We start from the raw sequence: 72,089 nt of genomic DNA, 5'->3' as shown, positions 1-72,089 counted from the left end.
AACCTTTTTAAAAGAATTCGGTGCAGGGGTTCTTTCTTGAGGTTATCCCAATAGAAGTGAGAAAAATTCACATGCTGATAAGAAACCTGTCAATAAGAGAACAAACTGTATTTCTAAAAGTTCAAAGTGCTAACAGTTGTTATTTGTATTGAAGACTCCATCGACGCCTTGCCTGTGCTTGACTAGCGGTCTACACTGCATGTATATGTTTTGCAAGTTGTTGTAAGTTATCTTCATCTTATCAGACTGGCAGCATCAAAAGATGATTAACACTTTTGTGTAAAAAAAATGAGCTCGACACACTTATTCAATTTTAAGTGCATAGCGACTTTCTTTCGACCTGCCATCCTTCGACATGTCATGGAACCAGGTCTAAGAGCTGGGAAAATATCAAGAAGTCAATATGAGATCGATAAATCGCCGGTTTTTGAAATTTAACACCTCGTGAACAAAGCGGACGAATACTACTGAAGTTACGGAACAGGGCCGATCGAAAGCGGTCAATTCAAATATTTTGAATTTTCCTGAGAGCAGTGCAAAGTTCACAGGCAACCGTTTTAGGTCAGTAGTTGTAGTTAATTTGACGTGTCTTTACCAATAAGCGGAAAATTTTCCGACTTGACAGTTAAAACGGTATTGTAGCTGTTTCATCTAGCATGTGGAAAGATGGCATTTCTGAAGATAATCGGTGTTCTCTGCTATGCACGTAACACTAAATTAAAAATGGCTTTAAGATGCACTTTCTTGTTTACCTGTACTCAAAACAATAACAACCAAACGAAGAATGCATGGAATTGTTAAAAAATGACGGAGTAGAAAAGAGAGAATTAAGTTTTATTCAGCGTGTATTTGCATTGCTTCTAGTTGTAATAGTATACAATGAATAATAGTGATGCACATTACGTCAGACACGTCTTTGCAAGTCGAACTTCTTTTAAATTTAGTATGAGAAGTGAAGCTAGCATTAAGAAGTTGCCAGGTGTGTGTATGTGTTTTATCTTTTTTGAATAAATTTTGTTTTATTTTATGTTTGCTGCATGACGAGTTAGACTGATTAGCATTTTACTAAACTTTCAAAAACAGAGCAAAACTAAAGCCCCTGCCTAACCAGCGGTGAAATTTAACATTAAACGGCAGAGAAACGAAAAATTACGGAGCTTAATTTTTTTAACTAACACAACAACATGTAAGGCTTGCTGTTGCTTATTTGAATTGATATTTTTCTTCACGTGTGTAGTAGAAAACATGAGATTATTGCATTAGTTACCAGCAGATGCGAGTTGCATATGTTATAAGTTGCATAAGTTATAAGTTATTATTATTAGCCATTGAAGAGAACCTTCATTACAGGAACTGTCAGTGTACTCTCTAGAAAGTGAACTGGTCATTGGCATGCTTAGTTTCATGTTTCTAGATTTATTCTACGGCTACCTATATTATCATGATTATATGTAATAATTAACCTACGATCACACTAGAAGTTTAGCATCGCCCTATTAGAGTCCACTTGCGTCGCCGCTAATATATAAATATATATATATATATTTTAATTTTCCACAGGAATGGCTTTCCAAGAGAAAATAATACAACCTATGAACGTGACCAATCATCTGAGAAGGAAAAGGGTGAAGGAAAACAGATTAAATGTTCACTGCGATAAGGTCGATTAAAGGTCTGTCGAAGTGTTTCACAAAATAATGATAACATCAATGGCTATGCTTCAAACTGGAATCAGTCTGAACGAAAACTAGCATCTTTGGGAATTTAAAGGCCGTTACTACATTATTCATATTGGTGTCAGTCTAGGTCTCCAATTTATGTTAAGATTGTTCATTGGACATTATTTTACTAGACATGGATCTAGACCTGTGGAACACCTTCTTTATCGTATGCTTTGGAATTATGGCTGTCATAATCATCGTTGGTAATATTCTTGCAATCTCGATACTTCTCAAGAGAAGGTTTCGTAAGCGTTCCCATTTCTTGTTAATCAGTTTGGCCATCGCTGATCTGCTGGTTGGCTTGTGTGCAGTGCCAATTTATATGAGTTTATTTACAGTGAGCACACGGCTAATGGTAGTTATTTATCATTGTGTTGATATGTTCACTGGATTATCGTCTATTTTTACTCTCGCCGTTATCTCCCTTGAAAGACTGAACGCCATTGCTCGCCCTCTTCGCCATAGACAACTTGCCATCAGCAGTTACACTATTGCCATAGCAACACCTTGGATCCTCGCCGTTATCGTGACTTCAACTCGAGTTCTTCTTGGTTTCTCAATCATGACGATTCAACAGTTTTCAATTGTTATCATCATCAGCTTATCAACACCTCTGCTTACGTCGTGTATTTGCTACTACATCATCTGGAAAAAGCAAGTCTGCCGCATGAACAACAAAGTTCTATCTAGGCGCGAGGCTAAGTTATCAAGGACATTAATTCTGATAACTGTACTATTTGTTCTGGCATGGCTCGCGTTCCAAGTTTTAAATGTTGTGCTTTCTATTTGCGTTTCGTGTGAAAGAGTTCCTGGTGTAGTTGTTTACGTTATCAAGCTGCTTCAATACAGCAATTCTTTTATTAATTTTTTCATATATTGTCTAAGAATGCCAGCTTACAGAAATGCAGTGCTATTAATGTTTCCTAGATGTAAATGTAATAAAAAAAGGCGTCGTGTCCCTTACCCGCTTAACGAAAAGGAAAAAGGCATCATGTTAATTTCATTCAAAAGAACAGTGTATTTTACACCGGTGCCGTTAAGCGCTGTTCATGACATATAGTAAAGGAAAAAAGCAAAGAAAAATCAGATTTGTTTTGTTTGATTGAATACGGTCTCAAAAAAAGGCTTTGGTTGCAGAGATCTTCTTTGATCCTCTCAGGCACGACTACTTGGGTGACTAGGTTAAATAGGTCATTGCTTTGCTCTGGAAATGGGTTGGTAAAACATCTGAACGTTGTAATAAGGTCTTCAAGTGCTTTCTCTTGGTGCGTAAACATAGCGGCTGAAAGAGCATGCTGCTACTTTGGTGTCTTTGAAGGGAGTACAGCCATCTCTTGAGCCTCCTCGGCAAGTCTCGCAATGGCTAGTTCTGGCGCAATGAGAAAGATCTTTGTTCGGGTACTTGGGTTCAGGGTAATACCCACTAATCCTCCAGTAACTTTCATTGACCGGTTGATGTGCGCCAAAGCGTGGTCAGCACTAAGGACACAGAAGGGTACATCTGGGTTTTTTGTTAACCACCCAATTTCCTTCCTTAAAGTCATTGTATATCTCAAGATCTGTTTTCCTCAGGAATTTTGTATCTGCTAAATACAGGGGAATCACTGGTGCATAGTTCACCTTGTCGTGAGCAAAGAAGTACTTGGTGAATGTATCAAGGGCCATTAGATGTAATTCCCAGTTTGCTGTTCTAAGGGCAGGGATGAATTGTAGCGTTTACAACACTTTTTTTATGTGTTGCTTCATCACTCTGAATAGTGGTTGCTTTTCAGGCTCAAGCGTGCCGCTTATGTGGGGATTAGTGGGCTCTGTGCTTATTTCCCTGCAGTTAGCGGAAGGTATCATCAAAGTCCAAGAAGCCAGACAGCATCTGGAAGCTTTACACTTGAAGGAATTTCGGGGCCTCAAATTGGTTCCCTCGTGCAGAAATTACAATACAACAAAAAAGAAACACCCCCTGCACTCCATGATCTCGTTTCCCTAGCTTCTCATATCCATAAATTACTATAATACCAAATTTGCCACCAGTCAAAACCTGTACAGACCATTTTCTAGAACTAATTATGGTTTAGCATGGTTTAGAATAGTGGCATCACAAACCTGGGGAACAATTCCAATGGTTGTTAAGTGTCTGCCTTACAATGTTTTTAAGAAGAAATACAAACTTTGCTACTTGACAACCCGACATGAATAATATATATTAATTTAACGTATACTATATACTTTTATATTTGCTGTAAACACTTTTTTCCCTTACCGATGTATTTTCCTCTCCCAAGCCTAATTTAACTAGCAGAGCTCTACAACCAGTTTTATAAATTGTACTTTTCCCCATTTTTGTAACTACGCAGACTGAGGTAGTGGCCAACACGAAAGCTTGGCTCCTTTGGCCACTACGCACTTCTTCCCTAGAAGGTAAACCACTTTAATATAATGCTCTGTATGTTTATTTTCTTACCATAAAAAATATATTGTATTTCGAATAAGTGTGAATAAAAATTGAATTGAATTGAATAGCAATTTAAAAGAAGGGTACGCTGTGCACTGTGGCTTCGAAGCAGGCTTGGGACAGTCCATAAGTTCAATTGTTGACAGTGGAAGCTCCTGGATTGAGCGACTTTGAACTGGATCACCAAGCACCAGATCGGGTTTCCGGTCATCAGGTTGACTTCTTTGATAAATAGCATGGCTGTTCCGTGCAAGGTGCGTTTACCGTCAATGGTATCTTCTGCAAAATCATCGTTATCAACAGCAAAGACGACAAGTCTTCATTGGACTATATCTGGGGGAAGGTACACGCCACCGTTGTCTACTATACGTTTGATAGCGCTTCTCTCGATTTGTGTCTCCACCCTTAAGATTCTGTTGTAGTCAGGTGCCATTACAAAATCGTGAAGTATATTTATCATCTGCTTGCTTCTACTTGCTTTATGGATTTCTAACCTAATCTTCATTTTATCTATTTTTAAACTATGATGTCATGTATCCAAGAATAACCTCAAAACCGTGTCAAACCGGTGATACCGACCATGACTACCATAACATAAAAATAGAGCATGGCATCGTTGATAAACCTGTCAAACCGGTTAATAACCTTTTGGTAAGACTAAAATAAAACATGACATCATCCAATTTTATGAAATGAACAGTGTAAAACCCGCGTTGTGATTGGAGGAGCGGAGTTTGTGATTAGAGTATAGACGCGCGATTGACGTCATCGAGTGGTGTGACAGCGCACGTGATCAGAGTCTAGAATCAAGCCAGAATGACTGGTCAACAAAGTTTTGCAAACTGTTTTTGCGAATAGCAGACAAACAAGGGCAAATTTTCGCAAGAAAGGAAAAACTGTCTGATAAAAAATTGGACAAAGACCGTTGAGAGTCACCTCAATCAGGTTAAAAGAAATAGAACGTAATTGTGACCTGAAAAGGAAGGAAAAATTTGCCCAAGTTTGTCGCCGATAGAAATCCGGTAATGGCGAGTAATCGATTACAAATCGCAGTGAAACGACTTAATTACATGCTGTAAAATTTTGCGCTCAGGATTTCCTTCTGGAATAAGGCCGGGTTAGTTTTGAAAATATTGTTAGTGAAATACTTTCGGATTATACTCTAATTTAGGGGATCACAATTGCATGTGTCTAGTAGTCTAAATCTGAGTTTTGGACTCAGCTCAGGGCTGTGGTTACGCGATGCTCGCTCACGAAATGGGTTGAAATGCCCTGGTTATTGTATGAAACAAATAGATTCCATTTTGCCGTGGGTCTGTACTCTGATAACGCACAGAGGACGTCAAAACGTGGTGAGAACATCAGTCACGCTGCTCTCCTGCGGCCCGTAGCGTACTTCTATGTTCTCACCACGTTATGACGTCATCTATGCGTTATCAGAGTACAGATGCACGGCAAAATGGAATCTATTTGTTAAATAATGAATGCCACGTTAATGAAAATCCACCGCATTTTATTCATGAGATAAAGACAATAGGCGATGACGTCATCGGCGTTAATTCATTCCCCCGCAAAAAAACGAGATTCCCCGCAAACATCCGGAAACTGTGGTCCCTACCACACTACTATTGTGCAAAAATAATCGAAATTAACATAATAGAACGAGTTTCGTTCTATTATGCGAACCGCAAATACTCTTTATTGATATCCATATCAGTCCTCTCTGAAATACTGGGACTATCTTGATCTTTCATCTGCAGTTCAAAATATATGTTTTATATATTTACATTTATTTATTCAGCCTTCGCGGGTTTATTTCGAACTCACAATATGTCCAGCTCCCAGTTGGCTTGATAGCTCAATTACGTTGGTAGAGCACTGCACCGGCATCGCAGAGGTCATGGGATAGAATCCCGGTTAAGCCTGAATTTTTTCAGGCTTTCTTTTCACAACTGCTTAAGTTGCGTAGTAACTGCGAGGGTCTTTCTTCTACTTGAATCTCTTTATTGATGAGATGATAATTGATGTACCGGCAGATTGCTAAATTACCAACAACATTTTTCTCGTCATTTCGGGTCACCTTAACATGTCTAGATAGGTGGTTTGCTTTCACCACAAAATTCCCACGAGATTAAATTTCATTACGTTTGCTCCTAGACCAAGAATATCGTTGTGAACTTGTCCTTTATGATTTTTTCGATCCAATATTAATAAAACTGTGCCAGTGTTGTCGTGATCCAAGCGCCGCTTGTGTGAACATATTGGACTTTACATCCAGCGCTGTACACTTATGCTTAGCGTGAGTATATCGAGTTATGGATGCACGCGGGAAGTTTGGAGAGTGCGAGAGAAGAGTAAGAGTTGCTCGAGGCGTAGCCGAGAGCAACTCTAGCTTCTTGATGTCATGAATAAAGAACCAATCTTTTATAACATAGTAAGAATAAAGTAAATGATTCCTAGAAAGCAGGTTTTGTTCCTGATTAATGACAAAGTTCTCTCTACAAAAAAAAGGTGAAAGTGGTTTCTCCGGCATATCAATTTCATCTTAACGTTTCATTAAACTTCGACAAGCCCTTATAAATATACATTTTTATGGCGTTGTCTCTCTGTAAAAAGTTTTTTTATAACATAGCGTGCGCATGCTTCCCCCATCTGACTTGCACACGTCATCGGATGGACGCACGGCCGTGCGTTTGTTGAGAAATGTACCGTGATGACGCCAGTAGGAATTAGATTAGGATGCGCGCGCTACGTTATAATCATTATTGTTGCCCCTTGAAAAGTTGTTCATTACATTCTTTGATAGCACATTTTGACAACCTTATGATAACTTTCTGATGGCCTCCATTTCATCTGCCAATCATAACACAGACCTGTGAGAAGGGGAGTTGCTTACAATTATAAAGCAAACGCGCCTCCAACATTTGCCGTATTTTGATCAGTGAACTAGCTAATAAAAACCCCTCATTGAGGCATTTGGAACGGCACATCTCGCCTTGAAACCTTTAGTGTCAAGTTCAACTTGCCGAAGCATCTCCATTTTTTTTTTCTTTACACATTACAAAAGTTCATTACCTCGTTTGATTGGGCCGTGGAGTCACCAGATCACTTTGTTACTTCAGTTCAGAGTGACACGGGTAAGGCGATGTTAGATTTATGACTAGTTATTTACCATAGTGGCTATACTGCTAAAATGAATGTGGCAAGATTAACAAATAATGTCTAAAGGCCGGTTAATAACTTGACGTCATGGCAGTGAAAATTTAAGGGATTTAAGGGATCTTGTCCTGGTTCAAATAGTCAAGTGATAATCAGATGCCGATCACTATTGGCGCTAAAATGGTTAATATGTCTGTCTACTTGTGTTGTGATTTGTTTTAATAAAAAATCAAGCAATTTTTAGTATTGTAAGTCAATAAGCATTTCCAAAATTGTCGAGGAAACTTGTTACCAGATAATAAAATAAACCGCATTTCAGCAATACCGAAGGTTTATTCCTTCATCGTTTGAGTGTCCACGTTTTCTGAGTGAACTCTCGGGATATTGCTCCAGTTTTATGTAAAAATAACTTGTAATGGTTACATTCACGCTTTTACAATGACTGTAACCGAATTAAGGTTAAACACAAACTGTAAAGTGAAAAAAAAAAGCGAAATACAGTTGTGCTAAACTCAAGTCAATAAACGTGAACATGAATACCATGCACTATCCATGGCCAGCTAAACGATTGAACCAGTTTAAAAGTGAAATAGTGAGCTAATCCCCTGAGCTGCCCCATGTCATGTGATGTTTTCTTTCTTTATTGACAATTGTCTGTTATTAGCTGCATGTTTGGTCTTAGGTTATACGGAGGGCCTAATGCCCAGCTCCTTTCACCTTTTATGGGGTACCGGTGGGTCTTCAAAGACAAATATACAAAAACACCGTAACGTAACGTAATCTGACAAGCATGAAAGTGAAAAGTTCATAATTCTTATAGCGTGTTCTTTCTTTCCTTTTTTATTAATAAATTTCTTCAATTTGCTGGTGGGAGTAGTTTAAAACCTTTCACATATCATTCATTGTTAAAACAGGGGAAAAAGGCCTTTATATAGACCGCTCGATCCGTTTTAATTCTACGAGAAAAAAGTAAATATATTTCATGAAAACAACGGGCTTACAAGAAAGAAGACAGTAACAGTTCCGGTGTATCCACTAAGAGACGACACGTACGTGTTTACTAAGACGTACTAAAGGTAATTTAAATGATATATTTTCCTTCTTCTTAGTATTAGCTAGGCATTGAGCGAAACTTTGGCGACAGGAATAGCTCACTCGTTCATCAAACAAACTCACAACCCATTTGGTCATTAGTGACCTGAATCGGTGTGTTATGCTATATTGCATCGTTATATCATGTATGTTATATATTATATATTATAAGTGACTTGCGATCATGAAATACTAATTAAGGATAGCATAGCCCTTAAAGGTCCCTCACTGTCGTCGCCGATTTCCAGCACTGAAGGAGTGGTTTATGAAGCGGTACAAAAATACCACTTATGGCCGTTTTTCAGTTGTAATTGGTTCTGAGAAGAAAAAGACATATTTTGCACGCTGCCATAAGGTGTGTTATTTAAAAATGCATTTTTATGATAACTGACAGACGGCACGACGCCATCGGCAAAAGTCATGCAAAACATTTTAGCAGTAGGTTATAGATGTGAGGAAAATTTAACCAGAAAAGTATAATTTTTTTTAATGAGATTACGCCCTGGCATGAGGCTCTCGAGCAGAACTTGGTTGAGGATGGGCTTCAGTGGGTTTAAACAAAAAATCTGTGGTCAACGACATGAAGTGCTCAAACTGAAATAACCAGAGCTGAACTGAACTTAACGTTTCAATAGTTTGTTTGTACTACAGCAAAAGTTAATCCAAAATTCCAATTCTTCAGTGTAGAACTGCTTTATCCACTTTGAAGTTTATTCCATGGCTCGTGCTGCCGCTTGCTATTATCATAATAATTAATGACGCTGAAAGACGCCCACTCCTTGTTATAATTAAACCTTGGAGTGAAAACATTGTCATTGATAAAATAGCTAAAGCTAAAGTGGCTCCAATTTGTTGACCATTGATTCTGGACTCAGTTCAAACGAAGCATAGCTCCTTTCGGAATTTAGAAACGTTTAAAAATAGTCCTCGTATTGTCACTGACTAGGCCTTTATTTAGTCATCAATTATTTGTTAAACATCATGATCAAAGCTTAAAATAAGGAAACGTCTCAACAGTTAACTTGCCCTGGAAGAAAGGTAGACAACTTCCTTCGCGGAATCGGTTCAAACCTTTATTGAGAAAATTAAAGGACTAACTTTTTAATGTTGCATTTTCATTGGCAGGTAACTGGTGTTTGGGTGAAATGAAAAACTAGTTATTCATACCAAGTCGGAGACTATATTGTTGATCGAAATGGAAAGTAGTTGGATGTCTAGATACTAATTGTCTCGCTTGCTTGTTATCCACATCTACTCCGAAGCTATAATTTTTAATCGTAATGGAAAACAGTTGGGGGCACACAAAAGGATAGCGCTAAAGTTTGCACAGACATATGGGCTACTTTCTTCTCAATTCACTTAGCTGTGCGTTGTCCTCAAGAAAATTGTCTCGCTTGCTTGTTAGCCATACCTACTCTGAGACTACATTTTGATCGAAATGAAAACAAATTGGGGTCACAGGAAAGGACGGACTAATTAAAAGTTTGCAGGGACATATTGACAAAAAAGATCAAAGTCGGGCATTAAAACATATTGCCGTTGCTTACAAGGAATAAACAGCATCTTTCCCCGGGGAAAAGAAATGTGAAGTAGCTTGTGGCAAAAAGCTTTCAAACAAAAGTGGTAAATAGTCGCCAAAAAGGAAAAAGAAAATTGAAAAAAGAAAAAAAAGAAAAAAAAGCTACATTAGTAAAACGCTGAGCGGGCGCAAGTGTGGCGTGTATCATGCCGCCGCAGGGCAACCTGCCAGACGCGTTTCGCACGAAAAGCTGCTTGATCACCTGCAGCGGAAATGCATTTTCATGTTCAGTATAATGAGGAAGCAGAATTTTGCAAATCAACCCTTTAACAACGACTTGTTTCAGAAAACTTGGAAGATTTCTTTCTTTTTTTGTCTTTTTTTTTTTTTGCCAGGGTAGCTTTAGTGAAATTATTATTGATGGCTGAACAAAAAAACAAAAAACAAAAAAAAAGCATGTCTGCAAGGGATCAAATCTGTTTAAAAGACTACAAATTACAAAATGCTAATAGATGTCCCGCAACTCTATCTTTTTAGCAGTAATTTGTTAGGGCCAGCTATTATGACTAATTTTAACCTGGTTGCCTAGCAGCATCAAAATTTTATTGGCACATTGGAGTGTGCATCAACTTATAACTTTTCCGTTTTCTTGAAGATGTTTTTTGATGTTTGTTTACTTGAAATTAAACAGAAACCGAGCAAAGATGGAATGAAAACTGTAAGAACATTGCGAGTAGAAAAGATCAAATTCATTTTTATTGAAGAAATTACTGATGTCACATCTGTACGTCAGGCTGTAGGGAAGCAAACGTTTAATTAATATCAAAGATTGAAAGGTTCTATATTGCATACAGTATTGCAACTTCCGTATTGAATTCAATGAAAATTAATTAAACTCAACCATGACCATGAACCTGTCTTCAACTTAACATGATAAACCGAAGCTGATAGCAAGAAGTACCCGGTGTTTTCTTTCCTTTTGTAAATTGCGAATAAATTTTACCAGTCCCTTGCCAGTGAGTGCTTCGAAACCGAGGACTAAGTCACTCGCTGCTATAACGGCAACAGAACCAGCCCTTTGTAATTTTAAGCAAGAGAAAAGGATATATATTTCATTAAAAAAAAAAAAACAGTCAAGAGGGAAAGAATACCAGAGGAACACCACAAAACGACACTTCCTGGTTACTTAGCCTTCGTGCAGGTAATTTCAATGATAGATAATTTGTCTCTTAGATAATTTCGTTCTTATATTTATTAGTTGGTTTAGCAATCGACCAGGATGTTGATGAAAGGAATAACTTACTTTTTATTATTCAAAAAATGTAAACCTTTGTTTAGTTATTGACCTGCTATATCTCAGACATTAATCCTACAGCTTCCTATATTGTATATTATCTATTTCAATTTCTATATTAAAAGGACCTCTAGCTGATAGGAAAATCAATGTGCATGCACAATAATGGTTGAAGGAAAATCCATACGCCGGTTTCGGGCTTAAAGCCCTTCTTCACTGGATCAATCAATACTTCTTTGTTTGTACATGCGCCATGCAGCACATGACCTTTTTGGTTCACAGTTTTATAAGAAGTGACCTGAAATAGCATCTCTCGGAGAATCTTTTGTTTAGTTCCACGTTTGCATAAGAAATAGTTTACTTAGCTTCTATGCATGTGAAGCTCTATTTTTACTGTAAGCTCACTCAGTTACCTAGTTTTTGGCTATGGTGATGCTCCCACAGTCACTGATGTATGCAGATTGTGTCTTGGAGAAAATCTTTCTACAGGCGCGTAATTTAAGACCTCAGGACGGTTTGTTCACAATTTACATCAAATTTGACTCCTCTGCGCCCTGTGCCTTGGGTTTTTGTTTATGAGCTTGTCATTGTCATAATAATGACGATTAAATTCTCTTGCTCACGACTGAACTAAAAATCTTCCGTTCCGCCCTCTATGCAGTGTATGCAACTAATCCCAAGAGTTCCAAATGACAGTGGTGTGGCGGCCATACTGGTGAACTCTAACAAAAGGAGCCGATGCGAAACCATTTGCTGATGGTACACTAACATAGTGGTATTGGCGTCACGTGCATACGCCCTATAGCAAAAAAAAACCGGGAGTAGAAACATTGCGATCACTGATCATGAGAGCAGAAGCATGCAAAAATGACATCATGCAGTTTGAAGAAGAATATTAAGGGCTACACCGAAGGTTGGAAACAGCTAGAATAGCCTTGTTCAGAATTTAGAGACACCAAAAGAATATATATGCCTCCTATTGTCACTGAAAAGATTCCTATTTATGTCCACTTTGAGCAATAGTTATTTACTTAAGACATCAAGGCTAAAAATAATAAGGAAAGGTCTCAAGGTTAACGCGCTGTGTCAACCTGAAGAAAGGCAAACAACTTCCAGCATGGATGGTTTCAAAAGTTTATTGGGTGAATTGTAGAGAGTAACGTTTTAATGTTGCATTTCCACTCGCAGGGAACTCAAGTTTTGGTCGAATCAAAAATGAACTTCAACCGATGGAACAACTTCTGGACTGTGTGCTTCGGGGTGATGGCCTTCTTAATCATCTTTGGGAACTCCCTTTCCATCATAATACTTCTCAAGAAAAGCATTCGTAAGCGCCCTCATTTCTTGTTAATCAGTTTGGCCATCGCTGATCTGCTGGTTGGATTGTGTGCACTGCCGATTTACATCCTCTTATGTATTTCAGACCAAAAGCTTCTATCAGCAGTGGTATTTCATTGCGTGGATATGTTTACAGGTTTATCCTCAATATTTACCCTAGCTGTCATTTCGCTTGAAAGGTTAAACGCCGTTGCTCGCCCTCTTCGTCACAGACAGCTCCCTTTGCGCAGTTACACTGTTGCCATAGCAATACCTTGGATCGTATCCATCATGGTGACTTCAACTCGAGTGCTGCTTAGTTTTTCCGTCATCACAACAAAGCAGTTCCTAGCTGTTGTTATTGTCAGCCTGTCGGCACCTTTGTTGATAGCATGCGTTGCTTATTACATTATTTGTAGAAAGCAAGCTTCCCGAATACACAATGAAGTTCAAGCAAGAAGAGAGGCAAAGTTATCAAGGACATTATTTCTCATAACGGCATTATTCGTTCTGACTTGGTTGCCTTTCCAGATTTTGTCTATTGTAGTTCACATGTGCAATCAGTGTAGGCGAATTCCTGGTATAGCTGTATTCCTCATCAAGCTTCTTCAATACAGTAATTCTTTTATCAATTTCCTTATTTACTGTTTAAGAATGCCAGATTACAGAAACGCATTGTCGCAAATGCTTCCAACTTTCAATTGTTGTCGAAAGAGACGTCCAGTGCTTTACCCTCTAGGTGATGAAAAAACAGGTATCTCGCTTGTTTCCTTCGCAAGTTCGTTATATTTGCACAGTGTGCTAGATGACCCTGTTTTGAGATTTGCCAAAGTACAAAGGACAAAATACGTTAGATCGATGGTAAAGAAAGCTTTGAAGGTAGGCACAGCATAGTAAAGGCAACTCTAAATGACAGGAACATAACAATAAGTATACGCATAATACTTTTCTTATCATGCTGTTTTACTGACCAGCAATAAATGAAACAAAATTAAGTGTAATATACGACCACCCTATAAGCATAAGCACAAAAAAAAACTCCATATAAATATCAGTTTGAAATCGCCAGTCGCCACAGTTTCTCAATTTTGTTTGCAATTGATACTTGAGTTTGGGGTTTAGCGTTACCAGCGACCTTTATAATTTAACCCTCGAACTTGAATATAGACGATACAAAAAAATTCCCTGACTGTACTGTCAAACATGCATGCTTGCCCTGGTTATAGGTAAGCTGTAAGTCTTAAAAGTATGCCATTACCGCCAAAACTTCCTCGCACTAGAACATATCATTTGTATAATGAGCTTATACAAACGTTGTATTTTAAAGTTTTTGAGACAAAAGTAAGAATGTGGCCTAACCAAAACGCAAGTTAAGAGTAGTAGCTGTTGTAGGTTGTTTGTGTACAGGCTAGTTACGTAGACTGAGAATAGTGTAGCCGGAATATAATATACTTTTAATTAAACTTGTTGTCATGTGTAAATTCTAATTACATGTATACACTTTTAAAAACAATAGATTGAAGGAGGCTTCCAACAAATGATCAATTGTTAATATTTCTGTGTAATTTAATTACTGTATTAAAGTGAAATATTACATAACATTACATTGCATTATACCATTTTGTTGCGTTACCTTACATTTCGTTCAATTGCATTACGTATACATTGCATGTGAAAACATCTTCTCCACCTGTCCGTAAGTCCCTCTATCCCTTCCTCCTCTCCCTCAACCTTCAATTTGTTCGTTCTTTTGTTTCTTCTCTTGTTTTTTGAGTTCTAATTCGTCGATACGTCTCTTGTATTTATTTCTCCGTTTTGTTGTTTGTCGATTGAATGATTGATTGATTGATTGATTGATTGATTGATTGATTGATTGATTGATTGATTGATTGATTGATCGATTGATTGACCGACTGACTGACTGACTGACTGACTGACTGATTGGTTGCTTGACTAATTGGCTGCTTGACTGATGGATGGATGGATGGATGGATGGATGGATGGATGGATGGATGGATGGATGAATGAATGAATGAATGAATGAATCAATGCATCAATGAATCAATGAATCAATGAATCAATGATTTACATTATTGCAACTGGGCTGCGAATTAAAGTAAGAGACTTCCGGTATTCCAACCAAGAATACCGGAAGAAGCAGGATGTGCGGTTGATTGTTAAATATGGAACTGTTAGTCTTAGTAGCCTTAATCAGGACTTTAGCTTCACGTGAAATGCTCGTTTTTTACTTGCTCGCGCGCTGGCATGCGCTGGCATGCGCTGCCATATACATGAGATGCGCGCACGAGCGCGATTATGAATTCAGGCATGTGAGCTAAATTAACGAACCTTTTAACGGTATAGTTTTGTACCCTGAAGAAGGCAGCATTGCCGAAACGTCGGTTAAAACTCTCTTAACAGCGTTGATTCAAATAAGGGGTGTAGAAAGGAGTCAAAACAAAAACAAACCACGTAAAACGGAAATAAGAAACCATGGAGACGACGTTTGCTGAAAATTGCGAGACTTTCTTGAAATATCCGTTGCGGGTGCCGTTTGTAATAGTCGGGGAGGCAACTAAGAAAAATATCGCACAAATAGTAGCTTTGTTGGCAATCTACAGCTCAAAGGTTTTACAATGCACGAAAAAGCACAATTTCCTAAATCATTTCATCGAACAGCGACTTGTTGTCGATTTAAACGGCTAGCGTAAACTTTTGAGCTTTTACGCAGTTCCTTGGGGGAAATTAGTATAGATAAAATAAAAGTTTGAACGCGATAAAAACCTGTCGATGAGACCACGGATTACAAAATGCTAATGGTTTTTTTTTTTTTCGTCTCTGTCATTTAAATATCACAAAATTAGTGCAGTTAATAGACTTACGTCCACAGTATATGTTATGCAAGCTGTTATAACTAGTTTTAACCTGATTGCTTGCCTATATCGAAAGTGCTGCTAGCATCAAAATTTTACAGTGTGCAATAAACAAATTTTGATCTTTGTCTGTACCAAAAATGACAGTAACCGAGCAAATGTTGAATGCGAACTGTAAAAAAAAAAAAAAAAAAAAAAAAAGCTGAGCTGCGTGATGTCATGAGATGTTTTCTTTCTTTTCTTTTTATGAATATTCAATCTGCTGGTGGTGAATTGTTTGACATGTACACCTTTCATATCCACTGTTAATTTCTTATCCTCTTTGGGCCCACGTGGACTCTTAAGGCCGGATCCACTGTTAAGACAGGGAAAAATAGCCTTTTTGGACCGCTGCTTTAATTTTACAGAAAAAAAAGAAAGAAATATGTTTCATGAAAACAACGGGCAAGCGAGAAAAAGGACAGTTATTTCCGATGCCTCCACCAAAAGACTACACGTTTGTGTCTACTAAGCCTTGCTAAAGGTAAATTAAATTTTGATATGATTTTCCTTTTTCTTAGTGTTTTGCTATTGAGCAAGACTTTGATGATAGGAATATAGCTAACTGTTTCATCGAACAAACTCAAAACCTATTTGCGGGCAATGAATTGCATCGCGTGTGATGTTACAGTTATTGTTATATCATGTGTGTTATATACATAAAATATTAGTAGTGACTTTCTAGAGATCACGGAATCCTAATTGAAAAGATCCCTCACTGTCGTCGCTCCTTTCCAGTAATGAAGGAACGGTTTATGAAGGGGTACAAAAATAAGTTACTCGTGACAGTTTATAATGTAAATGGCTCTGCGAAGGAAAAGAAAAAAAGACATATTTCGCACACAGCCATAAGGTGTATTCTTTCATAATACATTTTTATGACTACTGTCGCATTTCAAGCGGGCATATAATCCAAGTTTTTCCTTGCAAGGGAAGTCCACATGGATGAAAATCCAGCAAATGAAACGTTTGGGCACTGGGTTCTTGATGTGGGAAAAATTTAACCAGAAAACCAGAATTTTACTTCATGAGCTCATGATGCCGCTCGTCAATAATCATAATAATGACGCTTTAAGTCTTCCGCTCCTTCACCGCAAAAAAAGCCGAGTAAAAACTCCTCAAAATATTGAGTAAAACGTTGAATCCACAATAACTTGAAATGATGAGTAAACTGAAGTATGAATGTTGAGTAAAATCCTTCCAATGGTGTGCGTAGAAAGTACTAATGCGTGAGTAAAATAACTCACACATGAGTAAACTTTACTAAATACATTGAGTAAAAGCACAAGTGTTGAGTAAAACTTACTCAACATTGTGAGTAAAAATTACTCAGGTGAGAGTAAAATAACTCACTTTTGAGTAAAATTCACTCGAAATAACGAGTATAAGCACTCGAGCCAATTGAATCCACAATGACTCATTATTTTGAGTAAACTGACAGTTTACTCAAGGTTTGAGTAAAATGACCTCAATATACGGTTTTAAGACAACTCACAAAATTGCATCCCGGTTTACTCTTTTAATGATTAAACGTGACTTATAGTTAAGAGTAAAATTATCCTCACATCACTATCTGAATAGCAAAATTTTTCATTAAACTTAACCTTGTTAACAAACTTGAATAAAATTAATCTTGATATATATACACGGTATAATCTTTATATTATGGTATTTTAAAACTTGCTTTTTACAATAAAGAGTATAGCCTGTTTACTGTTATATATTTCAAATGGAAAATGTGTCATTTATAACTATAATGAACAACAAAATCAACAAGCACCAAACATAAACATACGATTTAAAGCCAAGTGAAAACAGGACTAACGTAAGCAAGTGTTTCCACTTGACATAAAACGTTTTTGAGCCTGTGCTTACCCTTATGTAATAAATAGCTAGTGAAAACCAGGGTTAACGTTTAAAAGTCTTCTGAAATGCAAAAGTCAAGAGTACAAATGTCTCTGTATTTCCATTATATCAAAACGAAAAATGGCTTGCCTTTCAGGAGTACTATATAATATTGAGGGTGCTTTAGTGCAAATTTAGTGTATCCATGTTGCCACTGAGGGCGTGCAAGCAATGCAAAACAAAACTTTGATTATCACAAATTGAAGTACCTTTCTCTGCGGATAAGTTTGGCTCTATTATAAAACAAATAAACAAGCCATAGCTGTGCTTTGTTCTGTTTTAAGGCACAGAAGTAGGGAGAAACATTTGTCACCCATTGTTTCACCCTTCACGTCTTTCATGCTCTCGTCAATTCCTTAAATGCTTAATTTATAACCGCAGAGAAAAGCACTGCATGGAAAAGTCCACATGCAAGGAGATAACTGATAGTTTGTCAAAGTGTAACTTCTTGCATGCATAAAGCTGACCTGGTTCAATTTTTAGATCAACAAAGCTTCAGTATGTGGCAAAAGACAAAAGTTAAGTAGCATGTCATATCTGGGCCCTGCTAGACCACTGTTGTCAGTTACAGTATATGGACAATTAGCTACACTTTGACAAACTGTCAATTTCATTAACAAACGTGATGACAGAAGCCGGTAGCTTCTTGCCATCATGAATTTGCAAAATACATTTTTGCAAATACAAAAAAATGTTTTTTAATCCAGCAGGGTAATTAAACATGAAAACAATTTAATAGCAGCTTAGTAACCCAAGAGTTGCCTTGACAAGGCTGCTAGTAAATAAACATAGTAGCTTCTTATCAGCAGCCAAATGTAGCTCTTGATCATGTGAATCCAGGCGGCCCTTCAGTATTATAAATGGGAAAGGCTCCTCCCTGTCCAGAGCAACCTGTTTGGCGGTCATGTCACTTTAGTCCTATAACACAAACAAAAATAACAGTGATAAGTTATTTCTAATGTGTACCAAGATGACTACATGTAGTTCTTAATGACCACATTTGATACAGTTGTACATCATAGAAAGATACTACTAGTACAACTGGTAGAACATTAACTGACTGGTATGACATTAAAGTACAGTGGAACTGTAAACCACTGGTGTGCTACCATGTGCTACAATATAGTGTAGTGGAACAGTTGCTGAGTGATACAGTATAGTGTAGTGTCGTGGAACAGTGGTTTAGCGGTACAATATACATGTAGTGAGGTGAAAAAGTGATAAACAATGGTCAAGTGGTGTGATGTGGTGTAGAGGAACAGTGGGTGAGTGGTATGATTTTGTGAGGTGGGAAAGCCATGGAACAGTGGCCAGCAGAACAGGAAGCACTGGTGCATGTGCAATATTTACAGTGTGATGGAACAGCCACTGAGTGGTATGATAATAGCCAATTTTCCAGTTGTTGTTCATTGACCTGGCCTTTCAGTGAAAGGCTGGTTTTGATACAAACCTCTTCGTCTTTCTCATGTAAATGTTGAGTAGTTAGCATAAGGACAACACAATTTACATGAGAAAAGTAGTGAAGTCCAAATCAAAACAAGGTCACCGCCAGCCTTGTTTCATAGGCCAGGTCACTGAGCATGCAATTATAAAATAGGCTATTATACAGCAGTGGCTGAGTGGTACATGTACAATACAGAAAAGGACTCTATCATGTGAGAACTGCTACATATCAAGTGAATTACAGATAATTATGGAGTAATTAATGTTAATTTCAAGGGAACACACTTTTCTGAATGATTCACAAACTAATGGTTCTTTATTACTAAAGAATAAAGACACAAACACAATTCTCCTAAGAATTCCCCCCTCCATAACGAATAAACAATAATAATAATAAAGTATGATGCAAAAAAGTGCATAAAAGGCATTTACCTGATGCTGGCAGGTATCCTCATCTGACTCCCGAATTGAAGAGGCTGAGGACAGGCTGTGTTCACTGACGTTTTTCCGTCTGGCATACTCTTTAACCTTAGGCCACATTATAACAAATAATTATTTTGCATACATGTACTACATTACTGATTTATTTACACATATAAAATTACAAAACGTACAGTGCAATCAATAAGGATATGGAGTATAATAATGTACGCATATATACATAACCTAAATAAACATGGGCTCAAGCAGCACTGGAAGATTCAAGTAATTAAATACCGGTCAAGAAATGCATGTACCGTTAATTGCTTTATGATCAATGCCTGCTTGTCAAACATCAGCTTTAAATTGCTTGATACAAACATTACACACAATCCTCAGTAAGAGATTAATCGTAAATTGCCAAACTTTCCCTCACTCAGAATTGAATTACATCAGCTTCCAAATTCATCATTTTGCTTTGAATATCCTCTAGAAAAGTGATGGAAGAATGCTCTTATAATAATTGCTTGATTTCCTTTTCATACATGCAGTCATCTCAGACTGAAGTACATGCAATATACTGTATCACTTTTATACATTGCATTTGGTTACAAGTAAAATCACTCCTACTCTGTAAGTGCGAAACAATTTCTTCCTGTTGCCTGTCTTTTGCCTACTTTTCTAAAGCATTTTTTCAAAGTTGCCTGACCAATCTTCTCTTGTTTCTGACTCTTTTCCTAATTTTGCCTTGAACATCAAAAGTGAAACTTGTTTTCATCACTTCAAAGAAAGCACTAAAAAAAAATTTCTTGTTGTTGTTGTGTTTTTGTCAACCACTTGTTACCACCTGTCACTTCTCATGTTCCAAGTAATGAGCGGTTTTAAAATCGTGTTTAATCCACTCAACTTTGGAGCAAGTAAAAAGCGGGAAATCCACTTTACATAACTATGGAAGACCACAACATGAAGAAATGGCAGATAACAACAGTGGCTCTGTAAAACGCTTTGCAATCATATTCTGGAGTAGACCTACAGTACAAGTAAAAGTTAATTGGCATTCCAAATGTCACAGTAAAGGAAAGTTGAAATCTGTAAGAGTTTCTCATGAAGCTCATTATATTCAAGTTACTAGCATTTCCATAATGAAACCTCTCTATTGGAAAAAAAAAACAGTGAGCAAATAGACAGGTAACAAGAAAAACAAATTGATTCATGAATTGCATGATTTTGGCCTACATGTATGTCTTGAGTAACAGGAAAATAATTGTTCTTGTTTGGTTGGTAGTTTGTAGTAGTAGTAGTTTGCTTTTTTTTTTTTTAGTTTTAATGTTGAGAAACAGTTTTGCTCGAACATCCAGTGGGAGGCATGAGGGTTACATGTCTCCTCATTCACGCAAAACAGTGCATCTCCATCAGTTAGCTAGCTGAATCATTGGTTTGTAAAAACACAGAACATGTAAAAATTAATTTTAAAAGCTTTAGAACTTGAAAAGGACACAAAGACAAAAAATATTAATCTTCACTTAATGCAGGGTTTTCTTTTTTGGCCGGCAACTGGTGATTTTTGCCGCCTGTGAACAGCTCAGTCGCCGGCAATTGCGCAATAAAGAATCCTTGCTGTCATTAATTTTTTGGTCAAAAAGAATGTTCTAATGCACCCACTATTCTCCACCTGCTTCTCCCCAGTCGACTGCAACTTCATTTGAAAAGGAAAACCCTGTAATGATAACTAGTTTTATTTCCTACACAAAAAGAGTCGGTCGTTGCTTTAGCTGATATCAAATAAACAAAATCAAACCAGAATAATGAACTTCACTTTGTATATCATGTGCGTCAATACTGTATAATAAACTTTCAGAAGCCTACATGCAGTGTATCTACATGAACAGGAATTTTCTGGATGATCATTGCTATAGGTAACTTATAAAAAATATCATGTAGTGTGGTGACTACTGGGAGTTATGAAACCAAAAAAAAGGAGCAGATAAAAAATGACTGCCACATTTGTGGACTTAGCTTGCCAAGAAGCATTTCGAGTTTTGCAACTAGAGCTGCAGTCCTAAGTCCCACCAACAGCCAAGTTGAATATCTGCATGTATACATGCACATAAAAACAGAATATAGGGAGATTAAAACACTTCCTACAGTGTAGCTGTCCCACTTATTTATTCTGTCATTCAGGAATGGGTGCCACTCTTAAGATAATCTGTAAACTCATCAATACTCTAATATTAAAGCCTAATTCAAATATAAACCAAGATCACGTTCAGTGTACAAGTAAAATCACTCCTATTTTGTAAGTGTAAAACAATTCCTTTTCTATTGCCTGTCTTTTGCCCACTCTTCTAAATCAATTTTTTTTAATCACATGTAGTTGCCAGCCCATTTTCTCTTGTTTCTGCCTATGTGCTCTCTGAGATCATTTTATTGCTGACTCTTTTCCCAATTTTGCCTTGAACATCAAAAGTGAAACTTGTTTTCATCACTTCAAAGAAAGCACTAAAAAACAATTTCTTGTTGTTGTTGTGTTTTTGCCAATCACTTGTTACCACCTGTCACTTCTCATGTTCCAAGTAATGAGCGGTTTTAAAATCATATTTAATCCACTCAACTTTGGAGCTAGTAAAAAGCGGGAAATCCACTTTACATAACTATGGAAGACCACAACATGAAGAAATGGCAGATAACAACAGTGGCTCTATAAAACTCTTTGCAATCATATTCTGGAGTAGACCTACAGTACATGTAAAAGTTAATAAGCATTCTAAGTGTCACAGTAAAGGAAAGTTGAAATCTGTAAGAGTGTCATATGAAGCTCATTATATTCAAATTACTAGTATTTCCATATACCGTAATGATGCCTCTTTATTGAAGAAAAAAAAAACAGTGGGCAAATAGACAGGTAACAAGGAAAAAACAATAAACTGATTTACAAATTATATGATCTTGGCAAAATGTCTTGAGTAACAGGAGATTGTTTTTAATGATAGGTGGTAGGCACGAGGGTTAAGCGTCTCGTCATTGATGCAAAACAGTTAACTACTGTAGCTCATTGTTTTGTAAAAACACACAGAACATGTAAATATTATAGCTTTAGAACTTCAAAAGAACGCTACGACAAATCTTCTGCCGTTGTTTTAGCTGATATCAAATAAACCAAATCAAGCCAGAATAATGAACTTCACTTTGTATATCACGTCCGACAATAAAGTATAATAAACTTTCAGAAGCATATAATGTATCTGTTGTAGTTTAATTTAATCCTTGGTTCAATTTTTATTTTTTTGGTTCTTGTGTATGGTAATGTATGATAATTAATGAGTACAACACAATTTATTAAAAGGAAAATAAAAACTGAACCCAGGATAAAATCGAACCACAACATATCTACATGTATCTATAAGTAACTTATAAACAATATCAAGTAGTGCTGGTAACTACTGGGAGTCATGAAACCTAAAAAATGGGGCAGATAAAAAACGACTGCCACATTTGGGGACTTAGCTTGCCAAGAAGCATTTCGTGTCTTGTCACCAGCTGTACTCGTCACTAGGGCTGCAGTCCTGAGCCCCACAAACAGCTGAGTTGAACATCTGCATTAAAACAAAATATAGGGAGATTAAACTGTTTTCTGGCTGTCCCTTTTATTTGTTCTGTCCTTCAGGAACGGGTGTCACTCTTAAAATAATCCGCAAACTCATCAAGAACCTCAGTCAAATATGATCAGGATCACGTACAAACAGCACAACGGCAAGTCTACTAAATCAATTATTCGCGAGGGAAAGGAATCAAGAATGGTCTTAAAACAATTTAAATCAGCAAATCTACTGTTTAACACTAGAGAATTGTGCCATGAAAAGGTTGTAGAGATCAGGAAAATCGAGAACGCTACGCGCTAATCTGAAAGCTTAAATTTCGAGTAGGCCGCTTGATCTAAAATCGTAATTTTTGACGCCAATCGTTCAACAAAATAAATATCACTTGCTTTTAACTAAAGCTTACCTGTTTAAAGACAGAATTCATCCACATGTTCTTGTTCTGAGTCATAAATTCAAGCTAAAACTGAACGACATAAGTATGAAAACCCGCCAGAATTGCTCCCGCCAGAATTAACGATCGAAACGATCGAAAAGAGAGTGCGCAGTACAACAACTGCTGACCAAAACGGCTCATTCATTCCCAGTCTGGCCGACAAGTCTGTCCCAGTCTCTCGTGAAATCCAAGACCTTTCGACTAAACAGAACTTTAGCGACTTAAAACAATTTTCTCTTTTACAAACCTTTCGTTAACACTGTCATAAATACACACGGAACCTGCACACGGACTAGTTTTATTTTCTTCAGCAATAGCGGTTCTTAAGATTGGTTACAAAAAAGGGTATGAGGTATTTACTAAGTTCTACATCCCGGTCTCCAGCCACTAAATTTGCCCTTATATAATTACCCTTCAATTCATTTGCCTTCGGAAGTAATGAACTGAACTTCTCCGCGCTCTTTGAATAGCCAACTGCTCGGCTTTCTGATGGTAGCTGGGAATCTTTCGGAAAATATCTTGCTTTGGTTTGAAATGATTTTTTCTTGATGCACATGCACACGCCCCGATTTGCTAACTTAGTTTAAAATGTAACCGTAAAACAGATTTTTATCAAGTATTCTTCAACAACAATCTTCAAAAGGAATTCGCAGTGATCAAGAATTTCATAGCCTCACGAGCTCTTATGACACTTATTCGGTGCTAATTAACACTGAAGTTTACACATTTACACAAATTCGGGTAAATAATTATACATACATATGGGGTTTTGATTCCTTGCTGAGTTTTGTTACATAGAGGCAGTGTAACAAAACACAACAAGGTGTTGTGCATTATCTCGTTTACACCTATTTGGTGTTACTTAACACTAAATTGGTGTATTTTTCCAATTACACTTGTCTAGTGTTTTGGCAAAAGAAATATGGTGTAAATTTATACTACCCTCAGTGTCACCATAACACCCTCACTTTTTCTGTGAAGAGATGAGTGTGCGCTGTGAGGCCAGATTTTGGCTACGCCTGATGCAGAGTTCCCCGAAAAGTATGATAGGAGCTATTTGACAGTCAACTGATTTACGAGTAGAAGGTATTTGAAGAAATCGTCTTTATGGCTATTAAAAATTGTCAAAGTGACAGTTAATGTGTTGTTTTAGAATTGGTACCTCTTAGGGGTGATAAAAATTGGGGGCCCCATCCACAAAACAGGATCATGAAACCTCTTTAAAAGGTTTTTATCATTTTTCAAAATTTCTGACGACCACCCCCGTCACTTTTATATAGGACTCTCCCCCCTCCCCCTTTTCCCACGGCAAATTACTCTTCACCCTAGACATGCCGCGGGACGATTTAATCGGCCCATAGACTAATTGGCCTTTTCATTTTAGTTCAGCTGTTAAGCAAGTGTAAGAGTAAAATGACTGAAAATGATTTAGTCTTGGCTGAGTAGTTTCTACTCAACTATAAGAGTAAAAGTACTCCTCATAGAATTTACTCAACATTAAGAGTAAATTCTACTAACTATTTCGGGTTAATCATTTTACTCAAATCGGGAGTAACTTTACTCAAAATACTGAGTAAAATTACTAGTTTACTCTGAAAAAAGAGTAAGTTTTACTCAATTGAAAAATGGCTTTTTTTGCTGTGTTGGTACAATATAACATTGGAGTAAAAACATTACCATCATTAAAATATCAAAAGTTGCTTTAATTTGTTGGACTCAGTTAGAAAGAAAAATAGCAAGTTCAGAATTAAAAAACAAAAAAAAAACATTTAAAAATATTCGTTCTATTGTCACCGACTAGCCTGTTATATTTATCTCCAATTTAGGTTATCAATTATTCATTACACATCAAAGCTTTTAAGCTTAAAAGATAAAAATGAAATAAAAAATCATAAATTAGCGCACTATCTAACCCTGGAAGAAAGGCAAACTTCCTTCGTGGAATCTGCTCAAACCTTTATGGAGTTAATTGCATGCATTTTCAGCGGCAGGTAACTGGACAGGTGTTTGGGTCGAATGAAAAAAGAGTTGTGTATACCTTGTCTGACACTATAATCGAAATGGAAAAAAGTAAGTAGATACTATGACCTACTCTCTTCTCTTTCACTTTTCTGTATCTTCGTCTTCATCAGAATTGTTTTGCTTGCTTGTTATTCATATACACTCTGAGCTCAGACTATAATTTTTTTTTTCGAACGAAATAAAATAGCTTGGGTCACAAGAAAGGATGACACAAACGTTTGCAGGAATATATCGACAAAAACAAATAATTTTTTTCTTATATGGGACATTAAAACATATTACCGTTGCTTCATGGGAATAAACAGCATCGTTCCGCGGGGAAAAGAAGTTACCATGGCAAGTGTTTTGCATTGGCTTAAATTGCTTATTCCGATCTCCCTTTATTATGCAAATTACTAGCCAAAATGCTGACTACGTGCATATCTGTTAACCCGAGAAAGCCCTGTGGATCAGCTTATGTCAAAAAGCTTTCAAATAAGGGTGGTAAACAGAGGGGGAAAATAGGAAACAACTGCATTAGCAAAACACAGAGCTTGTACCGTATGTAATAACCTGCGAGACATATATAACACGAAAAGCTCCTTGATTAGCCGCAGCGGAAATGTATTTCATGTTATAACGAGGAGGCATAATTTCCTATGAATTAACCATTTAAGGACGGTGCCTACTGATACCGAAGTATTTTTGTGCGGCTTATGACTATGCGGGAAAAAAAACAGATCTTAACAAGGCCTCTTGGAATCCAAAAAGAAACCTGGGGGTAACCACGCATTTTTCAGAGATAACTGAGCAATAATATCTCCAAAAAGCGCTAAAATATAAAGCAATGTATGGATTTTTTTTCCTAAATTGAAGCTTAATTATCTAAGAAAAATGCATGGTTACCCCTAATTTTATTTTGAGATACCAACAGCACTTGCTAAGTTCTGCTTTCTCCCTATAGTTTTAAACCGCGCAAAATTATCCTGTATTAGTAGGCACCACCCATAGGAAACCCGAGTATTTCGAGATGCGCAGATCGTATGCGCAGTAACAATAGTAGGCACCGTCCTTAACAACTAGCTCAAACGACTTCTTTTAAACAGTAGTTTGTCAAGGTCTGTACCGACTAGACTTAAGTCTACGATATATGACTTGCCTTGCCAACTATATTATAACTAATTTTAACCTGGTTGCCTAGCAACATTAAATTTTCAGAAACACATCTGAGTGTGCAAGGAAACAACTATTCGATTTCGTTGAAGATGCATTTTGATTTTTGTTTACTTAAAATTAAAAAAAAAAAAAAAAAAAAAAACCAAGCAAAGATCAAATGAAACCTGAAAGAAAACGAGCAAATTCATTTGTTTTGAAGAAATTTCTTTCCTGTCACATCTGTTATCCAGGCTGCCTATGAAAGCAAGCAACATCAAAGATTGGAAAGTTCTGTAGTGGATATAGTATTTGTAACTAGCGTGTTCAATTCAATCAACGATAGACTCAGCAATGGCCATGGACCTGTTTCTAACTTAGGATGACAAACAAAAGCTGATAGCAAGCAGTAACCAGGTGTTTTCTTTTCTTTTATTCATTATGAATAAATTTCATCAGTCTCCTGCCAGTGAGTGTTTCGAAACCGAGGACTAAGTCACCGATCACTGCTAAAATAGCAACAAAACCAGTTCTTTTAGAAAACTGCTACAATTTTAAGCAAAGAAAATAATATATATCACGGCACAGAAAAAAAAAAACAGTCAAAAGGGGAAAAAATACAAGAGGAACGCTACAAAATGACACTTCATGTTTACTTAGCATCCGTGCAGGTAATTTCAATGATAGATTTGCCATTTCGCATAATCTTCTCGTTCTTAGTTGGTTTGTCATTAACCAAGACATTGATGAAATGAATAACTTGCAAAATTCAAACCTTTATTTATCCTGATTGACTTGTTATATCCCTGACTTTAATCCTACCGCCTCCCATATTGTATTTTATTTATTCTATTTTCTATGATAGAAGTGACCTGAGATAGCATCGCCCCTAGATCCTTTTTTTTGTCTCTACTTAACATTAATAGCTTCACGTTTCCAGCAGAACTAGTTTACTTAGCGGTACTTAAACACCGCTAATGCAGTTTCTATTGGTTCTGAGCAGAAAAAGAAAAAAGGAATTATCTGCTCACAACGCCATGAAGTGCGTTGTTTGAAAATGTATTTTCATTTGCAATGACTGTCAAATTGCGCGCGGTTCTAATCTTTACCCTCAAAAGCGATTCCAGACATTTTAGCACTATGTTCTGGTGTGTTCTATGTTCTATGTCCTTCAAAGTTACATCCAATAAAACAAAATAACCTAAACATGATGTGATTCTGGAGGAAAAATGTATGATTTTTATCGAGGTTTAAATTGAAAACTGGCAGTAAGTGGTACGAAGTGCTAAGACTGAAAAATCCAGTGGCAACTGGAATAAAGCTTAGTACCGAAATTCCAATTCTCCACTGAATACTGAGTTATTTGCTTTGGTTTAGTTCATACGTTTGTCATTATCATAATAATGAGGATGAAATTTTCTTAGGTCCGGTTCATACGTCGAACTTTACATGAGCCGAACCGAATACCTAATTATAATTTTTTTATTATTTATTATTTGGGTCGACCTTTTAAGTTCGGCAGTTGATTCAGACGTCGAACCTAATTGAAGTCGAACTTAATTAAAGTTAAATTGAGAAAATAGATTTTCGTAGTCAGCGGCTGTTGTTTTTACTCAACAAGATTCAAAATGGCCGGTAGGATGAATTCTGACATGGAAGAGCTTGTTTGGTAAAATAATGAAAACAGGCCAAACACGGCTGTTACGCCACAAAATGTAATAACTGACACAAAATGTAATAGTAACGCAAAATGTAATACCTTTTGACGCAAAATGTAATAGTAACGCAAAATGTAATAACTTTTGACGCAAAATGTAATAACTTTGTTAACGCAAAATGTAATAACTTTTGACGCAAAATGTAATACCAGGAAGTAACGCAAAATGTAACAGTATTTTCAGTCGGTCTTTACAGTATGTTGGGAGGGGAGGAACACAGCATCTGCGATGCTGCATTTTACCCGGAGGTTGACTTTGATTATTTTTCTGCAGATATTTGATTTCTGCTGATTCAAATTGCATCAAAAAAGAAGTACGCGATGATTGACCATTTTAAAAGTAATTTCCCACGCTAAATAAAGCCGCGGTAAATTTTACCGTTGTAACATGCGGTTACACGTGAATTGTTTATTATGGTAAATTAGTCGCCCTTATGGCTTCATTCGAACTACAATAGCTGTAGGGGAAATAATCGCTGGCGATATGGCAAGATTTAATGTTATCAAGGACGGCGGAACATTTTCCAAGTTGTGGTGGTGGCGGGGGGGGGGGGGGGGGGTGACTTGTGACATGAATTGAGGAAGCTGAAGAAATTCTTTTTCTCTTCGCTGTAACTTCCATCTTAACGTGAAATCTGATATATCAACAATAGCGCGAAGCAAAAGAGACTTGTTTAAATTAACATTTTTTTTTGCGGCTTCGTGTTGGTTTCAAATGAAATATCGTGATTGGCTTTCTTGCCTTGGGTATCGAAAAACCCTATTTATTTACCACGTTAACTGTTATGGGAGCTTTTTTATTCTTTTTGACATATCAATGGATATTCTCCATGGCTATCTATAAAATAGGGAACGGGGAACGGAGGAATGGGGAATGGGGAACGGGGAATCTCTAAAATAGGGAATCTCTAAACGGGGGAATCTCTAAAAGGGGGAATCTCTAAAATAGGGAATCTCTAAAAGGGGGAATCTCTAAAACAGGGAATCTCTAAAAGGGGGAATCTCTAAAATGGGGAATCTCTAAAAGGGGGAATCTCAAAAAGGGGGAATCTCTAAATGGGAGAATCTATCAACAAACTGGATAAATCTATGAACTTTTTAGAAGTGGAGTTTTTGCTGAGAGACCTTTCGCATTTACAGCATTTGCCAACAACCAATTATATTATTGACAGTCGTTGTCATAATTACTAGATCAGTATAAGATAAAAATAAATTGTTGTCGTCGCTTGCCGCAATGTCTTCGTGGGGAGGTCTAAAAAAGTTTATGCCAATCTATACCAAAGGGGCCACATACAGCGAGAGAAATCGAATTTTCTGCAGCATCTTACTGCAAAACGGTAAAGATGAAAGCGCAATTGAATCTCTGAATAAGCCGTAGACTCAAAATGACTGGAACTGGAACCGGGCCTGGCATCTGTAACACGCGTCGACCATCATTAACTGGACTAGACAGACGTCTGGACGCCTGCAAAAAGCTTATCTAGTGATCAGTTCAAAAATGCAAATTGTGAAATTCGCGTTGTTTGTGTTACGATTAATCCATCAGCCTTAATGGCCTTACAATGATGTCTAACAAAATAACCCTTTCTTTGATATGTGTAAAACTAACCAATTTCCTATTATGCCTTTCGAAAGTTGCAACAAACGTCATCAATGTTTTTCAAGAAAAAATAAAGGTTTCACCGGTCAAGGAAAAATTCACCTTATCTATGATGTTATCACTCAGGTACCAGAGGTATGTCGGGACATGTCTGACGTAGGCCGGAAACCACCCAAATGCTAAATGTTTTCATTGTGTCATGTTTAGAAAGTTGAAACTAAATACCACGTTACTTTACTGTCTGGACAAATATCATTGCTATTATATGTCCTGCTAAGGTCGACCATGAAAACTCTCTTGTGTTCCGCGTTTCTTCTTGTAACTATTGCAAACAATGTGCTTGATATACATGCTATATCTTCACTTGACGACGAGACATACAGCACTTTTCTTGAGCTACTGAAAGGAGAATTTAACGTCCCATTGCAACAAAGGAGCACGAAGCAGAAATCTGCTATCGTACGCTTTTGGCGCAACCGTGGCCATTTATCTCTTCAAAGAGGCAACGTATGCTTTGATGGTAAGCCAGTTTTACGAAGTCAACTGTATCGAAAGTAGTAGCGAAAGCTTTCAAAGAAACTAAAGGATCTGGTGTGAGAAAACTCTACCACCATTTAAAAGACGTATGCAGTGGCGTGGGTGAAAGAGATGTAAGATGTGTGCTTGGAAAGTCTCGTCTGCATCAACGGCTAAACGTACGATTTCAAAACAAAGCTATTCTAAAGCCAATACGAGCTAGAACTGTCCAATCCCGTCATCAAGTGGACTTAGTAAGTATGGAAAGTACTCCTGTAAAGAGAAGGGGAAGAGCCTTTAAATATGTGCTGTCATTACTGGATGTGTTTAGCCGGTACCACTGGCTTGTTCCACTGGAAGGAAAAAGAAGCAGCTCGATCGCAAAGGCAATGTCTACAATTTACAAAGAGCATGGTCCTCCCCGTGTCCTTCAACATGATCAGGGACGGGAATTCGACGGTGCTGTTAAAAAAGTTGTGCAATAAACTCGGTATTAAAATAATTAAAGGGCGTCCATACCACCCACAATCACAGGGAAAAATCGAACGGTCCCACAGATCGTTTAAGAAGAAGGTGATGTATGACTTATTGTCTATGAGCAAGACTGGGGTTAACTTGTTAAAATGCTTACCGGATTATGCAAGAACTTTGAATTGTGAACCAAAGGAGGAGTTATCTTGGAAGTCCCCCTTTGAAGTGTATTACGGACGGAAACCCTTCAGAAAAGGTTATATATCAGGGGCTTCTACAGCACAAGAATGGAACGTTGACGAAGAAGAGTACGAACGATTGACGTCGTCGGTTCCTAAAGATTATAACTCGCATGAATTACAAATAACGAGAATTCGGAAGGCCGCCGCATTGGCCAGTAAGAGATGCGAGAGTCGGATGATTGAAAAAGGACTGAGGAACAATCCTCCGTCAGTTTATAACATTGGAGAAAAGGTTCTTATTCGTTACCCGACGGCGAAGAAGTTATGTAGTAAGAGATGTGTCTTACCAGCTAGAGTACTTAAAAGGAATTTGCGCACTTGCAAGTACAAAGTAAAATTTACATATCCGGCCAAGTCTTCAAATACCTTAAGAAAATGGATTTCCGTCAATGATATAACAAGCACGACAATGAATAAAGAACATGAAAAGAAAAAACTTGCCCGCCAAAGCAGCAAGAAGAAACACAGAAAAAATACTTTATTCCTTTCTCAAATGAAAGAAAGAAATTCACCGACATGCAGTCTAAGATTCATTTCTTAATAAGCTTTGACCCACCCAAAGACGGCAACTGTCAGTTTTCTGCAGTATGCCATGAACTTATGAAAATGGGCATATTCCGGTCAGCAGAAACATTAAGAAAGGAGATAGTGTTGTTTCTAGAATCAAATCCAAACTCTGCAGATGGTACTCCATTAGAATTTTTCTCTGGGGTACCATGGACGCAGTATCTACAATCAATGGCACGTAATGGAACTTATGGCGACCATATAACCCTGCAAGCCATAGCTAATCTATTTAACGTACAGCTTGTAATCTACTCCACACTCGGTACTTTGGCTACCCAGACAATTACCCCTGTGAATGGGTGTCCAATTGCCACTTTTTATTTAGGCCATTTTGCAGAAGGAGCTGGGGAGCATTACGTGTGTTTGGTGGACGATAGACAAGAGACAAGGGCTGCAAACGAGTTAAATGTTTCCCACTCTCTCATGGACGAAGCAGCGGTCCCGCATGGCAATAGAGAAACTGAGAAAGAAGACGATGATGATGAAGACGCCAGTGATAAAAATTGCGAAACGCAAGCGCACGAAAAGGTAGACGAAGCTGAAAGTGTTCCTTACCTTAATCCGGATGTTTTAGAAAAAGTTATTAAAGCAACATTGAAGACATCTCCACAAATGCGTCAGACTCTAAGGGCTGTTTCAAGATTTTTTCAGCGAGTGGTGGACAGTGTTCCCTTTCCCCGGATTTACATTCCAGGGTTAGAAGACTATTCCGATATACGCCACGTCAGCTTGCGGAGGATTATAAAAATGAAAGGAAAGAACAGTGGTGCAGTAATTGCATTAAGGCAACTTATTCACTCTAGTAACTGGGCAAACGCCTGGATAAGCCTTGTTGCTTGCGGCTTAGGATGGTTTGCAGTATCAAAAATTGACTGGAAAAAAAATTAATCTGTCTTCCTTGCCGGTTCAGCCAGTTGCACTGGTAGTTAAAATTTAAGTTTAAGAAGCTAAAGGTTCAGTTATAGTTCAGTTATGTGTATGACTGAGGGTTTTCAGATTGTGGACGATTGGCGGGATCAAAGACAGCGGTTCATCGTTAGATTATGTACTGACAAATTTCTATAACTAAAGAGTTGAAGTTTCTGTTAAAAGCATTTTAATTGTTGTTTGACATGTAAAGAACTTTTTTGTTACTGTTCGTTGCTCCGTTGGTTTGAAAACAACAATGTCTAGTGATTCGCAATAAAGCTATCTTCGTTTAGTTCAGTTTCAAAACAGATTTGTCACTTGGATAATCCTTTGCTCCTCAGTGAAGCTCGGCAGAAATCAAATATCTGCAGACAAATAATCAAAGTCAACCTCCAGGTAAAATGCAACATCGCAGATGCTGTGTTCCTCCCCTCCCAACATACTGTAAAGACCGACTGAAAATACTGTTACATTTTGCGTTATTACATTTTGCGTTGCTTCCTGGTATTACATTTTGCGTCAAAAGTTATTACATTTTGCGTTAACAAAGTTATTACATTTTGCGTTACTATTACATTTTGCGTTACTATTACATTTTGTGTCAGTTATTACATTTTGTGGCGTAACACACGGCTCCTATTGGTCGAGATAGGAAGAATATGACCTTCAAAGCTGATTTGCTCTTACGAGTACGTCTTTCAAAGATCTCCCTTTTCTGTACGAACGTAGGGAAGGGTCTTTGTAGATATCTCTTAGCAGAGGGTGATTTTCTATCAAGTGCCATTTACTCATCTGAATTGTTTTAGGTTAGGCACAGAAGGGCGATATTCCGTAACAAACGCAAAATGTTTTTGCGCATTTTTTGTTTGTTTTGTAGTGCCGGCATTCTTTCGCGAAAATTGACTTCTGAAAGAGTTTTATCTATACGGTTATCGAGGTAACCTCTGTAGCGTAATCTCTGTTTGAATAGAGTAATGTTTTCTTTAAATGCTGTTTTTGAAGATTTTGTTCTGAGAAGTCTTGAGGCTTCGCCTTTGATATAGCCTGTATTGAAAAGTTTCTGTCCGTTTGAAGTGCGTGTGCACATCAAGAATAGATTCCTTTTTTTTAATAATCTTTCGCATCCCAGAGAAGTATATTTGGTTGTTTCGAAACAAGAAGAACAAGCACATTCCTCTTTTCCCGCCATCTTGTGCAAAATGAAGTCCTTTGCGCATGCCAAGTCGATGGAACACGCAGACCTCTGTGATAGATATAATTTATGTATTTTTAAGTAACGTGTGCATTTGGTTCGGCACATGTGAAGTTCGACGTCTGAATCGAAATCGAACTTTTGCCGTTCTATTCGACTGGCGCAGTCGAATAGAACGGCGGGTCGACCCCATTATACTGATCTGTCGATCCTAGCTGATTCATACGTTCAGAAGTTCATGAGAAATATTTTTTAATGGCACTTTCTATTTCCTTTAATTTGTTATTTAATCAAATTACAAATTTCGTTCTATCGCACAAGACAACACATAAATCTCAGGTCAGCTTAAACAGAATGCGAGATTCCTTGGAATAAACCACCAACATGGTGGCATTGACGTCACGTCGTCACGTGCACACGCCCTATAGCAAGAGAAAAAAAAAAACAAACAAACGGGAGTAGAAACATTGCAATCATCACGAGAGAAGACGCATATGCAAAAATGGCATCAGTTTGTGGAACATTAAGGGCTGTACCTATAGGTCGTTTTCACGTGACGTCACGCATTGGTCCGCCGCCATATTGGTGTACCACTTTTAATTACGTGATACGGCATTGGTAGGTCACAACGGCAATTATTCCCACCAGTAAAAATGAATTTACTGAACAAAAGCGAATCAAGCTCCGAGGATAATTCGAAGGCTGCCTATTCTGCTCCGATTTCTGAAAATGCAAAGAAACTGGATTTTCCGGTCAGAGATCGATATTTGCAGAAAATATCCACAATTGGAGTCGATCCAGTGTTGATCGAAGGTAAACACTTTCAGCCTGACTGTTTACCTCCGATCGAATCCACAGATATCTTGTGTTATCTCGTTTTAGAGACAAGCTTCTACACTCATCATTTGACATCTGCTGCTACTTTTTTTTTAATCCACAGTGTATTTTTTCCGAATTCATCAATAGTTTAATCTTTTCCATACGATTTATAGTTTTTGAGTTTTGACGTTGCGCGCAATGTAATTTAACGCAAATTGCGCTCTGCGTTCACAAGCAGCTGCATTCATTTGCCTCTATCTCTCTTATTATTTGTGCTATGGTGCTACTTTTATTAATGGATAGTGTAATCTAATCCAAATTCAACGAAAGTTTAAGCTTTTTCATGCAATTCATAGTTTTTGAGTTTTGACTTAGCGCGCACAAGTCATTGAAATTTTCCGGCGTGTTATTTAACGAAAATAGGCCTTATCACGGTTTTCGACGCCATTTTGACGAGTAGGCAAACACGTCTGAAATAACAGTGTTTGTACGGAAATCCGATGTCAAATAATTTTAAAAAAACACCGCTTCTGAAAAATTCATGAATTGGAAACTTTTGGCACTAGGAAAACGATTTTAACAAAAAAAAAATTGGAGGGATGTAGCTGTGCCAGAAAGCGTACAGTCGTGTTTTGAACTTTCCATACATTTGTCTGTATTGCGAACCAGCCGTGAACTGCTACTAAAAATAGTTCGCGGGAAAATAATACAGGGAAATGTATGGAAAGTTCAAAACACGATTGGACGCTTTCTGGCACAGCTACATTCCTCCAATTTCTTTCTTAAAATGCTCTCCCTAGTTACAAAAGTTTCCAATTCATGATTTTTTCAGAAGCGATGTTTTATGAAAATTATTTGACATCGGATTCCCATACAAACACTGTTATTTCAGACGTGTTTGCCTACTCGTCAAAATGGCGTCGAAAACCGTGATAAGGCCTATTGGGTCACGCGTTCACAAGCGGTTTATCATTTGCCTTTATCTCTATTATTATTTGTGCTATGGTGCTACTTGTTTTAATAGATAGTGTATTCTAATCCAAATTCAACAAAAGTTTAAGCTTTTTCATAGGATTTAGAGTTTTTGAGTTTTGACTTAGCGCGCACAGGTCATTGAATATTTCCGGTGTATAATTTACCGAAAATTGGGTCACGCGCTCACAAGCGGTTGCATTTATTTGCTTCTATCTCTGTCATTATTGGTCCTATGCTGTTCACTTTTTTTTTTAATAGACAATGCCTTCTTTTTCAACTTAAGCGAAAGTTTAAGCTTCTTCATATAATATATAGTTTTTGAGTTTTAACTTAGCGCGCACAAGCAATTGAATTTTTCCGGTGTATAATTTAACGAAAATTGACTTACGCGTTCACAAGCTTTTGCATTCATTTGCCTCCATCTCTCTCATTATTTGACATATGCAGCATCCCAGTGTAAGCGATTTCCACTGGAGGATAAATTTTACTTTGATTGACAGCATATTGCTGTCGGTGTAACCACCCGTTGCGATATTTGCGAGAACGGTCTTTCTATAGTCTTGTATCCCTCACGTTCTCGCACTTCGAATATCTTGTATTTAGTGGAAGAACTTGCGTTTCTTCGAGTACGACACTGACATAAAAAAAGACAAAAGCTTAAGGCTACACTTTAAAGTAGGTAAAGGTCTTAAAATCTTCCAGCGAAGCGAATATTTGGAGACTCGCTTGTTAATGTTTCAATTCGTGGGTCCGTGAATCGCGCTTCATGAGCTTCCTTTTTGCGGCTGAACGTTATCAGATCACTTGTGTTCGGGTGCGTAAAACGCACAAGTCTCGGCAAGCGGAAACAAAACAAAAAAGCAATTGAGAAATAACGCTAAGAATCATGTCCTATATCTTGATCTTTTCTCACGTCGCTGGTCGCTTTAAGATAACTAGTAAAGGGAAAGCCGCTGCTTTTGCTTGCAGCGTTTTCACAAAGACTTACTGTATTACGGTAATTTTCAAAGCGTTAAACGGAGTCGGCTCTTTTAAACGGTTCCGTTTAAACGTTTTCTTTCAAGCGTCAAACGGATACTTGTTAACAATTTGGGACGTTCATTGAGGAGCGAATTTTCACCCGAACTTTCGATAAGCAATTTCGAAACTTCGCTATTCTCAACAATATTTCGCTCGAATAGATTTATTCGCCGGCTTTTCGACTGAAGAGCAGCAAGAATTTTTGTTTTGACTGATACAATACATGCGGTTACGGTGGTTCCCCGATAATTCCGTAGCGCTGATAATTTTACCCTCCTCAGCCGCTTCTGCTTCGGCCTAACAGCTTTGCTTGATGAGGTCGCCTTCAGTCCTCATTTGGTTTTTCCCATAATCATTGCAGATTACAAAGTCGACGTGCACGTACAACAAGCACCGCAGATATCCAACAAAATGGTGAAGGAGTTGATTACTCTGGAACGCGAGTACGTGCAAAACTGCGAGAAAATTTTCACAGGAGGTGACAGGAAGAAAAAGTAGCTTGCAAAATGATTGGCTACTTTTCGATAAAGGCGTCAGGGAGCGGTACTTGTTTTGTGTACCGAGAATTTTTTTTCAAGCGCTGTTTGCTCAAAATTTAATTTTCGCTTGCAGGGGACACTTTCAAGAGTTACAAATCAAAAGCGATTTGGCCGATTTCAGTAAAATTTGGCCAGATGCTAGAAAAATATACAACCAACAAAAACATGTCGGGGAATTTGATAATTCTTAAAATTCTTTCCTTGAAAGCTATTTCCGTGCGTTCACTCCGCACGGTTTTCTCGCAGTTTTGAAAATGTTTTGTAACTTTTGAACGAACTCGAATTAAGGAAAACCCCAACACGTTTTTTAAGCTTTTGGGATCCTGATCTGGAGAAAAAAAAAAAAAAACAAACTTCCAAAATTTAAAAATCGCATTGAGTTGGAAATCTTGAACGATGACCTGGACCTTCAAGTTCCGACTTTACGGAAAACCTGGGAATTTATTTTCTTGGAAAAGCAATGAAATATTTGAATACCCGGTTCTATTCTTAGTTTTCACATGACGTCATAAAAAACTGAAATTCATAATTAAACACGATTTTGGGTTTTTATCTTCATCACATATAAGAAAATCTAAATTTCCATCGGCTTGATAGTTTTCAGCAGGATAGCATTCTTTGTTTTGAAAAAAGAGCAGTTTGAATTTTAGATTTTTGCGTAGTGCGTGACAGATGGATTGCTCCTCTGAACATGTCACGTACATAAAAACATCGATTCGCCTCGTGTTTTTTTTTTTAGGTCTGATCAGCTAACATGTAATAGAAGCGTTAATGTCAATGTGTGAAAGTTCAGCAGGGAGAAGAAAGGCTTTGAAATAGCCAAGGTAAACTCCAGATGTTTTTGCTGGTTTCCGGCCGCCATGTTGGTGCCCATCAGACGGGGCACCAACATGGCGTCCCATACTAAACTCTGTAATTTTCCGCGGTACATTTTCTCGAATAACTCGATTAGGAGATATCGCACAGCCCTGTGGCTTTCACACGTTGTTTATGTATCACTCTTCTAAAACATATCAATTTCTTGACTTTATCTTTTGAGTGGTTGAGGATTTTATTTTTTCACTTGCGTGACGATGTGTGAGGTGAAAACCACCTATAAGCTTTAATTTGATATAGGTTTTTGGGTATCTGTGATATAACTGACAGGCGCTATATCCGTTTAACTGAAGCCACCCCTGAGGGTACACGGTAATCTTAAAACATGCAAAAGCTCTGTTCAGAATTTACAAAACGTTTAAAAAATGTCCCTCCTATTGTTACTGACAAGGTTCCCGTTTATTGGCACTTTGGGTAATAATTATTCACTTAACACATCATTGGTAAAAATGATAAGAAAAGGTCTTAAACTTAACGTGTTGAGTCACCCTGAAAGAAAGGCGAAGCAACTTCCAGTATGCAATTGGAATTGTAGCCTGGAGTAACGTTTTTATGTTGCATTTCTACTTGTAGGATTAAACTGGAGTTTCAGTGCAATCAAAAAATGGACTTCAACGAATGGAACACCTTCTGGACCGTGTGCTTTGGGGTGATGGCCCTCTTCATCATCGTTGGAAACACTCTCTCCATCGTAATTCTTTCCCAAAGAACGCATCGCAAGCGTCCCCATTTCTTGTTAATCAGTTTGGCCATCGCTGATCTGCTGGTTGGATTGTGTGCAATTCCGATTTACATTAGCTTATACACAGTAAAAATGACATGGCTAATGAGACTTATTGATGACTGCGTCGACATGTTCACAGGTTTATCTTCAATTTTTACCCTGGCTGTTATCTCTCTTGAGAGACTAAACGCCATTGCCCGCCCTTTTCACCATAGACAGCTCACCCTACGCAGTTACGTCATTGCCATAGCAACGCCGTGGATCTTCTCACTAATGGTGACTGCAACTCGAGTTTTCAACGCTTTCTCAATCTTAACTATGCAGCAGTTCTTATATGTCGTCATAGCAAGCTTGTCGACACCTTTGTTGATAGTATGTATTTCTTATTACCTGGTTTGGAGAAAGCAAGTTTCCCGCATACATAATGAGACTCAAGCAAGACACGAAATTAGGTTATCAAGGACATTGCTCCTGATAACAGCAGTCTTTATTTTGTCATGGTTGCCATTCCAAGTGTTAATGATCATAGTGCATATGTGCATTCCATGTAAAGTTCCTGGTGTAGTTGTTTTCGCTGTCAAGGTTTTGCAATATAGTAATTCTTTCATCAATTTTGTCATTTATTGTGTTAGAATGCCAAGTTATAGAAATGCAGTGTTACAAATGCTTCCTCTGCGTAAATGCAGTCATTACCGAAATCGAGTTCTTTACCCGCTTACAGACAATGGAACAGCTGTCGCCCTAATTTCTTTCAAAAGGAATTTGCATTTTGCGCCGCCCATCACTCAGTCAACGGCGTATAATGAAGACTAATGTGTCCCAAAAAATCAAAGAATAGATGAAGGAAAAAGGACGGGTAGAAAACATGACACAATGTGCAATACATTAATTTAGATAGTCATGAGGTGGATAGGTAAGTCTATCTACAGTTCATATATAAGGATAGATAACAATTGTAATATGTCTTACAGTATTTTGTGCGTCGATTCGTGGAGGTAAAAGAGGGTTGCCTGTAGCAGTGATAGCGGGAATTTGAGCTTGCATTAAATCCTTGTTAACAGATAGGAGCTGGCAGGCTGCAGCATTTCTAAGCGAAAAAAAAAACTGATTAATTTTTTCTTAGCCGGTTTGCATTGATTTCCAGCGTTTCTACGGGTCTGAGAACTCCTCTTCAAAATGCACAGCGCATAATGATCGAGCCTAAAATATTTTTTCTTTCATCAATTCTGGCCAACTCAGTGACAATGAAATTTTTTTTTACGTGCGTATTATAATTTCTTTTGAGTAAAAAGTCATTAACTTGGTGGACAACACCACTTTATTCTGTAGTTCTTGGTTTGAACGCAGAGTGCCAGTTTCTTCCTATTGCATGACTCAAAAAAAATTCAATACAAAGACCAAGTGCCATTTCGAGCTTTATTGCAGTCATCTAGTTCCACCATATCTTGAATGGAGAGCTGCGCAAAATTTACATGTAGTTCTCTCCCGTGATCTTTATCAAAAAATTGCCACCTCTGCTAATGAAAACTCCATCACTTAAGCCAAAGCTTGCTGAAACAGCTGCTATAAAATGTTTTATGGAGATTGTTCCATGCACCCAAGTGGCATAAATTGGCAGAAAAAGTTGCCTTAAGATTTTGTCACTTGGTAGGGAAAGTTTTGTAACAGAAACATATTAACTACAGATAATTGGCTGCGGCATTCTCCTTTACACATCTTACATCATTGTGACCAAAAAAGAACTGAATTCGGTTTCTTAATAGCATGTGACGACAAATGTGCATTTTGCTCTACCCCGGATTCAATCGAACCTTTATAGAATGTAATGTTTCTACTAAATGTATCTACAGGTTTTGTCAGACAATTCTTCAGCTTTTATCATAGTACTGCTGTAATAAACAGATTCTCTTTAAAAACTGACATGCTATCGAGACCCCTAATGCGCAGACCACAGTTACTCTTCAAACTAGTTAAATAATATATTTATGCCTATAAATGTTCCGAAAAGGAAACCATTCTAAATTAATTTGTTAAGAAAGTAAATTACCAGTGGAAAATAGAAAATTGCACTCTCTCTCTCAGTTGAAATAATTATCAGATGACTATTCTAGACAGGCCATTGTAACTATTGTAAAGTTATTGTAATGCGTGCCTTACTTTTATGTATATATGGCGCCTCTTAGTATTTATCTGTATTGGTGTGACTCAAAAAAAAATAAAAATAAAAAAAACATCCGGGTCTTCCATTACTGTGCATTGACCATTGAACCGAACGTCTATCTATCCCTTCCTCCTTCTCCTCGACCTTCAATTTGGTCGTTCTTTTATTTTTGGTATTCTAAAACGTCTGCAAAAAATATTGTTAATATTTCTGTGTAATATAATTACAGTATTGAAATAAAATATTACATAACACTACATTACATTATGCTATTGCTATGGCATCACATTACATCACATTCGCCCGTCCGTAAGTCCCTCTATCCCTTCCTCCTTCTCCTCGACTTTCGATTTGGTCGTTGTTTTGTTTTTTTTATTCTAATTCGTTGATGCTTCCCTTGTATTTATATTTTCGTTACTTGTTTGATTAATTATTGGTTAATTGATCGAATGATTCATTGATTGACGGATTCGCTGCTTGACTGATTGACCGGTGGATGGATGGATGGATGGATGAATGGTTGGTTGATTGATTTATATTAATGGGCTGCGAAAGTAACAAACTTACTGTCCTACTTAATCGACCAGCTAGAGGATAGGCTGGGCGATCAGACCTTCCTTCCACATACCATGCTTCCTTTCACATACCATGAAGGGTGTAGGAAGTCGGGTAGGAAGCAGCAACAAAACCAGGGGAAACAATGACATATAAATGGTCAGCCTGGCAAAATTGTTTGATTTTCATATGGAACATTAACGTTCAGAAGAATAAATACGAATATTTTGGCTAATTTATTATTGGTTTCTCACTTAAATATCTCAATAAACAGGCGACACGAACATAAAGTTCGTGAACATCTTCAAATTCTCGAACAACTCTTCAATTAAAGGTTGTAAAAAGGAGTCAAAACAAAAAAAAGTAAAAGCGGGCATAAGAAACTACGGACACGTCGTTTTCTGAAAATTGCGACAAATGTCCTTTGCAGGTGCCATTAATTTGTAATAGTCGGGGAGGCAACTAAGTAAAATATCGCATAAAAGGTTGCTTAATTGACAATCTGCAGTTTAACGCGCGCTCGTGGAATAATTGTAAATTATATGCCCATTTTTCATAGTCACTGGCTTGGTCAGAATTATGAAAGAAAAAATATTTTAGGTTCAATCAGAAGCATATAACCCCGAACGGGTTGATATGCTTCTGGTTCAATCATTACGAGAGGAGTTCTCAGACCAAACAAACGGTGGAAATCGAACCGGCTAAGAAAATTTCAACTTTTTTTTCGCTTTAGAAATGCTGCAGCCCGCTAGATACTTTCTGTTATCAAGGATTTGATACGAGCTCAAATTCCCACTATCGCTGCATGCTACTAGCTCTTCTTTTACCTCCACGAAACGACCCACAAAATACCGTAAGACATATTGTCATCAATCCTTTGAAATTTTCATATATAAACTGTAGATAGACTTACCTATCCACTTGACTGTTTCTATTAATGTATTGCACATTCTCTCATGTTTTCTACCCGTCCATTTTCCTTCATCTATTCTTTCATTTTCTGTCACACTTTAGTCTTCATTATACGCCGTGCACTGAGTGATGGACGGCGTAAAACGCAAATTACTTTTGAATGAAATCGAAATTAGGGCAATAGCTGTTCCATTGTCTGTAAGCGGGTAAAGAACTCGATTTCCGTTTATATGACTGCATTTACACAAAGGAAGCATTTGCAACACTGCATTTCTATAACTTGGCATTCTTACACAATAAATGACAAAATTGATGAAAGAATTACTATATTGCAAAACCTTGACAGCGAAAACAACTACACCAGGAACTTTCCATGGAATGCACATGTACACTATGATCATTAACACTTGGAATGGCAACCATGACAGAATAAAGACTGCTGTTATCAGGAGCAATGTCCTTGATAACCTAATTTCGTGTCTTGCTTGAGTCTCATTATGTATGCGGGAAACTTGCTTTCTCCAAACCAGGTAATAAGAAATGCATACTATCAACAAGGGTGTCGACAAGCTTGCTATGACGACATATAAGAACTGCTGCATAGTTAAGATTGAGAGAGCGCCGAACACTCGAGTTGCAGTCACCATTAGTGAGAAGATCCACGGCGTTGCTATGGCAATGACGTAACTGCGTAGGGTGAGCTGTCTATGGTGAAAAGGGCGGGCAATGGCGTTTAGTCTTTCAAGAGAGATAACAGCCAGGGTAAAAATGGAGGACAACCCTGTGAACATGTCGACGCAGTCACCAAAAAGTCTCATTAGCCATGTCATTTTTACTGTAAATAAGCTAATGTAAATCGGAATTGCACACAATCCAACCAACAGATCAGCGATGGCCAAACTGATTAACAAGAAATAGGGACGCTTGCGATGCGTTCTTTGGGAAAGAATTACGACGGAAAGAGTGTTTCCAACGATGATTAAGAAGGCCATCACCCCAAAGCACACGGTCCAGAAGGTGTTCCATTGGTTGAAGTCCATTTTTTACTGCACCGAAACGCCAGTTTAATCCTACAAGCAGAAATGCAACATTAATACGTTACTCCAGGCTACAATTCACTCCAATTCCATCCTGGAAGTTGTTTCACCTTTCTTTCAGGGTGACACAACGCGTTAAGTTTAAGACCTCTCCTCATCGTTTTTACTAATGATGTCATAAGTGTGTATTTATTACCCAAAGTGCCTATAAACGGGAACCTTGCCAGTAACAAAAGGAGGGACGTCTTTTAAACGTTTTTTAAATTCTGAACAGAGCTATTGCATGTTTTAAATGATTCTAGCCTTTCCATAGGTATAGCCCTTAATGTTTAACAAACTGATGCCATTTTCGCATATGCGTCTGTGCTCGTAATGAGCACAATGTTTCTATTCCCGTTTGTTTGTGTGCACGTGACGTCAATGCCACTATGTTGGTGGTTTTTAGCTGACCTCAGATTTATGTATTGTCTTGTGCGATAGAATGTAATTTGGAATTTGATTAAATAACAAATTAAATAAAAAGTACCATCAACAAATATTTCTCATCACCCTCTTTTACGATACACCAACATGCCTGCCACGTCATTCCCATTCCGTTAGCTCCTGGATAGTTCGGCCACATAACACAAACTAAATCAGTGGAAATTATCGCATATTTATTCAGAAAACGCGAGTGTAATTTTTAAATCCCGTACGAAAATTGGGTTGAACATCTGGCGAAATGGTATGACCAATGGAACAGAAAATTCCCGGAATTTCCAAATTTCCGGGAAAAAGGACAACAGGTCAATAGATCGCGCCCTTTAAATTTGGGAAACACGTCCGGTAGTAATTTTGATTTGTCGATGGAAACAATGGTCCCCTGACGGTCTTCACAAAAAGGACACGAGGAGACCCTGCGAACAAATCTGTTTGCCTGCAGACAACTGGCCGCTGTTCCCCCCGTGCCAGGGAACTTTTTTTACCCAGCGTGCTGTTCGAACGTTCAATGTGTCCATGGCGTTCTGGCCGCGGGTCTTTCGAAACTTCAGAAGCGAGCCGACCTTTCTAGCAAATGTGATACGGCTTCAATCGAGTCGGAAATGCGCTGGAAGGATAGGTATTCATCTCTACATTGATTCTATGAAGGAATTGGGACACCAGAGATGATTTCAACGGATTTATTCCGTTTCACGCTTCGGGCATGGCTGAAATAGAGTTCGGCCTTTCGTTACACTTAACAGTGGAAACCCGAATGACGCTAACTCACCGAAATCGCTCCGAATCGGCTTGAAAAGCTGGTAAATGACAAATAATATTAATTCAAGAAGAAACAGGCTAAGTTGACTTTATCGACAAAACAGTTATTTTCTACCATTTTACACAAATCCGTTGTATTCCCATACAAATCCTTATCTGATTCAACGGTGCTCTGATATTGAGCTTGGGCTGCCTGTGTTTCAACATTTGCCCAACAACAGAAATTGAAGTGATCTTGGGCAAATGTTGGATGAACGGAGCATTCAAACGGTTTCAACATTTGCCCAACAACAGAAGTTGAACTGATCTTGGGCAAATGTTGGATGAACGGAGCATTCAAACGGTTTCAACGCCATTCAACATTTTCAAGAACAAAGAAAATGTTGAATCGATGTTGAATGAAAGTTTAAACGAATTTAAATTTTATTCAACACACTTTCAACAAGCTTTCAACATTTTTACGCTTTTAACAATGTCGAGCTACCTGTTCAAAAGCCCCCAACATTTGCCGTTCAACAACTGTGTTGAATGCGCATGTTGAAGCAAATGTGGAAACTGTTTAAACGGGGCTATTATGATAATGAAAAACGTATGAACTAAACCAAAGTGGATACCTCAGTAGTCAGTGGAGAACTGGAATTTCGGAACTAAGCTTTATTCCAGTCGCCACTGGATTTTTCAGCCTCAGCACTTCGTACCACTTACTGCCAGTTTTCAATTTAAACCTCGATAAAAATCATACATTTTCCTTCCAGAATCACATCATGTTTAGGTTATTTGAATGACATAAAACATAGAACATAGAACGTAACACACCAAAACATAGCGCTAAAATGTCTGGAATCGCTTTTGAGGGTAAAAATTAGAACCGCGTGCAATTTGACAGTGATTGCAAATGAAAGACATGTTCAAAAAACACACCTCATGGCGTTGTGCGCAGTTAATACCATTTTACTTTTTTCTGCTCAGAACCAATAGAAACGGCATTAGCGGTGTTTCGGTACCGCTAAGTAAACTATTTCTGCTGGAAACGTGAAACTATTAATGTTTAGCAGAGACAAAAAAAAAGGATCTCGGGGCGATGCTAGGTCACTTCTAACATAGAAAATAGAATAAATAAAATACAATATGGGAAGCGGTAGGATTAAAGTCAGAGATATAACAAGTCAATCAGAATAAATAAGGGTTAGAATTTTGCAAGTTATTCATTTCATCAATGTCTTGGTTAATGACAAACCAACTAAGAACGAGAAGATTATGCGAAATGGCAAATCTATCATTGAAATTACCTGCACGAAGGCTAAGAAAACATGAGGTGTCATTTTGTAGCGTTCCTCTTGTATTTTTTCCTCTTTTGACTGTTTTTTTTTTTCAGTGAATCTATATCCTTTTCTTTGCTTAAGATTGTAGCAGTTTTCTAGAAGAGCTAGTTTTGTTGCTGTTTTAGCAGTGATCAGTAACTTAGTCCTCGGTTTTGAAACACTCACTAGCAGGAGACTGATGAAATTTATTCACAATTATTAAAAGAAAAGAAAACACCTGAGTGGGTACTGCTTGCTATCAGCTTCTGTTTATAATCTAAGTTAGAAACAGGTTCATGGCTATTGCTGAGTCTATCATTGATTGAGCTGAAAACGTTACTTACAAACAGTATATCCAGTACAGAACTTTCCAATCTTTGATGTTGTTTGCCTCCATAGGAAGACTGGAGTACAGATGTGACAGGAAATAAATTTCTTTCAATACAAATGAATTTGCTCGTTTTCTATTCGCTATTTCCTTTCAGTTTTCATTCGATCTTTGCTTGGTTTCTGTTTAATTTTAAGTAAACAAACATCGTAATGCATCTTCAAAAAAATCGAATAGTTGTTTTCTTGCACATTCAGATGTGTCACTGAAATTTGATTTTGCTAGGTAACCAGGTCAAAATTAGTTATAAAATGATAGCTGGCAGAAAATACCATATACTGTAGACTTCAGTCTAGTCGGTACAGGCCCTGACAAACTACTGATTGAAAGAAGTCGTTTGAGCTAGTTGTTAAAGGGTTAATTTAGGAAGTTAGGCCTCCTCGTTTTAACATGAAAATACATTTCCGCTGCTGGTGATCAGGCGGCTTTTCGTGTGATATATGTCTCGCAGATTGCTCTCCTAGTTATTACATACGGTGCAAGCTCTTTCAGTTTGCTAATGCAGTTGTTTCCTGTTTTTCCCTTCTGTTTACCACCCTTATTTGAAAGCTTTTTGACACAAGCTGATCCACAGGGCGTTCTTGGGTTAACGGATATGCACGTACTCTTCATGTTGGCTGGTAATTTGCATAATAAAGCGAGATATGAATAAGAAATTAGCCAATACAAAACACTTGCCATTGTAACTTCTTTTCCCCGCGGAACGATGCTGTTTATTCCCATGAAGCAACGGTAATATGTTTTAATGTCCCATATATGAAAAAAATTATCTGTTTTTGTCAATATATTCCTACAAACGTTTGTGTCATCCTTTCTTGTGACCCCAGCTATTTTATTTCGTTCGAAAAAAAATTATAGTCTCAGCTCAGAGTATATATGAATAACAAGCAAGCAAAACAATTCTGATGAAGACGAAGATACAGAAAAGTGAAAGAGAAGAGAGTAGCCCATAGTATCTAGCCATTTAACTATTTTCCATTTCGATTATAGTCTCAAACTCGATATTGATAACTATTATTTCATTCGACCCAAACACCAGTAACCTGCCACTGAAAGTGCATGCAATTTACGCCATAAAAGTTTGAGCAGGTTTGCCTTTCTTCCAGGGCCAGATAGTGCGTTAATTTATGAGTTACTTTTTTGTTTTGTTTATGCTTAAAAGCTTTGATCTGTAACTGATGAATAATTGATACCCTAAATTGAAGATAAATAAAATCTAGTCTTAACTTAAGTTACAAAGCACATTTCCATTTAAACCAGCTTTTTGCTCATATGTGATTTGTGGATAAATTAATTTACTTACTTTCTTACTTACTTTAGTAAGTGACAATAGAACGAATATTTTTAAAAGATTTTTTTTAATCCTGAAAGAGCTATTTTTCATTCTGAGTCCAGTCTTACATTCAACAAATTGAAGCCACTTTTGATATTTAAATAATAGCAATGTTTTTACTCCAAGGTTTCATTGTGCCAATTAGCAGAAGACTTTCAGCGTTATTGTTATGATAATTTATAATTACTGACAAGCAGCATCATGACCTCATAAAGTAAAATTCAAAATATGTGATTTATTTATGCTCTGGAGAATTGGAATTTTGGATTAATCTTTGCTACAGTAATAACAAACTACTGAAACTTTAAGATCGATATTGAATCAGCTCCGGTTATTTCAGTCTCAGCATTTCATGCCGTTCTCCACAGAGATTTTAGTTTAAACCCATTGAAGCCCACCCTCAACTTTCTGCTCCAGATCGAGACGCATAACCAGCTTAGTTGTTTTATAGGACGTAATCTCATTCAAAAATTCTCATTTTCTGGTTAAATTCTTTCCACATCAAGAACCCAGTGCTGCAATGTTTTTACTTGCCGACTTTTCATCCGTTTGGACTTCCCTTGAAGGGAAAAGTTGGATTATATGCCCGCTTGAAATGCGACAGTTGCCATAAAAATCAGTGCATTTTGAAAAAAAATATGTACATCTTATGGCAGCCGGCATACGAAATACGCCTTTTTGTTTTCCTTCTCAGAACTAATTTAACAATATAAATTGCCGTGAGTGACGTGAATTTTTTACCGTTTCAAAAACCATTCCTCAGTGCTGGAAACGAGCGACCACAGTGAGGGACCTTTTTAATTAAGATGATTCCGTGGAAGTCACTCCTCAAACGTAACACACATGATATAGCAATAACATATAATGTCACACGCGATTCAAGTCAATGGCCAAATAGGTTTTGAGTTTGTTCGATGAAAGAGTAAGCTATTCCTGTAATCAAAGTCTTGCTCAATTCCTAACCAACACTAAGAAAAAGGAGATTCGAGATTCAAATTACCTTTATCAAGTCCTAGTAAACATGAACGTGTCCTTTTCGCGCTTGCCGGTTGTTTGCATGAAATATATTTCCTTTTCTTCCCGTAAATTAAAATAACGGCCCAAAAGGCTATTTTTCCCTGTCTTAAAAGTGGATTGTGAAAGGTGTCAAACTACTCATCACCAGTATATTGAGTATTCATAAAAAGAAAAAAAAAAAAAAAAAAAAGAAAACATCTCATGACATCTGGCAGCTCAGCTTAGTTAGGATAACAACCGCAATGATGTTGATCGGAATTTGATTTGATCTAAGTACTAACTGCATCCATAAAATCAAACAATGCGTATTCCATTTTCAGTATATCATATTTCGTTCATAATAACAGTCTTTGACTAAACGAGCTCCAGTAATATAAAGCGTAGTTGAGATTGCATTTAAGTTGCCATGGCAAGTTATGGTAGGAGAAACCATATCAGACGTATTTCATACATTGCCACCAAAAGGTCTGGCTAACAGTAGGTAGGATTTTTGAAAACTTGTTACGAAGATGAAAGAAGAGTTGTCGAAACCTTTTTTTGAAGAATCAAAACTGTTGTCGTTTTCTTAAACTTTCATACTTTCTGGTAAAACTACACGCTCCTAACTAATTATGGTAATCGGTTATTGTGTGTGAAAACATTTTGTCTGATTTATTTCTTATTACATCACCAGACAAACTTTCTGCATTCTTCTTGCCGCTTACAACAACAACAACAACAAAAATCTTTACTGATAAACGATTGCGTTTTACCCCACAAATCGATCACTACATCGAAAACACTGAATTACATCGAATTCCACAAACCACTTTGATCTTTTGTTTCTATTTAAATTCTGAGAGTTCTACCATTAACAAGAATGAACTGGTCTGCACCCTGATAATCTGCAGATCCATTGTTTTTTATGTATAGGAGTATTGATTTGTTGTTCGTTCTTTTGTTCTCTCGACCAATAATGTGAGACGTTGCAAATGATGCAGATGAAAGACTTACAAGTGCTCTTACCTTGCCATCTTTTGCGGTTCGCGACCGTGAAGATGGCATGTTTGAGTTCCTGGCCTCAACTCAAGAATTGTTCTATGGAAAAATATCTTCTTTCAGACACATAGTACTAGGACTGTTTTTTCAAAACTTGTTTAGCATATTTGAATTTTACAAAACCATGAACAGGGAAAAATGTCTTCAAGTTTCTCGACTGATCCGAAATTACTGATCCTCAAAATATTCGCTTGTCGGCTGACAACCAGCTTAGGGAGGCTCGCATAAGTTGGTCTTTAGACTTAAGATGATTTACTCGCGTGGTCTTATTTCCTTTCTAAAAATCTGATAGTCTGATAATCGTAACTCACAGTCTCGGTACATCTTAAGGCGGGGCTCCGTCTACCTGAATTTAAATGAAATTTGAAGAGGTTTTAAGAATGGATAGAAGAAAGAAAACGATTTTTGGAACACTAACAGACAGTTGATACCCACGCAAGAGCACCCCAGGTTTCTAGTGGACTAACTTGGTGTCCGTCTATTAATTATTAACTACAAATTCTAATTAATTTTAAAACATCCCTAAATCTTCAACATTTCTTATTTCTTTTAATTTTACCAATCCTTCAAGAAAAATTATTTCCTTCCAAATATACCTAAAAATCACCCAAAAATTCATAAAACACCCCAAATCATTAATTTGTGTAATGAATAGAGGGTTTTTGCATTGCTTGAAATGCGAACAAGATAGTTCCATTTGACCGATTTTAAGCGGCGTGAAAATGGCTTTCAGGTGTACCCCCACCTTAATTATTGCAATTATTTGAAAGCACGTCATATCCATGAAGGTGCACCTAACCTGGAATGTAAGAAAAATACTTTAAAAGTTGTTTTCTGTTTCCCATTTTTGGGTGTTTGAAAGGGACATTTTCTTACGCTTACATATAGTCAGCACTGTTTTATCTGTTCGGATTCTTTTTATTAAAGTAGCAGAACATTTCATGTCCCTGAATTGACGACATGTCGTCGACATTCCTAAAATTCTAGCTGACATTCTTCGAATACAAAAGGAGTTACATTTTGTATATTGCGAGGCCCTGAGGTGACATATCACATCACCAAAGAAAAATCTACTCAGTTTTTCATCACAATTATCTTTGAATTTCTGAGAAGATCAAAGCCTGCTGTTGATATTGAGAAATTGAGTAACGTGATCTAGCTTTTAACACTTTACATGTATTAGATATAGGGGTTTTTGATAGATATCAGTAGTTATGAAATAGATATCACAGGACAAAATGTCAAGAATCCGCAAACGGAAACGTAGCGGAAACGTGTGACAACATTGCGGAAACACAACGGTTAACAGGTGTTTCCTGTAGCGGATACATGTCGTTTATTGATTTTTCCGTCGTTGCAGTTACAGCGGAACCGGACTACTTTATGCCGGCTTCCGTCGGTTTTCTTTGAAAGAAACACATATTTCCGTTAGCGTATTTTCGTGATAGCACTTGCGGAATCACGAAGTAAGGGACCGATCGTTTATTACGTCCTGGGGGGGGGGGGGGGGGGGTGGTTTTTGAGGGGGGTAATTTTTTCAAACGAGCTCTATTTTTTTTTTTGGGGGGGGGGGGTAATTTTTTACCTTGCACGAAAAGTGAGAGGGGTAAAATTTTAAGATATACAAAAGGTACCAACTAAATGTGTTTAGCAATTATTCTTCACACCAATCATAGAGTTGGTAAAATCGACTAGAAACTTCTCCATATCGCTACTATTCTTCAGAGCGACAAAGATATCGCACGTAATAGGTTGAGTAATGACATAGACAGGCAAACCGTGTATTCCATCAAGCAGTTTATCTCTGAAGGCTTGTTTTTCTGGGCAAGAAAAGACGAATAGCGATGGTAGGTTTCTTCAAGATCTATATATCCACATCCATACATTAAATGCTCCTGTACTGCTCTCAAACCCCGAGCTGCGTTGATCTTCTGTGTACCTTCTTTTGACGACTGAAAAATAGACTCCAGCAATATCAAAACATCGTTATTATCAAGACATTGAAGAGATGAGCTAAGGTACGTTCCCTTACTTGAATTTCGCCTAACTTCTGATCATTTCTCTTGCCAGTTCAGATTCAGAGAGTTAGCGAAGCGTTGTACCCAGGACCTTCTCAACAACTCAACCAACGGCCAACCATGGGGGGGGGGGGGGGGGGGTTAAAATTTTCAAACTGTCATTGCAGTGGGGGGTGAAACTTTTGTTTGAAAGTTTTTTTGGGGGGTAAAATTTTCATACACTCGATTTTTTAGAAAACCACCCCCCCCCCCCCCCTTTAGGACGTAATAAACAATCAGTCCCTAACGTCCTGTGTGATGCAAAATAGGCTGCAAAATAGGCCTTATCACTGTTTTTGACGCCATTTTGACGAGTAGGCAAACATATCAAACTTATCTCCCACGAACGTGAACATTTGCTAAAATTTGCGTCCAGTGTGGCGCGGCCAAAATTTTTCGGTATTGCGCAAGCGCAAGAGGTTTGATGAAAACAAATAACATGGCAGCGATGGCGGCAGGGAGAGTTAAGAGGGAAATCATAGCACCAAAACAATACGCGGAATAAGTCTTTTCATCGGAGCTTTACCGAAAAAAGACAAGAGTAAAAACAACCGACCGTAAACTAATAGTATATCCTGTGGTTGTAACAGACGTGGACAAGGTCGGGAAGCGAAATTGCGTTGGCTACAGTGAACGCTACGACGAGTGGCGGGCATGTGAATCTGAAGACAACAATCTTTTCCAGCGGATGAAACTTCGTGTTCGTTTCTTCCCTCGTAAATCCTAATTTTCCTTTTCAATAACGTATTTGTCAAGTTCGTGGTAAAATATCGTCACCATATTAAAGTTTGGTCACGCCATTTGTTTATGATCCTTTTGACACCGAAACCCCCACTTTTCTTCTTGACTCTTTTGAGCTCGGCACACAGAGACCCAATCTTTTTTCGAAAGGCAGTTATGATTCGGTTGTTCACAACAACACTGCCAATGGCCGTTTCTTGAAAGATTTTCTCCACGATTGCAGCGAAGGCAGACTCGCCCCTACCCTCTTCATTCAATTTTGGCAATTGTGTAGAGGAGATAGCTGAAAGTTGGATAAAAACGACCGGGATAAGATATATGCGAGACTATTAGCAATGAAAATTTAATTCATTATTTCGTGTCCGAAAAAAATCGAGACAGTTGATTTATTTAAGTGCTTATGAATAGCTTACTTGTTGATACTGCATGTAAAGAAAGGTGGCGAAATAGCCCGCAAATCCATTATTTTGATCGTCCGATCCAGCATTCACGTATCCGCAGAACGAAAATAATAGGAACAGCAGAAGCCCTCGAAATTTAACGGCGATTTGACCCACCCAAAATAGTCGAAAACAAGCCGAATTATATACCAAAATAAGGGGAATTTTTCTATCTATCCGAATTTTACGGTAAAATTGATATCCGAGCATGCGTAGAAGAGTACGGACCAATTGTTTTCACACTGGCGTGAAATGACCTTTGATCGTCTTTAAATATTGCGCAAACTTGATTTGTAAACTTTTGGTATATCAAAACGTAGTATACAATAGCTTTAATATTCTTTTTTTAAAATTCGTTGGTAAAACTGATTGCCGTTAAAACGTTTCTTGAGTAATCTTGTAAAATGTTTCAAATCTTAGGTGTTCTTGAGTCAGACATTGGTGGGGGCGTGATCGCCGGAACTTGAAATAACAGTGTTTATATGGAAATCCGATGTCAAATAATTTTCATAAAACATCGCTTCATGAATTGGAAACTTTTGGCACTAGGAAAAGGATTTTAAAAAAAAAATTGGAGGGATGTAGCTCTGCCAGAAAGCGTCCAGTCGTGTTTTGAACTTTCCATACATTTGTCTGACTATTGCGAACCAGCCATAAACTGCTACTAAAAATAGTTCGCGGGAAAAAATACAGACAAATGTATGGAAAGTTCAAAACACGACTGGACGCTTTCTTTCACAGCTACATCTCTCCAATTTTTTTCTTAAAATCCTTTTTAGTACCAAAAGTTTTGGATTCATGAATTTTTCAGAAGCGATGTTTTATGGAAAATTATTTGACATCGGATTTCCATACAAACACTGTTATTTCAAGCGTGTTTGCCTACTCGTCAAAATGGCGTCGAAAACTGTGATAAGGCCTATTAAACTTTTGAAGGGAATATCGAGACATCATTTCGTCGTTTACACGAAACTAACCGTCAAATAGTTTCCAATTTGAAACAATTTTGTTTGAGAAAAAAATGCGTTGGGCAGGGCTATTGCTTAATTTACTTTTTGTTTCGTCAGCAATCTCCAGGTAATATAAACAGTGCACGCAATTTTATGTAAATTGTTTCTTCTCGCAGGTCAGTGTCATGTTTGACAGAGGCCTCAAATAAGAGATGTATAGGAAAACAGTGAAACCAAAACAGACTTCAACTAACTGTTCATTGGACGCTTATTTTATTGAACTGGCATGCATTCGAGAGGAAAACTTTACAACGTTTTAATTTTAAACTCCACAACAGGTCGCTTGTAGCTATGCCTTTAGCGGAAATCACTAAAATTATTTCTTTACTGGCGTGCTTTCGTTGAATTATTATCAGTGTGAAGTGAATTGTTTCCATGCGATGAAATCCTGTCAATAAACATGACTACAAATTGCAAACCACTTAAATGGCAAATTGTTAGCGCCTGGAGTGTAAGAAAGTAATTTCAACCTTGTTGCTTGGTAACAACAAAAATTTGAGTTTACTCTAGACTACAGTGTCTACAAAAAATGTGTCCATGGCCAAGGTACATTTAATGTTTATCTGAAAAATAACAGAGCAAAGCCTGAATAGAGGCTTTGAAAAATACCAAAATTTAGCTGACCTCCCTAGAATTAATTCTGGTAGCAATAGTAACTTCCACTTTTCACTCGCACTCCAATCTCTAAGGAGGCAAAGCACAGCATCAACATATTGAAAAGTTGAAAAGTGAATAATAATGAATAGTTAGATCAGTCATGACCATTTAAACGATCGCATCCGTCTTCAACTTTAAATAAAATAGCAGCTGTTTATTTTCGCGAACGTTTTTTTTTTTTTTTTCGTTTATTGATGGTCGCTCTTCAGTACATATCTTAGAACGAACAACTCCGTACTAAACCAAGGACAGGAGAAAGCTAGACGAAACCGCCGCTGGTATTTTAAACGAGGGGAAGCGAATAAATGATGTATGGTTAGACTGGTTAATGAAAAAGGTCGATCATCCGGGCAAGAAAGTCATTTCGAAGGCGAAAGGTTCGTGATCCAGCTACGAGGTAATTTGAATTCAAATTTTGTTCTTGAAAAGGTAAATTCACAGTATTAGTCATTGAGACTACTTTTATGAAAGAAATCGATCAACTTTGTTCTTCCTTGAAGCTCACTGTGTCAGAGAGCTTCCAAGTTTTTGTTGTGAATAAAATTCTTCTGTCGCTGGTAATATCGCAGTGCTTCGATAATAAACAATATATGACGTTTCAATGGTTTTCCGGTGAAAGAAATCCACAGAACACCTAGATTGTAAATCAAGAGTCTAAGACGAGTACGTTAAAAGCTTTAGGAGTGTTTTGTGCTTATATAAAAGTAGACACAGTTTTCTATAAGTTTGTAAGTATCAAAAACCATAGGTTTTTGACCATTTCAAAGGTACCGTATTTTCTCAATTAAACGCCCCCGGCGTTTATTTACAATTCGGCAGTTTTGACGCGGCTTTTTATCGAGGCCGGCGTTTAATCGGGGTCCGGCGTTTATTAATGAAATGCGATTTTCAGCCATTTTTCCACATTGATTTATTATTACCGATCCTCGGAAACCTAGGAGAAGTTTGGCAGTGCAGGACAATTTTCCCCTGGATTACCCGAAGTTACAGTATTATGGTACCGTACATAACGGCGCGTGTACCATGTTGCAATCAAAAATTTGTATCACTAACAAACAGCACATAAACAATTTATGAATGGTGGAGGAGCAAGTAAATGATATGAGTACAGAGTTTCAAGTTTATAAACGGTAATGTCGCCAACGTCGTCCTCGTTTGTGTCAGCCAATGTGTGAATAATGTAATTAAGTTTTAATTACATGCTAATACCGAACAAACGCCGGAATTCCGATTAAACGCACCCGGCGTTTATTTAAAATCGGCAGTTTTGACCCGGCGTTTATACGAAGCCGGCGTTTAATCGGGGTCCTGCATTTAATCGAGAAAATACGGTATGTACGATCTTAGTTATTTTAAAACTTGCGGTGACCTACTCCCTTCGCTAAGGATAATCCAATTTTAAACAACAGAATAGTTGAGAAGTTGTTTCGTAGGCAGTAACCGAAAAAAATCAACTGGTTCGTGTTTATGAGAACTTCCTGCAAATAATCTGAATGTGCAATTTCGCTCCTATATATAATTTTATAAAAATAAGGGAATAATTTACTCTTTAACTAATAAGACAAAGAAATTATTTAATCAGTTTGGTTGCTTGTTAAGCCTGGAAACCAAAATCGCAAATGCAAGATTTTGCCAAAAAGTGAAAGTGCTTGCGATCGGGCCATCGCAAACCGCTTGCAACCTTTTTGGGTCGCAGAAAGGTTGCAAACGGTTTGCGATGGCCCGATCGCAAGCACTTTCACTTTTTGCCAAAATCTTGCGTTTGCGATTCTGTTTTCCATATGTGCGATAATTGCTTTACCCAACCTCATCTCGTGACATCGTGAAAAAGGACATGAAGATCAAATATGACACTTGTAAACAGAAGGTTTTTTAGTCGCGCTCAAGTTCGTCTTCTGTTGAGCTGTTTTGCCGAAGATGGCAGAGAAGAACTGATTGTCAAGAGACGTCACCGATTCTGGCTGCGATATATTTTCGAGGAGCAGTAACGACTGCAGCATAGCCACTATAAAATTCTAGCGCAGGAACTGACTCTTTATGATCCAGAAGTTTACTAAAGCTATATTTGTCAGTCCAATATACACTATTTATAGTATACCTGATGTATAGAGCGACATTAGTTTCTGAATTTTTCGTGTAGCGGATACTTGTCCTTTATTCATGTTTCCGTGGCTGCGGTTACAGCGGAACCGGAGCACTTTTTGTAAGTTTCCGTCAGGTTCCTTTAAAGGAAACACATATTTCCGTTAGCGTATTTTCGTAATAGCACTTGCGTAATCACGAAGTAACGTCCTGTGTGATGCAAAATTAAACTTTTTAAAGGAATATCGAGACATCATTTCGTCGTTCAGGCGAAACTAACCGTCAAATAGTTTCTAATTTGGAACACTTTTGATTGAGAAAAAATGCGTCGGGCAGGGCTATTGGTTAATTTACTTTTTGTTTCGTCAGCAATCACCAGTCAATTGAATATAAACAGTGCACGCAATTTTATGTAAATTATTTCTTCTCGCAGGTGTCATGTTTGCCAGAGGCCTCAAATAAGAGATGCATAGGAAAACAGTAAAACCAAAACAGACTTCAACTAACTGTTCATTGGACGCTTATTTTATTGAACTGGCATGCATTCCGAGAGTAAAATAAAATAAAATTCATAACGTTTTAATTTTCCCCCTATCACAACAGGTCGCTTGTAGCTATGCCTTTAGCGGAAACCACTAAAATTATTTCTTTACAGGCATGCTTTTGTTGAATTATTATAAGTGTGAAGTGAATTGTTTCCATGCGATAAAAACCTGCCAATAAACATGAATACAAATTGCAAACCACTTAAATGGCAAATCATTAGCGCCTGGAGTGTAACAAAGTAGTTTAAACCTTGTTGCTTGGTAACAACAAAAATTTTAGTTTACTCTAGACAACTGTGTCTACAAAAAAATGCGTCCATGGCCAAGGTACATTTAATGTTTATTTGAAAAATAACAGAGCAAAGCCTTGCATAGAGACTTTGAAAAATACCAAAATTTAGCTAAACTTCCTAAAATTAATTGTGGTAGCAATAGTAACTTCCACTTTTCACTCGCACTCCAATCTCTAAGGAGGCAAAGCAACAGCATCAACATATTGAAAAGCTGACAAGTGAATAATAATGAATATTTTGATCAGTCATTACCGTTCAAATGATTGCACCCGTCTTTAACTTAAAATAAAATAGCAGCTGTTTATTTTTGCGCAAATGCTTTCTTTTTCTTTTTTTTTTTTTTTCGTTTATTGATGGTTGTTCTTCAGTATACATATCTTGGAACGAACAACTCCCTACTAAACCAAGGACAGGAAAAAGCTCGACGAAACCACCGCTGGTACTTTAAACGAGGGGAAGCAAATAAATGATGTCTGGTTAATGAAAAAGGTCGATCATCCGGGCAAGAAAGTCATTTCGAAGGCGAAGGGTTCGTCATCCAGCTATAAGGTAATTTGAATTCAAATTTTGTTTTTGAAAAGGTAGATTCACAGTATTAGTCATTGAGACTACTTTTATGAAAGAAATCGATCAACTTTGTTCTTCCTTGAAGCTCACTGTGTCAGAAAGCTTCCAAGTTTTTGTTGTGAATAAAATTCTTCTGTCGTTGGTATCGCAGTGCTTCGATAATTAACAGTATGGCGTTTCAATGGTTTACTGGCGAAAGAAATTCACAGAACACTTGACCTAGATTGTAAAACAAGAGTCGAAGGCGAGTACGTTAAAAGCTTTAGGAGTGTTCTGTGCTTATCAGTAAAAGTAGACACAGTTTTCTATAAGTTTACAAGTACCAAAAACTATAAGTTTTTGACCATTTCAAAGGTACGTATTTTCTCGATGAAACGCCCCCTGCGTTTATTTAAAATTTGGCAGTTTTGACCCGGCGTTTTATCGAGGCCGGCGTTTAGTCGGGGTCCGGCGTTTATTAATGAAATGTGATTTTCAGCCATTTTTCCACATTGATTTATTATTACCGATCCTCGGAAATCTAGGAGAAGTTTGGCAGTGCTGGACAATTTTCCCCTGGATTACCCGAAGTTACAGTATTATGGTACCGTACATAACGGCGCGTGTACCATGTTGCAATCAAAAATTTTTATCACTAACAAACAGCACATAAACAATTTATGAATGATGTAGGAGCAAGTAAATGATATGAGTACAAAGTTTCAAGTTTATGAACGGTAATGTCGCCAACGTCGTCCTCGTTTGTGTCAGCCAATGTGTGCAAATAATGTAAGTTTTAATTACATGCTAATACACACGGGGACCCCAAACAAACGCCGGAACCCCGATTAAACGCACCCGGCGTTTATTTAAAATCGGCAGTTTTGACCCCGCGTTTATACGAAGCTGGCGTTTAATCGGGGTCCGGCATTTAATCGAGAAAATACGGTATGTACGATCTTAGTTATTTTATAACTTGCGGTGACCTACTCCCTTCGCTAAGGATTATCCAATTTTAAACAACAGAATAGTTGAGAAGTTGTTTCGTAGGCATTAACGGAAAAAAATCAACTGGTTCGTGTTTATGAGAACTTCCTGCAAATAATCTGAATGTGCAATTTCGCTCCTATACATAATTTTATAAAAATAAGGGAATAATTTACTCTTTAACTAATAAGACAAAGAAATTATTTAATCAGTTTGGTTGCTTGTTAAGCCTGGAAACCAAAATCGCAAACGCAAGATTTTGGCAAAAAGTGAAAGTGCTTGCGATCGGGCCATCGCAAACCGCTTGCAACCTATTTGGGTCGCAGAAAGGTTGAAAACGGTTTGCGATGGCCCGATCGCAAGCACTTTCACTTTTTGCCAAAATCTTGCGTTTGCGATTCTGTTTCCCATATGTGCGATAATTGCTTTACCCAACCTCATCTCGTGACATCGCGAAAAAGGACATGAAGATCAAATATGACTCTTGTAAACAGAAGGTTTTTTAGTCGCGCTCAAGTTCGTCTTCTGTTGAGCTGTTTTGCCGAAGATGGCAGAGAAGAACTGATTGTCAAGAGACGCACCGATTCTGGCTGCGATATATTTTCGAGGAGCAGTAACATGGACTGCAGCATAGCCACTATAAAATTCTAGCGCAGGAACTGACTCTTTATGATCCAGAAGTTTACTAAAGCTATATTTGTCAGTCCAATATACACTATTTATAGTATACCTGATGTATAGAGCGACATTAGTTTCTGAATTTTTCGTGTAGCGGATACACGTCCTTTATTCATGTTTCCGTGGCTACGGTTACAGCGGAACCGGAGCACTTTTTGTAAGTTTCCGTCAGGTTCCTTTAAAGGAAACACATATTTCCGTTAGCGTATTTTCGTGATAGCACTTGCGGAATCACGAAGTAACGTCCTGTGTGAAATGATGCAAAATAAAACTTTTGAAAGGAATATCGAGACATCATTTCGTCGTTTAGACGAAACTAACCGTCAAATAGTTTCTAATTTGGAACACTTTTGTTTGAGAAAAAATGCGTCGGGCAGGGCTATTGGTTAATTTACTTTTTGTTTCGTCAGCAATCACCAGTCAATTGAATATAAACAGTGCACGCAATTTTATGTAAATTATTTCTTCTCGCAGGTGTCATGTTTGCCAGAGGCCTCAAATAAGAGATGCATAGGAAAACAGTAAAACCAAACAGACTTCAACTAACTGTTCATTGGACGCTTATTTTACTGAACTGGCGTGCATTTCAAGAGTAAAATAAAATAAAATTCACAACGTTTTAATTTTACACTCCACAACAGGTCGCTTGTAGCTATGCCTTTAGCGGAAACCACTAAAATTATTTCTTTACAGGCATGCTTTCGTTGAATTATTATTAGTGTGAAGTGAATTGTTTCCATGCGATAAAAACCTGCCAATAAACATGAATACAAATTGCAAACCACTTAAATGGCAAATCATTAGCGCCTGGAGTGTAACAAAGTAGTTTAAACCTTGTTGCTTGGTAACAACAAAAATTTTAGTTTACTCTAGACAACTGTGTCTACAAAAAAATGCGTCCATGGCCAAGGTACATTTAATGTTTATCTGAAAAATAACAGAGCAAAGCCTGCATAGAGGCTTTGACAAATACCAAAATTTAGCTGAACTTCCTAAAATTAATTCTGGTAGCAATAGTAACTTCCACTTTTCACTCGCACTCCAATCTCTAAGGAGGCAAAGCACAGCATCAACATATTGAAAAGCTGAAAAGTGAATAATAATGAATAGTTAGATCAGTCATGACCATTTAAACGATCTCACCCGTCTTCAACTTAAAATAAAATAGCAGCTGGTTATTTTCGCGCACGATTTTTTTTTTTTTTTCGTTTATTGATGGTCGCTCTTCAGTACATATCTTAGAACGAACAACTCCGTACTAAACCAAGGACAGGAGAAAGCTAGACGAAACCACCGCTGGTATTTTAAACGAGGGGAAGCAAATAAATGATGTATGGTTAATGAAAAAGGTCGATCATCCGGGCAAGAAAGTCACTTCGAAGGCGAAGGATTCGTGATCCAGCTATGAGGTAATTTGAATTCAAATTTTGTTCTTGAAAAGGTAAATTCACAGTATTAGTCATTGAGACTACTTTTATGAAAGAAATCGATTAACTTTGTTCTTCCTTGAAGCTCACTGTGTCAGAAAGCTTCCAAGTTTTTGTTGTGAATAAAATTCTTCTGTCGCTGGTAATATCGCAGTGCTTCGATAATTAACAATAGATGGCGTTTCAATGGTTTTCCGGCGAAAGAAATCCACAGAACACCTAGATTGTAAATCAAGAGTCTAAGACGAGTACGTTAAAAGATTTAGGAGTGTTTCGTGCTTATATAAAAGTAGATACAGTTTTCTATCAGTTTACAAGTACCAAAAACCATAGGTTTTTGACCATTTCAAAGGTACCGTATTTTCTCGATTAAACGCCCCCGGCGTTTATTTACAATTCGGTGGTTTTGACCCGGCGTTTTATCGAGGCCGGCGTTTAGTCGGGGTCCGGCGTTTATTAATGAAATGCGATTTTCAGCCATTTTTCCACATTGATTTATTATTACCGATCCTCGGAAACCTAGGGGAAGTTTGGCAGTCCTGGACAATTTTCCCCTGGATTACCCGAAGTTACAGTATTATGGTACCGTACACAGTAACGGCGCGTGTACCATGTTGCAATCAAAAATTTGTATCACTAACAAACAGCACATAAACAATTTATGAATGATGTAGGAGCAAGTAAATGATATGAGTACAAAGTTTCAAGTTTATAAACGGTAATGTCGCAAACGTCCTCCTCGTTTGTGTCAGCCAATGTGTGCAAATAATGTAAGTTTTAATTACATGCTAATACACACGGGGACCCCAAACAAACGCCGGAACCCCGATTAAACGCACCCGGCGTTTATTTAAAATCGGCAGTTTTGACCCCGCGTTTATACGAAGCCGGCGTTTAATCGGGGTCAGGACTGCGTTTAATCGAGAAAATACGGTATGTACGATCTTAGTTATTTTATAACTTGTGGTGAACTACTCCCTTCGCTAAGGAGAATCCAATTTTAAACAACAGAATAGTTGAGAAGTTGTTTCGTAGGCAGTAAAGGAAAAAAATCAACTGGTTCGTGTTTATTAGAACTCCCTGCAAATAATCTGAATGTGCAATTTCCCTCCTATGCATAATTTTATAAAAATAAGGGAATAATTTACTCTTTAACTAATCAGACAAAGAAATTATTTTATCAGTTTGGTTGCATGTTAAGCCTGGAAACCAAAATCGCAAACGCAAGATTTTGGCAAAAGTGAAAGTGCTTGCGATCGGGCCATTGCAAACCGCTTGCAACCTTTTTGGGTCGCAGAAAGGTTGCAAACGGTTTGCGATGGCCCGATCGCAAGCACTTTCACTTTTTGCCAAAATCTTGCGTTTGCGATTCTGTTTTCCATATGTGCGATAATTGCTTTACCCAACCTCATCTCGTGACATCGTGAAAAAGGACATGAAGATCAAATATGACTCTTGTAAACAGAAGGTTCTTTAGTCGCACTCAAGTTCTTCTTCTGTTGAGCTGTTTTGCCGAAGATGGCAGAAAAGAAATGATTGTCAAGAGACGTCACTGATTCTGGCTGCGATATATTTTCGAGGAGCAGTAACGACTGCAGCATAGCCACTATAAAATTCTAGTGCAGGAACTGACTCTTCATGATCCAGAAGCTTACTAAAGCTATATTTGTCAGTCCAATATACACTATTTATAGCATACCTGATGTATAGAGCGACATTAGTTTCTGAATTTTTCGTGTAGCGGATACACGTCCTTTATTCATGTTTCCGTGGCTGCGGTTACAGCGGAACCGGACCACTCAGTTTGTAGGTTTCCGTCAGGTTCCTTTAAAGGAAACACATATTTCCGTTAGCGTATTTTCGTAATAGCACTTGCGGAATCACGAAGTAACGTCCTTTGTGATGCAAAATTAAACTTTTGAAAGAAATATTGAGACATCATTTCGTCGTTTAGACGAAACTAACCGCCAAATAGTTTCCAGTTTGAAACAATTTTGTTGGAGAAAACAATTGCCAGACAGGGCTATTGGTTAATTTACTTTTTGTTTCGTCAGCAATCACCAGTTAATATAAACAGTGCACGCAATTTTATGTAAATTGTTTGTTTTCGCAGGTGTCATGTTTGCCAGAGGCCTCAAATAAGAGATGTATAGAAAATCAGTAAAACCAAAATAGACTTCAACTAACTCTTCATTGGACACTTATTTTATTGAACCGGCATTCACTAGGAAAACTTCACCTGAAAGGATTCCTTGGTTTTTGTTTTTTTTTTTTTGTTTTGTTTTGTTTTGATTTGTTTTGATTTGTTTTGTTTTGTTTTGTTGTTGTTGTTGTTGTTGTTGTTGTTGTTGTTGTTTTTTCACCCAAATAAACCCTATTTTAACAACGGGTCGCTTTTAGCTATGTCTTTAGCGGAAACCACTAAAATAATTTCTTTACAGGGGTGCTTTTGTAATTCACATGCGATTAAAAACCTGTCGATAAACATGAGTACAGATTGCAAACCACTTAAATGGCAAATTATTAACGCCTGGAGTGTAAGAAAGTAGTTTCAACCTTGTTGCTTGGCAACAACAAAAATTTGAGTTTACTCTAGACTACTGTGTCTTACGAAAAAAATGTGTCCTCGGCCAAGGTACATTTAATGTTTATCTGAAAAATAACAGAGCAAAGCCTGAATAGAGACCACGGGCAATAGGAAACATGGGTTTCGACTAAATAAATATTACATTTATCTCGAATATAGTTGAATTACTCACAATGAAGTAGTCTTTAGTTTTTTCTGGTCGTTTTTTCCCATTTATTTCTTGTAGAATATCCCCGATTAACAAGTAACAACGCGCCGTTTGACTAAAAAAAAAATTAATTCTGCACAACAAATTCTTCAGCATTCGTTACGGTTTTGGTAACCGTGCGTCCTATTGAAATTCCAGGCGCGGGCGCTAAGCGCGCGAGTGTTAACTCATAATCCCCCCCGGGTAGGAACCAAACTCGATCAATCGTGCGAACCTCGTAGGAAGAAACTATGCCTATCTCCATATATTACGAAGCAAAGGGTACCCGCTCCTGGGGGTCTAAAAAGGCGCTAAAAGTCTGGTAACGAAGAGTTGTCGGACAATGTTCGGGAGAGAGAAAACTGGAAACAAGAGATGCTACGAGTTCAAAAATGTGGTTAGTTGGAAGCTGTTTCACCAGAATATTTCGTTGTTTGTTTTGAATACCTTGCCATGGAACCACAAACTAACTTCATTCCAGGTTTGGAAAAAAATACCATCGTTTAAAATACGTTTACTCTAGTTGAGCGCTTGAAAGACGTTTTTTTAAAGTGTTCGATTTGCTTTCTTTTATATAACAGTTATAGCAATTGTTGCCATAAATATCTGTAAATATCTATATTTCTTTAAGCTTATTAGAAGTGCAAGTAATTTAACTGCCGTAACAGAACTGCAACAAACTTCATACGATGTTGAAGCCATCTGAAGAAGCTGGAGTTGGCGCTCTCTCAAGCTGGGAAGTCCGGACTGCAATACGTCAAGTAATATTTGTAAAAATCCTTAATAAAATGTTAAATGCAACTTTTTAATTCGTTAATCTACTTCTTGACCTTCTTCTGTTTATCTGACTTTAAAAATTGTCATTGATTTCAATATACAGTCTTGCCAACAGCAATCCAATAAACTAAGCATATTTCAAAGCCCAAATATATCAGTCCAGTCATATATTTCAAAATTGTTTTCGACTCCTTTCATGTGGGGAGAGTAATCTTTTTGTCACATTTTCCAACAAGCAAGGGGTAGAAGGAGTTTGCAGTGCTCTTACCGCGTGCAGACGAATTTGAAAAACAATGTCTATTGTATTTTCGGTTCAGTGATTGGCCAGTAGCTCTAATCTCCTAGCAACGGTTAAATCGTTTCCCACCCAGTCACTTTTTAGTGTTCACGCTCGCGCGCTTAGTGGCCGCGCCTGGGGTTTCAATAACACGGCACGGTTACCAAGACTTAACGATGCGCGCTGGCGATATAGCATGTAAGGGCTATTCTACTTGACATAAATGGAGAGAAACGACCAGAAAAGACAAAAGACTACTTCATTGTGAGTAATTCAACTTTATTTGAAATAAATGTAATATTTATTTAGTCGAAACCCATGTTTCCTATTGCCCATGTAGAGACTTTGAAAAATACCAAAATTTAGCTGAACTTCCTAAAATTAATTCTGGTAGCAATAGTAACTTCCACTTTTCACTCGCACTCCAATCTCTAAGGAGGCAAAGCAACAGCATCAACATATTGAAAAGTTGAAAAGTGAATAATAATGAATATTTAGATCAGTCATTACCGTTTAAACGATCGCACCCGTCTTTAACTTAACAAATTGAAATAGCAGCTGTTCATTTTCGCACAAATTTTTTTTTTCGTTTATTGATGGTTACTCTTCAGTACATATCTTGGAACGAGCAACTCCGTACTAAACCAAGGGCAGGAGAAAGCTAGACGAAACCACCGCTGATACTTTAAAGAAGGGGAAGCAAATAAATGATGTATGGTTAATGAAAAAGGTCGATCATCCGGGCAAGAAAGTCATTTCGAAGGCGAAGGGTTCGTGATCCAGCTACGAGGTAATTTGAATTCGAATTTTGTTCTTGAAAAGGTAAATTCACGGTATTAGTTATTGAGACTACTTTTATGAAAGAAATCGATCAACTTTGTTCTTCCTTGAAGCTCACTGTGTCAGAGAGCTTCCAAGTTTTTGTTGTGAATAAAATTCTTCTGTCGCTGGTAATATCGCAGTGCTTCGATAATTAACAATATATGGCGTTTCAATGGTTTACCGGCGAAAGAAATCCATAGAACACCTAGATTGTAAATCAAGAGTCGAAGACGAGTACTTTACAAGCTTAGGAGTGTTTTGTGTTTATATAAAAGTAGAAACAGTTTTCTATAAGTTTACAAGTACCAAAAACTATAGGTTTTTGACCATTTCAAAGGTGTGTACGATCTTAGTTATTTTATAACCTGTGGTGAACTACTCCCTTCGCCAAGGAGAATCCAATTTTAAACGACAGAAAAGTTGAGAAGTTGTTTCGTAGGCAGTAACGGAAAAAAATCAACTGGTTCGTGTTAATGAGAACTTCCTGCAAATAATCTGAATGTGCAATTTACCTCCTAAGAGTAAGGAAATAATTTACTCTTTAACTGATCAGACAAATAAATTATTTTATCAGTTTGGTTGCTTGTTAAGCCTGGTTTCCATATACACGTAACATCGTCGCAAAAAGGTTGCAAACAGTTTGCGATGGCCCGATCGCAAGCACTTTTACTTTTGCCAAAATCTTGTTTCTGCGATTCTGTTTTGCATAAGTTTTACCCGGCAACCTCATCTCGTGACATCGCGAAAAAGGGCGCGAAGATCAAAGATGACTCTTTTTTTTTTTTTTTTTTTTTTTTTTTTTTTTTTTTTTTTAACAGTTCTTTATTTAACAGTCAAACACACATTACAGAGCTAAGGTATAAAAGACATATATATACTACACTGTTAACTACATATAACATTTTTTTTGAGAGAAATGTGATGGTATATTTCCAGCCTGGTGAATGAATGAGAATGATGATTATTCAAGAAAGTGACGCAGGCATACTCGGAAAAAAGAAATCCGAGTGCTCCTATCAGGAGTCGAACCTAAGACCTTCCGATTACTAGTTCGGATGCTCTACCACTGAGCTACAGGAGACTCGTGGGAGCTAAGGCCATTAAACTAGTTTCCGAGTATGCCTGCGTCACTTTCTTGAATAATCATCATTCTCTTTCATTCACCAGGCTGGAAATATACCATCACATTTCTCTCATATACCACACGTTCGACATTCAAATCCTGGCAGTATGCAGGATGTTTGTCCCATGAACCTAGTTTAATGGCCTTAGCTCCCACGAGTCTCCTGTAGCTCAGTGGTAGAACATCCGAACTAGTAATCGGAAGGTCTTAGGTTCGACTCCTGATAGGAGCACTCGGATTTCTTTTTTCCGAGTATGCCTGCGTCACTTTCTTGAATAATCATCATTCTCAACATTTTTTTTTTATTAACTGACAATTACATACTTTTAATTAAGATTACAATTGAAATTAGAATTAAACTAAATTAAATTAAATTAAATACCTCAAACATCTTCAATTACTACTACTAAATTAACTGACAATAACATATTTTAATTAAGATTACAATTGAAATTAGAATTAAACTAGATTAAATTAAATTAAAAAGATGATTCTTGTAAACAGAAGATTTTTGCTTCGCGCTCAACTTCCTCTTCTGTTGAGCCTTTTTTGCCGAAGACGGCAGAGAAGAATTGTCAAGAAACGTCACCGATTCTGGCTGCGATATATTTTCGAGGAGCAGTAACGACTGCAGGATAGCCAGTATAAAATTCTAGTGCGGGAACTTATTCTTCATGATCCAGAAGTTTACTACAGCTATATTTGTCAGTCCAATATACACTATTTATATTATATCTGATGTATAGAGCGACATTACTTCCTAAAAAGTTCAGGGTACGAGTCTTTTCAGAGTTTTATCTGTCAAGCATTTCTTGGTTCATTTTGTTATTATCTTGTAGACCTCAATTGACACCACTTCCTTCCGAACATTGGCCTTCACTTTTTTACTTAAATTTTCTGTCATATATGGCGCGGTATTCCCCATATGATATTCATCAAATTCACACTGTTTTAACTGAAGAGTATCCTCCTCATCTTTGCCACAATCATACTCAGACGCCATTTTCATTACTTATTATTGCCTCTCATTCGTCAAAACGTATCACATGAACAAAAATCGTCACCGATTGATCGCAAACAATCGGAAACAGTTTACGATTGTATTTCCATATCGTTGTTTCCTCGCTATTGCGTAACGCTAATTGTCGCGAATAAGACGTAAACATAGAAATTTTTCGATATTTTGCGCCTTGTGTGCGATTATTGGCGGTCATGGGCGATTGGTCCGAGATGAACGTAAAAGGTGACGTTTCCTTTTACGTAAACTGTTTGCGATGAAGCCATCGTAAGCCGTTTGCGTTTGTTTGCGACGGCTCGAGTAACGCGAATATGGAAAGTAGGCTCAAGTGTCATATGTTATGCTCTTCTTTATCAGCTTGGTCAGTTTGTCTTGTTCTATTCCGGGAAATATTACTGAAATTTGAATGACACCTGACAAATTGTGAAGAGCTGGTGGCGGCTTTTCATTGAAACAGGAAAACCTGGACCTGACAACTCAGTATAGCAAAACAATAAAATATAATTATTCTCTTCGGCATACTCCATTACGTATTGCTCCCTACGTAGCCCTTAATAAAATAAAACTTGACAAAATCAGTGCATATAGTTTCATTCATAGACAGCCTAAGAAAACAAGACACCTTTATCAATCATTTCTACAAAACTATCAAGGAACAAAAAAGGAAAGCCTTGCTCTATTAAAACTTCAATTTTGAATTGAGCTTGAGTCCTTTTGGGTTTTTTTTTTTTTTCTCGTCCTTGTTGTCGTCGTCCACTCCGTCCTTCGAATAGACCACAGCAAGACTGTACCATGAGAAGCCCATTTATATCATGTTTTGTATATTTTCCTCCCTCAGTACGTGTGTGACACAAATTTGCAAAAGACAGGAATTCATGTCTATCATCCCATGTCCTCTCGCGCGAAAATTCCGCGCATGTGGAAATACCTGTTTGCAATAATTCAACAAGTACATGAAAATTTCTTACAAGAGAAAAAAACTTTTGTTTATGTTAGAAAATCGTACCAATTAACTGCTGAAAATGGTGCATCCCTAACGTCTTGCTAATTACAGTTTATCACTCCCACAGTCTGTGGGGATGACATCGCACAGAGTAGGTGTGATCACACAACTTATACAAGGGTCGGGCTTTTCAAGGGGCATACTATCCTCTCAATCACTATCATAAAGAACGAGACAATTTATACTTTCTAGCTACCTTACCATATTCTTTCGCTTCAAATCAACTGTCCCCCCAACCCTAGCTTCGCGAGGTTTTGGGAGTCACGTATTTCTAGTAAATTTGTTGTTCCTTCTCGTTCCTGCCCTGCGCATTTGTCTTCGGGTACTCCAGTTTTTTCTCTCTCCTCAAAAACCAACACTTCCAAATTTCACTTAGACCTAGAACACACGGACACCTTTCCACGAGCTCCTGGAGCGCTTTGGTAATACGTGAGTTTTAATGTTCAAAGTCAACGCAGGGATTTGTCCCCTCTCCCTACTCCACTTTCTACCCCCTTGGCCCTTTCCAGACTGAATAGCGATGAGACTAGTACTATAGTACCTGACGAAATAAAATGGAATACTATGTTTCAAGTAAAAATTTAAAAAAAACGTACAAAATTGCATGTAACTATATCTCCTTTTACAATCTTTGATATTTTCAGAGAGGAAAGCAACTGCTAATGGATTTTAACCAGTGGAATATCATCTGGACTTTGTCCTTTGGAGTGCTTGCAGTTATTGCCGTTGCCGGAAACATTGTTACCATAGTAATCTTTCTGAAGCTAAGACTTCATAAACGTCATCACTTTTTCTTGATAAGTTTGGCTGTAGCAGATCTTTTGGTTGGTTTACTGTCAGTTCCACTCCACGTGACAATTCGATACGTATATTATAACAGCCATGTGTTGCCTGCTATTACAGACTGGACTGATATGTTCACTGGTTTTACCTCCATCTTCACACTTGCTGTTATTTCACTGGAGCGAATGTACGCTATTGGTTGGCCTTTTCGTCACCGAGCACTCAACGCCCGAGCCTATGTTGTCGCTATAGCAGCCCCATGGATAATCGCGTTCACTATGGCAACAGCGGAAATCGTTTTGCAGTACGTCATCTTTCAGCCTGCCTCGTTTATAATCCTTTTGTTTATTTGTTTGTCAACGCCTATTGTGTTGACCTCTATAGCTTACTCTGTTCTTTGGATGAAGAAAAGATCTCGGCTGATTCCTCGTCAAGTTCATGAAGCAAGAGATTTAAAGCTAGCAAAGACTGTAGGGTTGATAACAGGAGCATTTCTTATCACGTGGCTTCCATTTCAAATCATTTTTTTGATCTTCAATCTTTGTATTTCGTGTCGTAACGTCCCCGCTCTTATAATATATCTAATCAAACTACTGCAGTACGGAAACTCAGTAGTTAACATCGTAATTTATCCTGTTAGAAATGTTGACTATAGAAATTCTCTTCTCCGAATGTTCTCTGCTTTTAAATGCCCTTGCCAAAGTCATCAGGTTGGTTTATCGGCGAGCGGTGAGGTATCTGTTATTTCTTTGGTGACCATTGTCCAAGATACACCAGCAAATTCCACTGACTGTCAACAATTGCAAACTACAAGCCTTTAAAGTTTTTTGGTTTTTTGTTGCACAAAGCTAGCACTGGTTCACGACTAGCATTTTCGTTGTACTGTACTTTGAGGCCACTGCAACTTCAAATCCCCCCCTCCAAAAAAAAAAAATTATAATAATAATAATAATAATAATAATAATAATAATAATAATAATAATAATAACGACGGAAAGCTTTGATGTGTGTGCCACAGTGTTTGGGTCAAATGAAGCTTTAACGTATGCGTACAGTGAAGTGTAGACACTTAATTTTGTTTAAATACACAGTCAAATGAGCTACAGCAATTAAGGGAGCGCTTTGACAGCTCCTCATTTGGCTGTTATCATAAACGTAAGAATGTGGGATTGAGAAAGAGCTTAAAGCAATAAGAACTGTAAAGAAACCTGCCGAGGGAACAATCAAAGTAATTTGTTTAAGACGTCAAAGGTTAAGTGCTCCCAATTAGCTCAGACGTGAACATTTAACAAGTATCTCTGGCCACACCCTTTGGTTTGGTCATTTTCTCTGGCTTTTGTTCTTTAAAACCAATGCTTTTCTTGCCAGTGGAGCAGATATCGAGGGTCCGTCCCTGATGATCAAAGCAACAGAGTCACGCTTTTTTCATTGTTGTTAATGTTGTTTAGATAGAGAAGTGAGAACCTCAAATTCTTTATCCCATTTTAGTTGTAAAGTTTTGATTTTAATTCTAGGTATATAAGCTTTCTAATTCTATTTCTAGTAGTGTTTAACCTCTTGTTAATTTAGTAAGTTTTGTAATTACTTACATTTTAGACCATGAACTCTCTGTATATTTACCAGTTGGTGAGGGAACTTTCCTGTTAAAATATTGTTATTGTTGTTGTTGACTTTTTTATATGTGTCCCATTAGATAACTAGTGCGAAATGTACAACATTGGTAGTGAGTCAAGCGCACCACCCCCCCCCCCCCCTCTCATAAAATAGTTCACATTTGTAATATTCAATTTCCATTCATTTGATGATTCGTTAATTAATGCTCCCTTAGGAAAGTTCCCTAGTAGGAATATATATAGAGAGAGTTAGTGTCACTCCATTGGTTAAAATTGAAGTCTTTTTATGGTGCTTTTTATTAGTATTGCGTCAGTACTGTATTAAATTGTATCACCCTTGATGTACAAAGATTTGACTCAAATAAACGCTCTTCTCAAAGAGGCATCCCGTATTCACCTGTATGCTCTTTTTGGAGGTGAATTAATTTGAAACCTAATATCCAATATACAGCGAACAGCAGAGTCACCTGCATGCATGTCAATTAGCAGAAAGGGGAGGAGAGGGAATGGAATGCAGAGGTAGATGGTCACCGTCAAATCCATTGCTATGGTAACTACATAGTGACAAGTTTTAGTAAGAGAGCTCGATCTTGGTCTGAGGTTTTAGAGAAATTAAACTGAAGATCCAAAGGGACAAGCTGCAACGGTAAGAACACTCGTTCCCATCTATATGGCCCTGAACTTAATGTCATATGCAGGGATGGAGCGGTGCACGTGGTGAGAGCACTCGGGTTCGATTCCCGGAGTTGACGCCAAAGCTGGGTTGAGTTTGTTGTTGGTTCTCGTCCCTGCTCCGAGGGTTTTTCTCCGGGTACTCCGGTTTTCCTCCCTCCACAAAAACCAACATTTCCAAATTCCAATTCGACCTGGAT

The 72,089-nt window shown here is 37.6% G+C and overlaps 5 protein-coding genes across 8 annotated transcripts; 4 read left to right on the top strand and 1 right to left on the bottom strand.

Moving 5' to 3' along the window:
• Positions 1–1,507: 1,507 nt before the first annotated feature.
• On the top strand, positions 1,508–2,781 carry LOC146456853 (adenosine receptor A1-like). Its single transcript, XM_085092806.1, has one exon. The coding sequence runs from the start codon at positions 1,855–1,857 to the stop codon at positions 2,779–2,781; it is 927 nt and encodes a 308-aa protein (XP_084948932.1). The 5' UTR covers positions 1,508–1,854.
• Positions 2,782–8,517: 5,736 nt separating this feature from the next.
• Positions 8,518–14,121, top strand: LOC146456852 (adenosine receptor A1-like). The gene is made up of 2 exons (XM_085092889.1): positions 8,518–11,141; positions 12,423–14,121. Exon 2 carries the CDS (start codon positions 12,450–12,452, stop codon positions 13,443–13,445), a length of 996 nt encoding a protein of 331 aa, XP_084949015.1. The 5' UTR covers positions 8,518–11,141; positions 12,423–12,449; the 3' UTR covers positions 13,446–14,121.
• A 1,730-nt stretch (positions 14,122–15,851) lies between these two features.
• Positions 15,852–39,787, top strand: LOC146456851 (adenosine receptor A1-like). Its single transcript, XM_085092900.1, has 2 exons — positions 15,852–15,947; positions 38,433–39,787. Exon 2 carries the CDS (start codon positions 38,464–38,466, stop codon positions 39,394–39,396), a length of 933 nt encoding a protein of 310 aa, XP_084949026.1. The 5' UTR covers positions 15,852–15,947; positions 38,433–38,463; the 3' UTR covers positions 39,397–39,787.
• A 2,522-nt stretch (positions 39,788–42,309) lies between these two features.
• LOC146456850 (adenosine receptor A3-like) lies at positions 42,310–43,251 on the bottom strand. Its single transcript, XM_085092805.1, has one exon. It carries the CDS (start codon positions 43,249–43,251, stop codon positions 42,310–42,312), a length of 942 nt encoding a protein of 313 aa, XP_084948931.1.
• An 11,421-nt stretch (positions 43,252–54,672) lies between these two features.
• Positions 54,673–70,627, top strand: LOC146456849 (adenosine receptor A1-like). Of its 4 annotated transcripts, XM_085092891.1 has the most exons (3): positions 60,813–61,009; positions 65,467–65,645; positions 69,466–70,627. In XM_085092891.1, the coding sequence occupies exon 3, from the start codon at positions 69,484–69,486 to the stop codon at positions 70,423–70,425; it is 942 nt and encodes a 313-aa protein (XP_084949017.1). In that variant the 5' UTR covers positions 60,813–61,009; positions 65,467–65,645; positions 69,466–69,483; the 3' UTR covers positions 70,426–70,627. The 4 variants fall into 4 exon arrangements, with proteins under 4 accessions (XP_084949019.1, XP_084949016.1, XP_084949017.1 ...); XM_085092893.1 differs by lacking the exons at positions 60,813–61,009; positions 65,467–65,645 and adding an exon at positions 54,673–54,866; XM_085092890.1 differs by lacking the exons at positions 60,813–61,009; positions 65,467–65,645 and adding an exon at positions 57,765–57,938.
• Positions 70,628–72,089: the final 1,462 nt, after the last annotated feature.

This window comes from Pavona decussata, unplaced genomic scaffold (assembly GCF_977016875.1).
Source record: "Pavona decussata unplaced genomic scaffold, jaPavDecu1.1 SCAFFOLD_254, whole genome shotgun sequence".
NCBI classification, from domain to species: domain Eukaryota; kingdom Metazoa; phylum Cnidaria; class Anthozoa; order Scleractinia; family Agariciidae; genus Pavona; species Pavona decussata.
This window is presented reverse-complemented; position numbering and strand designations above follow the sequence as displayed.

Coding starts and splice junctions, on each gene's coding strand:
- LOC146456853 (XM_085092806.1), top strand. CDS start 1,855: ATGGATCTAGACCTGTGGAACACCTTCTTTATCGTATGCTTTGGAATT.
- LOC146456852 (XM_085092889.1), top strand. CDS start 12,450: ATGAACTTCAACCGATGGAACAACTTCTGGACTGTGTGCTTCGGGGTG.
- LOC146456851 (XM_085092900.1), top strand. CDS start 38,464: ATGGACTTCAACGAATGGAACACCTTCTGGACCGTGTGCTTTGGGGTG.
- LOC146456850 (XM_085092805.1), bottom strand. CDS start 43,251: ATGGACTTCAACCAATGGAACACCTTCTGGACCGTGTGCTTTGGGGTG.
- LOC146456849 (XM_085092890.1), top strand. CDS start 57,870: ATGAAAAAGGTCGATCATCCGGGCAAGAAAGTCATTTCGAAGGCGAAG. Junction 57,939..69,465: donor GTTCGTCATCCAGCTATAAG/GTAATTTGAATT, acceptor TGATATTTTCAG/AGAGGAAAGCAACTGCTAAT.